At 40.0% G+C, this 72,089-nt stretch overlaps 1 protein-coding gene across 4 annotated transcripts; it reads right to left on the bottom strand.

Moving 5' to 3' along the window:
* Positions 1-40,249: 40,249 nt before the first annotated feature.
* LOC131221201 (peroxisomal membrane protein PMP22-like) lies at positions 40,250-53,218 on the bottom strand. 4 transcript variants are annotated; one of them, XM_058216371.1, is made up of 7 exons: positions 53,078-53,218; positions 52,902-53,000; positions 48,277-48,378; positions 46,985-47,060; positions 41,029-41,184; positions 40,731-40,816; positions 40,250-40,601 (listed from the first exon to the last, which is right to left on the bottom strand). In XM_058216371.1, the coding sequence occupies exons 1-7, from the start codon at positions 53,147-53,149 to the stop codon at positions 40,557-40,559; spliced, it is 636 nt and encodes a 211-aa protein (XP_058072354.1). In that variant the 5' UTR covers positions 53,150-53,218; the 3' UTR covers positions 40,250-40,556. The 4 variants fall into 4 exon arrangements, with proteins under 4 accessions (XP_058072354.1, XP_058072355.1, XP_058072352.1 ...); XM_058216372.1 differs by having other exon boundaries at positions 41,114-41,184; XM_058216369.1 differs by having other exon boundaries at positions 52,902-52,975; positions 53,078-53,189.
* Between the last annotated feature and the right edge of the window lie 18,871 nt (positions 53,219-72,089).

Below are 72,089 nucleotides of genomic sequence, written 5' to 3'. Positions count from 1 at the left end.
TCAATCTTACATAAGGAAAGAGTATATTCTACTCTTACAATTGACAACTTGCCGGATCGAGTCTCTTTTATAGTGTCTTGCTTGAGTTGTTTCTTCAAAGCTCTCCCATGCTTGAATATGTTCCTCAATTATTCTCCCGATCGTTGAAGCCGATGCTTCAACTCTAACAATTAATCGACTTACATATGATGTTCCAAGAGGTGACCAAGGTGATGGGAGGTTGGTTGAATCTCTTACAACTTATGGGAATGTTGTAATCCTAAGCGATTCACCTAAAAGGGTCTTTTAGAGGATTTAGACAAATTTTCAATAAGATTGGGTCTAATCTCTATAAAATGGTGGAGTTCAAGTTCATCTTCTTATTAAAGGTTGGAATCCTCCTTAGAATATTAAAGCTCATGATGATGACTTGAAATTCATGGGAATAGAGGTCTAGGATGTGGGATACCAATATGGAATCACCTAGCCTTCTATTGCACCAAACACTCCTTATGCCCAAGAGCTGAATGGCCTTTATAAAGATTTCGAACTCCAACAGTAAAAAAATGAATACAAATTGGTTCTTTAATAGCATTGAGCTAGTCCTCAATGACATCTAGAAACTCTGATTTCTAGCTGAAATGTTATTGGATTGTTTACATACTTCTACTCAATGCCCTTAAGTAGTCTTCGATGCCATTGAGTGGACCATCCGATGCCATTGAATGGGATCTCGACGACATCGAGAAATACTAAAAAACTATTGTTTTAGGCATATGATTTCACAACAGCTTTGCACTTCTTCTAGCCTTACTTACCATGTTTTAATTAGGCTCATAAGACTACGGGATCAAATAAGGTTTACTTATTAAGGCATTAAGGCATGATCATCCAGAGGTTAATGGTTGTTTTGGGTCAAGGTTAGGGTCACTAAGGTGTCTCATTTACATGTTCTTCACTTGATGCTCGAGTCTTCATGTGTCTTCAGTCTTTAACTTCCAAAGGGCTCAACTGACTCCCTGACACATGGACTCATGTGATTGATAAACAAGGTTCACAAATAAGTGCAATAACAATCTCCTCCTTTGTTAATTACATATAAAAAAACCTAACCTAGACCTTGTCATAGTCCATGCCAATGACAAACTAAAATAACTCAAAATATTACATGTCAAATTACAAATGATTTACAAATCGATATAAACAAGATATGTAATGCTTACAATGCTCCCCTATAACTACTCCCCCTATCTTCATCAATCCCTGAAACAAATAGAACCTACAAAATAGAATTCACTTGTTTTGGTGGGACTTGATTTTTATACTTTTATCCCTAATAACTCTCTTGAGAAAATTCATGCACTCTTCATGTAGAAGTCTAGCTCTTGAGAAATTCTATCATGCAGTTATTTATCTGAAATCGTTCTTTCCAAAACATCAAGAAATCTGATCATATGGAACATCGATGCCACAATCCGATTCACGAATCAAAGAATACAATCGAATTAAGGATGTAGGTAGTCGAATACAATATGGATGACATTTGATTGCCCCACATTATTTATATATATATATATATGGTAGAAGAGTGGAATATGGTAGAGTTCGTGCGAGACTTCGAGCTGAAATTAAGAATAGAAGAACTATATGAAGTCTTTGCACATGTTCATGCCCAACCTATGATTGACAGTCAGATCATTGAGGCCTAAAGGGACGATGGATTACTGTTGAAAATGAGAGAACTTGCGACCATTCAAAGCGATTCTGAATGGAGAATCAGCACTGATGGAGGATTACGCTTTCAAGGCCGTCTCTGTGTCCCAGATCATCCTAAGCTAAAGGAAACGCAACTAGCTAAGGCCCATAACTCCAAGCTAGCCATGCACCCTGAAAGCACCAAGATGTACCAGGACCTCAAGCACAATTACCAGTGGGACAACATGAAGAGAGAGATAGCTAGCTTTGTATCTCGGTGCCTTACATGTCAACAAGTCAAGGCAGAACATCATCGACCTCTAGGTCTCCTACAGCCCATGCCACTTGCTGAATGGAAATGGGACTACATTTCCATGGTTTCATTTCGGGTTTGCCCAAAACGAAGAAAGGGCATGATTCAATTTGGGTGATTGTGGACCGGTTGACTAAATCGGCTCATTTCTTCCCTATTCAAACTTCATACTCCATGGACAACTTAGCCAGATTATATATCAAAGAGATAGTTTGACTTCATGTTATTCCTTTGAAAATTGTGACGGACTGAGACACACGATTTCCTTCAATGCTCTGGACCCGAATGCAAGATGCCATGGGAGTCAAGTTGAGATTCAGCACCACTTTTCACCCTCAGACTGATGGGTAGACAGAACGGGTGAATCGAATACTAGAAGATATATTGAGAGCGTGTGCATTGGATTTCTTGGACAGTCGGAATGAGTGTTTCCCTTATGCTGAGTTCGCTTACAACAACAGTTTCCAAGTTAACATCGACATGGCACCCTGCGAAGCCTTATACGGGCGCACGTGCCGAGCTCCACAATGTTGGGTTGAAGTTCACAAGAAAAGTTTGTTGGGACCTAAAATAGTATAGGCGACTACTGAAAGGATTGAAATTATTAGATGACGATTATTGACAGCCTAGAGCAGGCAGAAAAGTTATGCGTATACAAGGCGAAGAGATTTGGAATTCGAAGCAGGAGACCATCTATTTCTGAAGATCTCGCCAATGAACGGAGTTCTACGTTTTGGTAAGAAGGGGAAACTTACCCCACGATATATTGGCTCTTTTCAAATCTTGGATTGGATAGGACCGGTTGCGTATTGTCTGGCTTTGCCTACTCCCCTCGCTGGCGTGCATATTGTATTTCACGTCTCCATGCCCAAGAAGTACGTTCCAGATCCCTCACATATTATTCGGTGGGAACACATGGAACTCAAGGACAATGCTACGTATGTCCTTAAGCCCACCAAGATTTTGGACAAGAAGGAGCAAGTTTTGCGAAACAAGGTGATTCCGCTAGTAAAGGTATTATGGATGTACCACGGAGAAGAAGAAGCGACTTGGGAAACAGAAGCCAAAGTTTGCAAACACTACCCCAACCTTCTTAAGAAATATGAGTAGGTACAAATTTCGAGGATGAAATTTTTTTTGTAAGGGGGGTAGATTGTAATGCCCTGTCCAAAAAGGGAACAATGTCCTAAGGCGCACATGCGAGCTGATGTAGGATCGGATAATTCAGACGCACGTGTGGGCCTACTATGGACTAATTAATGACTAACTTAACCACTAATGGGATTAAATCAAATCGTGCTCGGGTCAAGCACGGGCCGTAGAGCCACGTAGCCCCTTTATATTCAACGACTGTCCGTACGGGCCGTGTGTCGCCCAAGGAAGGACCAAAAATTCCTAAATTTTATCAGGCCTTATGTCTTGCTAGGCTTGTGGTCCCACGTGGACGTCAGGCTCAAAGGATGCCCAGAAATGGTTGATCGATGCTGCCCTGCTGGCACTTGCAAACCGCAAGTTGCCTAACCTAAAGAAATAAAATCCTGAAATTAAATCAATAGCTCTGCTGCTTGAGTCTACAAAGTTGGGCGTTCCATCCATCGGATCTCTTCTAAATTCACACCAAAGGTTGGAAATAAGTCCAGGCCCGCGCCTACAAAATCTGGCCATTGATCATGGAACGGTAACCATTGATCGTGAATCAGGCTATTGCGGCAAAACCCCGCATCCGTTTGTGATCAAACTTCGCCGGACCCCTCATCGAGTCATGGGGCACCTATCCCATGTATCATATGGGCCAAGGGCCCATCAGGACAGCCCCAACATCCATATTTGGGTCCAACAGGGCCATTGGAAGCATTTCATGAAACTTGGGGTCAATAGACATAATTCTGGGCATATATAAGGTTGCCCTCTCTCTCTCTCTCAAACCCCATTTCCAGCAGCTGAGAGAGAGAGAAGAGGAGAGAGATTTGGGGCACCTCACTTGCATGTGGCCCCGGTGGCCGAAATTCATAAATTTCGGCGTCCTCTCCCTTCCTCTGTCGGAAATCCTGGTTGTTCTCCGCCATTGGAAGAGGAATTACGACCCATCTAAGGTAATATAGGAATTCTCACACTATTTTCATAATTTCTGCAACATGCATGTGATCTTTATCCATCCAATGCAATGCAGGGCCTCGACACTTTGAGCTTGCAAACCCAACATCGCTAGGATCGTTTCAGCAATCTCTGGCTAAGTTTAGGTGAGGACCATTACCTTTAAATAGTTGATTATCATGCCTAGTATAGGTTTAGTGAATGTGTGTGGTGCATTGTTAGTGCATGTTGCTGAATTTTCATTTGGGTTGTATAATTAGAATAATGGACTAGAAATTGCTGAAAATAAGGAAGGGGATTAGACTCTAATACACCAAATCTGTGACTTCTACATTTGCATGCTCATGTAGGGTGCAAATATCAAACTTTTCGCAAATCTATGCTAGTTGGTTATTGATTTACTGATTTGGTGCTAACTATGCTTTAACAATGACATGAATTGTTGTAAATTGTTGATTGTCGGTTGAATTGTTGCTACCTGTCAATTGTGCTAGGAGTAAAGGCATGGAATGTTGTCACGTTGCTGATTTGTTGAACTACTTGCTTGATTTCGTCGATTTATAGCTGAATTATGTGATTTATGTTAACTCATGGAAGACTAGTTGTTTTATATTGATGTGTGGCTGCCCTTATGGTTGTATATGTTAGAACATGGCGAACATGACCCGTATGGGTTAGCGGAACTTGATATATTGTTGTCCACGTACTTAAATTGCTAATTTATTCCTGCCATGAACGAACTATCTCTGAATTTGACAATACGTATTGTGTATTATTGCATAAACCATTATGGATGGGCTGATTACCTAAAATTACTTGAGCGACCCCTTTTGTTGGACCTGCTCGCGAGTAATCTGGCCCGAATAGTTGAATTATAGGTTGTTGGCCGTAGTTGGACTACACGGGACTACGTTCCCAGGCCGATTAGTTATGGTTCAGCCCGTCGGGGCACATTGACTAATAGTCGACCATCTTTGTACGTTAAACTTGTTTGATCACACTTGTATGAACCTGAAGTACCCTAAGACTATTGCACCCATTGTTAACTATGATTTACGGCCCACAAAGTCTCATGAGCTGGGGATGTTGAAATGGGACACTAAGTCCATGCTGTTGGCCTACACTGGGGTGATGAGCCTCCTTGTAGTGTCCATTGAGCGCTTGGACTCGTGAGTCGGGAACAGTGGTATGGGACACTGTACTCGTGTTGTCGGCCTGTGTTGGGGTGACAACCTCCCTACAGTGACCGCGAGTAAGACATTTAAGTCTCAATCTGTTTCATCTATGTTTATGCTACTTTTCGGGATTGACAACCCCAGGATAGGGCTAAGGGTAGCGAGAGTCACATGGCCATGGCATTTGAGCTGCATGATTGGGTTAGGGCAATAACTCCACTAAGGGTATTCCGGTTTCCCCAACCTGCTGGACGAATGAACTTAGCTAATCAACCAAGTTAATATATTTCATGACATTGTATTATATTTGTGGTGATTATGCAGTCGAGGTTGCTTTTGAGGGAATGTTGTTTCATCACGAACGTCAGATGTCGTCGCTTGAGGGAGTGTTGGTTTTTTTGTGAGGAGCATACATCATATCATAACCATGCATTTGCATTAACAACAGTGTTTAGGATTCCATGCTGCTTGCTGTTCATTAAATGTATCCTATGCGTGATAATTCGTATGCCTATTGCTAATGGTACCACTGAGTTGATAACTCACTCTCACCATGGGACGGTGTTCTAAAACACCAACCAGAACCCGATATAAATGCAGGTACCCTGGAGCAGCATGCATTAGACGATGTCAATGTTGACGACGACGAGGAGCAAGCGTACTATCAGGAGTTTGGCGGGGCATATTAGCGAGGTGGATGTCAACGAGACTGGGTCAGAGCCCAGATCATTTTGGGATGTGATGAGCGTATGGGATTGGATCCCTGGATGACTGTTATTCAAATCTATTAAGTTGTTGTGTTAGATATGAATTTACAATGGAACTTTACTTGGTTATTAACACTTGGAACTTAATTATCTGATTAGAAATTAAGCATGCTTAATCTAATTCGTCATTGCTTGCTAATACCAGATTAACTGTATGCATTTGTGACTCATTATTACACACGTGACACTCGGGAATTCGGGAGCCGAGTAGCTACTCGGTCCTTGAATTTTGGGGCGCTACAATTTCATAGATGCTTTGTGACTTTCAGCCAGAGTATCTTGGGATACCATCAACTCAACAACTTTCTCTTATAATGACTTGAGTCGATCATCAACCTGGGAAGGCTAATAGTTAGGATCAGCTGCATCATCCAATCCAAGTTCGGCAAAGATGTCATCCATGGACGTGTCTTCAGGTTAAGGAGCATCTTCTTCCTCTTCTTCATCCTCATCTCTCTGGCCAGGAAGGAATTCCAGGTTCATCTTATGAATATTCGTATTATTAAATTGGAGGGCTGACTCTGGTGCCTCGGTAGATGGAATGACAACATTGCAATAAATAGCAAGACTTGTCATGAGATAAGCAAAAGGTACCGACCCATGGCCAGGATGGATACGAAATTGGATAATTAAATAACACATCAATGAGGGAAGACATATAGGAATAACAGACACAACGGCATGAAGGACATGAGTCATAAAGGGAGTAAGTTCAGACTTATTCTCAAACCATGGATAGACATTAGATGTGAAAATGCGATAAAAGACTCTGTATTTAGGAATCATCTTGTTGGCACAGAAGGCATTTCCAAAACTCCATTCAGCATTAAATCGACAAAATTTGTGATTAATATTTCATCACTCAAATTCAGTCATTTTTTCAGCAAGGGTTGCAATGGGTATGCCTTCATCATTGACATTAACATCAAGTAAATCTGAGATTAGGTGTCGATCAATAGGAACAGTCCCTTCTCTAAAATTAATAGAGAATGTCAGATTATCAAGGGACAATTCACCTATTGAAGCATGCATCCCTTGCGCTATTGAACGGCATGCCATTCTGCCCCAACGAAGAATGTTTTCCCAACCAATGGCAGTAGGAATAGGTAAGAGATGAAATGGAGCAATGTGGTCTACGTTCACAGTCCTTTCAATGATAATTTCTCTAGAGCGAAAATCCCTAACATGCTTTGAATTTTCTTCAGGAGATCTTAGGGTTCTCGCTCTAACTAGAGTCAACCTGGAGGAGGAACCACGAGTAGCCTTCCTCTTAGTGCAATGCTTTATTTAGAGATTGCAATAGAGAGTATTAAAAAGAATAGATGAGTTTGGCTTAGATCATATTTTTGCACAAAACCTACCATAGAAAGGATGTAAATAAAAAATAAACCACAAATGGAAGATTAACTAACAAATTGGAACCCAAATGTAGAAGGAAATTTGAAATAAACCACTTACAATGAAGAAATAGAGATGGGTTCGACGAGTGAAGCCACGACTAGTCGAGGAAGAAAGGAAAAAATGAAGCAAAAAAGTGATTTTCCCTCTTGTAATGAGCAAACCCGCGCACCTTGATTGGTCGAGTATGGTCCTCGACCCATCGAAGGTCGACTGGTCAAGGACGTGCTCGACCCATTGAGCAGCCAAAAAAAATCTCATTTAAAAAACATGAAATTTAAATGTTTTGCATTTAAAAAATTATAAATATATAATAATAAAGAAATGCATAAACAACATAATTTAATTAATTAAAAGTACACAGACCAATATTATGTTTTAATTTGGAAAATCTATTCCTGTCAAGTGGTTTAGTCATAATGTCTGCAAGCTACTTTTCATACTCTAAATATATTCTAATGAAATGCTCGTCCTTAACTAATTCTCGAATATAACGATATCGAATGTCGATATGTTTTGTACGAGAATGTTGAATAGGATTCTTTGAAATATTAATTGCGCTTGAGTTATCATAATATAATATCATTGTATCTTGGGCAATCCCATAATTAGCTAACATCTTTTTCATCCAGGTCAGCTGTATAAGGCCCGTATCCTAACCCGTACTGTTCCGTTGGCTTTCGCGGTCCTCCCGGTCAAATTTCGGCGACTTGCGATCTGTAATTGGCAGTTGTGCGCGACCTTGAGTCGTATCCCATTTTCCAGAGTCGGCTCGACCCGAGACCTATACCCTTGCGACTGCACCGTTGCTGCAGTTTCGACGTCGCGTCTCGCTTGCCGAGGCGATACCTGTGCCGGATATGTGGGCCCGCGTTCAGTTCGAGGAGAACGTCGAGCATTGCAATCCTGAGAATCCATCACATCAATCCCATCAATCAAAGTACACATCACACTCCATCACTCACCCATCCCCAAGTACAACCACCCCTCCCCTAAAGTCAACTCTCTCTTATACAAGTACACATCACACCCATCACACCCATCTCTCTCTCTTACACCTCTCTCTCTCTCATCTCTCTCATTCTCCAAGCAAGCATCCCATGTCCAAGCAAGCTTCCACGGAAGAACTTGTGTGGCCCACCTTCCTACCACCCAATCCAACCCTTAGATCATCATCTTAACCATCGAATTTGTCCTCTTGGAGCTCTAGATTGCATAGGCAGACGGAGTTGATCTAGAGGTGGGTGCTTTTATTAGGCCTAGATTTGCTCTTTTTTTTTATGAAGGGCCAAGTGAGGCCTACCGATTGATGGTATGGATCTCACTTTGGACCCTAGGTGTGGCCGATGGCCCCCCTTGATCCTCATAATCATTTCATGATGGAGCCATTCTCCATGGACCCCATCATAATGTTTATTTTCCTTGTATTGATAGGGTCATCTAGACCTTACATTTGGAGGAGAAAGGATCTCCACCGTTGATTTTCGGTTTGATGGGCCCATGTGTAGTGGGACCCACTTAATGTATGATTGAATGCAAGGGAAGGCTCATAGTGGCGGAACCCTCCATCACACGTGTCTCGTCTCTCTCTCTTTCTCTCTTCCTTTCTTTTTCTTTTATGTGATGATATGTTCATGTGGCCCACCCGAATGGACCCACCATAAGGCATGTATTTTATCCCAAGCCATCTATAGGTGGGGCCCACTTTATATGTATTGTGTCCACACCATCCATCATTTGGTGGCCCACCTGAGCAAGCCCAACTTGTTACATGTGTTATGCACACACCATCCATGTCCAAGGACGTCCCTGGACGTGAAATGAAAACACAAATATGAGCTTGTTTCAAGCTCTTGGGAAGGGCTACTTGTGTAGGCCCCACCTTGAGGTATGGTTCTAATCCAAGCCGTTCATCCCATTCCCTAGCTCATTTTAGGCGTTGGGCCGAAAGACGAAGTCCATCCGATCTTCTAGCGGGCCATAGCATATAAAACAGTGGCTTCTACCGTTGAAAACCACCCTGCCATTTCTATACACCGAAAAATATCAGATATTGGGCTTATTTAGTCCGTCTCGGGCCATGGAAACCAGTGGTCGGGGTGGATTCGGCTGATGCGGGCCCCACACATGAAAAACTGTAGGAAAATAATATTTTTCAAATATATATATATAAGAAGGAAAAGGGGTAGCGCCTGCTGCTGCTATGCAGCAGGACGCTGCTCGCGTCCATGGAGACGGGCGGGTAAGACAGGGGCCCTATGCATGGGCCCCACCATGATGTATGCTATATATCCACACCGTTCATAGGGTGGGCCCATTCCTGAAGCGAGCCCCCTCCAAAAAAAAACCAGCCCCATCCAGAGCTTAGGTGGCCCACATCACAGGAAATAGTGGAGATTTAACGTCTGCCATTGAAACCCTTTTCGGTAAGCACAAAAGTTTTGAATCAATATGAAATTTGTTTTTAATCTTCATCCAGGTCTGCGTGACCTTATGAACGGATTGGATGGCTTATAAACATTATGGTGGGCGCCATGTGGGACCCACAGTGATGTAAGTGTTTTATTCACACAGTCCACTGCTATGGACGGTGGAGCCCACCTAGATGTATGCGTTTTATCTATGCCGTCCAACCATTGTAGCTGGCTGCTAGACGGCAGGGGGACCCCCACCATGAGGTATATGTTTCATCCATGCCGTCCATCTATATGGGACCCACCCCACGTGTGGGGACTGCACCTCGTTTGTGTGCATGTATATATATGTATATTATATTGAATATTATATATATATATATATATATATATATATATATATATGATTGTGGGCCTTTATGGGACCCACCCTTGATGCATGTGTTGCATCCAAACCGTCTAACCACTTGGCGAGCTTATCTTAACGGCTTGAGACTAAAAATAAGACAGATTTATAGTTCAAGTGGACCCCACCTTAGCATGTGGATGAGGCCCATCTTGATTTATTTGTGGTCGTCCATTGAGGCCCACTTGGTATATATAGATAAGGCCTAAGTGATTAGGCCCATCTCATTATATTTATGGCCCATTTGATGTATTTGTGGCCCGTGGTTGAGGCACACTTTGATATATATAAGGCCCATGTTACGAGGCCCATCGTGATGTATTCAAAGGCCCATGGGATATGGCCCATTGCAATGTACATAAGGCCCATTGATGCAGCCCACTTGATTTATATAAGGCCCATATGAGGTGGCCCATTTGATGTATCTAAGGCCCATGGGTCAAGGCCCAGTAAGATGTATATAGGTGGTTTGTGTAATGATGTTTTATGGCGGGCCATGCCTTGGGAGCAATGCTGGTTTGACGTCCACATTGTAAGATTAATGTTGGTTAAATGTCCGCATTGTCACTCTCCCTAAGGCTCATTGATAAGCCCAACTTGTTGTGTATGAGGCCCCTGTGCAGGGCCCATCTGTGATGTATATTAAACCCAGGTGTAGGGCCCACCCATTGCATTAAGGCCCATGGGTTGTGGCCCATTATGATGTATTTCCGGCCCAGATGGCAAGGCCCGATGTTATGTATGAGAGGCCCATGGGATGTGGCCCATTGTGATTTATTTGAGGCCCAAGTACGAGGCCCATGAGATGTGGCCCATTGTGATTTATTTAAGGCCCAGGTACGAGGCCCATTATGATATATTTAAGACCTATGGGACGTAGCCCAGTGTGGTGTATTTAAGGCCCATGGGCGAGGCCCATTATGATGTATTGAAGGCCCATGGGCGTGGCCCAATGTGATGCATATGTAGCACATAACGATGTATGTTAGGCCTTTGTGTAAGGCCATGGGCCCACTATACGTATGGCTCTATGTGGACCACTCCTTAAGGAGCAATGTCGGTTAAATGTCCATATTGATGGGCGATGATGGTTAAATGTCCATATTGTGACCTTCCCTCAGGTCCTTTGTTAGAGCGATTATCGATCGATTTTGATTGTCGTGACCGATTGCCGATTTTGATTGACGAAACCGATTTGCCGATTCTGATTATCGATCGATTTCGATTGTCGTGACCGATTGTCGATTGACATGACCGATTTGCCGATTCTAATTATCGATCGATTTCGATTGTCGTGACCGATTGCCGATTGACGTGAGCGAATTGCGGATTCTGATTATTGATCAATTCTAATTGTCGAGGCCAGGTATCGAGGCCGATTCCAATTTGTCGAGGCCGATTGTATAGGTTGATTCCGATTTGTCGAGGCCAATTGTATAGGCCGATTCCGATTGTCGAGGCCGAGTATCGAGGCCTATGTGATGAGGCCCATTGTGATGCATTTGAGGGCCAGGCGATGGAGCCCATTGTGATGTATGTTAAGCCCATGTGAAAGGCCCATCGTGATGTGTATTAAACTCTTGAGTGAGGCCCATGGTGTTGTATATTCGGCTCTTGTGTGAGGTCATAGGTCCACTATATGTTAGGTTCTATGTGGGTCATTCCTTGAAGGCAATGTTGGTTAAATGTCTACATTGTCGAGGTCGATTGTCGATGTCAGTTATTGATATCGATTATGAGTATGTGACAGCATAGCATCATGATACATGCCCATACGCATCATTTGCATGCTTGTTATGAGATGTGGTTGATTATTGCATACGTCATTGAGCATGTTGTTATGAGACTCCATGATAGGTGGAGGTTATCTCACATGAGCACACGGTATGTACAGGATTGATGCATGGCTAGTTCGTATGATTTATGCATCTTGCATTATGATTACTGTACACCCTAGCGACATCAGGGCCATAGCCTCCACAGGCATATCGTGGTTGGCGAGATGAGACATCAAAAGTTTGTTCTAGCATCAAGCTGCTATAGATGGCCCTGGGTGAAAATCCCCAAACCCTCTTGGTATCAAAGGATGCCCCAACGTCGAGACCGAGTGGATACATGAGCGCCCGAGTACTAAATACCAGGAGGTCGCTTCTCCCACTGTGTCGTGGTCGATTGGGAGGGGGTGTGGCCTTACCCGCCTGAGAGTAAGGGATAATACTAGGCTGAGTTTGACCAGCTCGTGAATGGGTCCGCTATCGACATGCCGGATAGGTATTGGCAGACTATTGGCCAGGCAGATAATGAGGTTTCTTACGCTCACTTGGACTATGTGACTGGGAGAGCGACAGTGCCATTTGGAGTGTACTAAACCCCGGTGATGATCCCATAGATGAACCGTACTGATATGTTGATTTATTGAGCAAGAGTTGCATACTCATTCAATCATCCATTCACTATCCACTCGGGCTGGTAGTGCGCAACTATTTGTTACGTGTACCTTCGCATGACCAAGATTTCGGTTGGGCGCGCGACTAACCTGAGATCAGGAGTTTACCGTGTTGAGTCTGACTATCCAAATTTAGGTATGAGACTGGTTTGGATAGGAGTCCTTTGTGGTGGACCCCGTAGCCTGCGATACTACGTACTATCATCCCGACTCAACACTCTAGCATGGTCATTCCATTCGCACCGCATATTGTATTACATCCATGGCATATGACATTTTGGGTTACTGTGTTTTTGCATTATATGGTCTAGATACGGCATCTAATAATTTGATCTTTATGACTCCTCCTTTGTATAACATCCTTGGCATCTGATATCTGGCTCTTTATGACTCCTCATTTGTATAGTTGTTCTATATTGCGTATTCTAATATTGATTGACTCATGTAATTGTTCGTATTTTCGCTTATTCCGATGATGTATAATTTATGGGCTTTATGGTATACTTGGCACTTATCTTGTGCACACACTTTCACCACCCTCTAAGCTTTTGTAAGCTTATGCACAATAGATGCGTGCAGGTGGCGTTAGGTTGCAGCAGCGTTGAGCTTGGAGTGTGCAGCTGTCCTCTGGAGCTTTGATTTCGATATATGTATTTTCCTTTCAGCATTGTATTCAAATTATTATATTAGTGGATATGTGATGATGATGTTGCCTTTATGATTTGGGTATACGTGCGGTTATGCTTCTTATGAGACAAATATACATTGGAAAATCCTCCTTGTAGGATCCCAGGATCGGAACCTGGTGTATATACGTCGGGGGCAAGAATAGGGTACTACGAAGGCTATCGGCACCGGGTTCGGCGATCGGGATTCCTGTGAATCCAATTTTCGGGTTTAGGGCGTGACAAGCTGGGTACTAGTATTGCCAGCTGCAATATATTCAACTTCAGCTATTGAGAGAGATACAGAATTCTACTTCTTGTTGAGCCAGAAAATTAAACAATTCCCTACATAGAAACATTCACCACTAGTATATTTTTTATCGTCAATGTTTCCTGCCCAATCTGCATTGGTATATCCGGCAAGTTGTGCAGTTGTATCATGTGGATACCATAGACCAAAATTAGCAGTATTTGCAACATATCTGATTATTCGTTTAACAACGATTAGATGTGATTCGTTAGGATCATATTGATATCTAGCACAAATTCCAACGCTAAAAGCAATATTAGGTCTACTAGAAGTTAAGTATAGAAGACTACCAATCATGCTTCGATATAAATGAGAGTCTATAATTTTACCTGTTTTATCCTTAGAGAGTTTGAGAGTTGTACTCATAGGAGTATCAAACTTTTTCCCATTCTCAAATCCAAATTTCTTTACCAGATTTAAAGCATATTTAGTTTGAGAGCTGAATATATCATCTTCATGTTGTTTTGCTTGTAATCCAAGAAAGTAATTCAATTCTCCAACCATACTCATTTCAAACTTGGATTTCATCAGATCTACAAACTCAATGGATAAGTTAGTGCTTATAGATTTGCAAATAATATCATCAACATAGATCTGTATAATCAAGATATGATCATTATATTTTTTGACGATAACGTTTTAGCAATGCTTCACATGATAAAGTTGTGACTAAGTAAAAATTTTATCAACTTTTCGTACCATGCCCTGGGAGCTTATTTTAAACCATAAAGTGCATTTTTAAGACGATATACATGATCTGAAAGTTTAGGGTCTTCAAAACCCTTAGGTTGATTAACATATACTTGTTCATGTAAATCACCGTTTAAAAATGCACTTTTAACATCCATTTGATATATTTTGAATTTTTTATCGCAAGCAATTGAAATAAATAATCTAATGAATTTAATGCGCGCAACTGGTGCAAAGGTTTTATTATAGTTAATTCTTTCTATCTGATTGTAGCCTTGTACAACCAGTCGTACCTTCTTTCTAATGATATTTCTCATTTCATCAAATTTGTTCTTAAAAACCTATTTAGTTCCGATTATATGTTTATCAGAAGGTCTAGGAACCAAATACCAAACATTATTTCTGACAAATTGATTTAACTCTTCTTGCATAACCAACATCCAATTTTTATCGACAGGTGCTTCTTTTACATTAGTCGGTTTAATTTGAGAAGTGAAGTAGACGTAATTACAAATATTCTCTATCTGTTTTCTTGTTTGAACACCAGTATGAGGGTTACCCAATATCTAATCAGTCGGATGGTCTTTAACTAATCGTAATTCAGTATTATCTGATTTAGATGAAGAGTCAGCTTTATCAATAATGTTGACATCATCATCATCTTGACTTGGTGTGGGTGTGATCAGGTGATCATAAATTACAACATTAATAGATTCTTGAATCACTCTTGTTCTTTTGTTAAGAACACGATATGCTTGACTATTCAGAGCATTACCCAAGAATATTCCCTCATCACTCTTGGCTTCGAACTTCCCCAAATTTTTTCAATCACGTAAAATGAAACATTTACTTCCAAAAGTTCGAAAGTATTTGACTGTTGGCTTCTTATTGAACCATAACTCATAGGTTGTTTTATCTTTGGTTTTTCTAACATACATACAATTTATAATGTAGCATGCAGTATTAATAGCTTCAGCCCATAAGTTTTTCGGTAAGTTCATGCTATTTAGCATTATATTAGCCATTTCCTGTAACACTCTGTTCTTTCTTTCAACAACCCCATTCTGTTGAGGTGTTTTAAGAGCAGAGAACTCATGTGATATACCATGGTCTGTATAATACTTCTCAAAATTGCTATTTTCAAACTCAGAACCATGAACATTTCTGATTTTGATCACATGTACTTCTTTTTCAATCTAAATTCGTTTTAGAATTCTTCTGACTTCATCGAGAGTCTCTGATTTCTCTCTCAAGAAAGCTACCCAAGTATATCTGGTAAAATCATTAACAATAACCAGAAAATACTTCTTTCCACCTCTACTATCCATTCTCGTTGGTCCTATTGAGTCCATATGGAATAGTTCAAGAGGTTTGATTGTGGCTAAGGAGTTCACTTGATTGTGACTACTCTTAATTTGCTTGCCAAACTGATATGCGCCACAAATCTTTTTCTACCTTTTTTAATTTGGGTAAGCCACGAATATGATCTCTTTTACTCAATCTATAAAGATCTCTAAAGTTAACAAGTCCAAGACGTTTATGTCATAGTTCTATTTAGTCTGTTTAGACCATGTAACATGAAAAGTTAGAAGAACATGAGTCATTAATAATGTAGCAATTCTCAAAAGTCCTACGACCATTTAATATCACACTTCCATTCTCATTTGAAATCTCACATCCGTGATTTGTAAATTTTACATTGTGTTTGTTATCGCAGATTTGGGAAATACTTAGGAGGTTATGTTTAAGACCTTTAACATACAATACAATCTCAAAGAGAGGAAGATTGGAGAGCTGAACAGTACCTTGGCCTATAATTCTGCAGTTGCTTCCATCACCGAAAGTGACTGAACCATCATTCACTTCTTTGAAGTTGGTGAATATCACTTTGTCACCCGTCATGTGTCTTAAACATTTACTATCCAGGTACCATTTTGAATGGCTAGTGGCTTTGAAGGCTGTGTGGGTAACAAGACATGTAACCTTTAGAACTCATTTCATTATGGTTCTGAGTCTAAGAGTTCCATTAGTTTTTCTTTGTTTCTGGAAGTTGGGATTTCTCCCTTTTCTATTAACTCTGATTCCATCTGAGTTGGATTTTAGAAGCTCTTTCAGTAAGTCCACTATTTTTTCAGCTAAAGGAGTTTTGTTATATCTTTGATTTCTATAGCTGATGTCATTAGAATTAATTTTAGAAACTTGAAAAGATTTTGGATTTTTAAAATTATTTTGACCATAATTTCTCAAATTCTTACCTTTTGTCACCACATTTTCTTGATGAGGTTAACATTTTTTTAGTAAATTATCTTTAATATAACCCAGACTTGATTTGTCACTACATTTTCTTAATGAGGTTAACAGTTTTTCCAGTTTTGGGTCTCCGTGGGCATATCTCATCCTTAGAACACAAAAGAGAAGAAACTTCGAGTTTTAGATTCTCATTTTCAATTCTAGGTCTTGATATTTAAATCTAGTTTCGTTTTTTTCAAAACAATCTGAAAGATGAGATTTTTCTAAAACATTGTTTTCAAGTTTTTATTTTAATTTTAGATATTTCTCTTTGAATGTCTAGTTTGATAACAATTTTACAACTTTCCCTGTATAAGGCATTGTAGGTGTCTTGAAGATCATCTTCATTCTCATTTTCAAGGTCACTCCTGAGATTTTCATAATCAGATAAGTTACAGCTATCTGAGGAGGTGACTTTGGCTATAGTCATCAGGGCTTTCACATCATTTGTATTTTTTTATTTTGATTCATCAGACTCAGAAGAACTTTCAGAGCTGGATGATTCATCCCAAGTAGCTATCATACCGTTTCTTTTTTACTTATCCCTTTTAAGACATTTGTTCGTTAAGTGCCCGTATTCATGGTAGTTGAAACATTGACTGTCCTTTACAGATTTTCAAGATTTAGATTTTCTTTTTCTTTTGTCAGATGGTTTTTGAAAATCTGATCTTTTTTTGTTTTTGAAAATTCTGCAAAATTTCTTAGCAAGTAAAGTCATATCATCTTCTGTATCTTCAACATCAGAATTAACACAATTTTCTTTTGAAACAGATTTAGACGATTTAAGAGTTATGGACTTACCTTTAGGAGCTTTAAAATTTAACTCATACGTTTGGAGAGAACCAACTCATCAACCTTCACATAATCAGTATCTCTTAATTCATGAACGGCAGTTACTTTAGAGTTGAATCTCTCAGGGAAGAGATCGCAGTATTTTTGCACAGACCTTGCTTTCTAGGATTTCATCTCCTAGACCCCACATGAAATTTACTATATCATTTAGTTTTGTATAAAAGTCCATGAAAGTTTCATTTTCTTCCATATGAATTTCCTTAAATTTAGTAGTGAGGATTTGGATTTTTGATTTATTTATTTTTACTATAAAAGTCCCTTTATGTGTCATTTCAAGAATATCTCAAGCTTGTTTGACTGTGTAAGACCCTACCTCGAGTATCCATTTCGTTCCCCTAAGTCCCGTGGTCCTACCAGTCGAATCCCGGTGACCCACGACCTGTGGATAGCGTTTGCAGTCATCCTTAAGTCACGTTATGTAGACCTGACCCGATTGACTCGAAACCTATGCCATTGCGACCGCATCGGCGACGCGGTTCCAACGCCGCGTCTCATGCATAAATCCGGCGTGTGCATCTTAACTTATCAATCCAAGCATTTCTTGGCCATGCATCATGTGGTGGGACCCACTTGCTAGCTTGCAAGTTTTTTTAAGGTGGGCCCCACCTAGCAACATTTTCTTAGAAAACCTATGCCTAGCATACTCTACCTACCTACTAACCTATCATAGTCTAGCTTAGGCTACCTTTCCTAGAGAGGCAATCATGTGCCTTGGGCTTCACCCCCAAGGCACCAGCATTTGGTTGTTCTTCCCTAGCTTAAAAAGAAATGATTACCTAGATATACTCTCTCTCTCTCTCTCTCTCTCTCTCTCCCCCCCCCCCCCCCCTCTCATTCTTCCATTCCTCCTTTCCTCCATAGCCAAAACGTCCAAGCTTCCATCTCTACTCCAGCCCCTTCTTCCCCATTTTCCCCTCCATCTAGCCCTTAGAATCCCATCTACACCCTTGAATCTTCTTCCCTTAGAGCCTAGAACACCATCCTTGAAGTTTTGAAGGCATCTTTAGAGGTGGGTGCAACCTAGAAGATCATCTCTTCTCCTTCTTCTTCCTTTCTTTTCCTAGCATGCATGGAAGCATGTAGGACCCACCAATCCATGGTGGAGGTCCTACATGGCTCCTAGGATAAAGGCCAAGGGCCTAGATCCTACACAATCTATTCTATGGTGGGTCCATTCTATGGTGGGTCATTCTCCATGGACCCACCATAATGCTTTCCTTTTATTTCTTGCATCTCATAGGTCATCTAGGCCTTTGCATGCCTGTAGGGAAGGTGTCCCTACCATTCAGTAAGTTTTCTTGATATATCATAGGATGTATGTATCATACAACATAGTGGAAGGTATGGAAGGTCCATTAGTGGCGGGACCTTCCACCAATGGCTGATCTCTCTCCTTCTCTCTTCCTTTCTCTTTATTTTCTTCTGTGTATTTATGAAGATGTGTGGCCCACCAAGGAGGGTCAGCAACATCTCAGACCCATAGCAAGATGGGACGTCCAAGCCCACCAATGTTGGACGTCCAGACCCACCATGCATGCATGGGTTGAGTGGCCTCCAAGATAATTTTTGCATGGAGGATATGGTGAACTCATGGGTCTGAAATTTTGTTAACCCATCAAGGTGGACCCCACATGATGGATCTGGGTAATAAACCCTTTGATTTAATTATATGGGCTAAAATATGGATAACACATGTTGCTGTCCAGATTTCAAGCCCATTTAGAACATGACTTTTGAGTTGATGTTTAGATCTGTTTGCATGTCCTTTTCTTCCAAATTTCTTTTGGGATTTTGTAGTGTATGGACCCCACTTTGATGTGGAATGGGGCCCACACCATTTCCCCGATGCTTGAGGCCCATGGGATGGGCTAAAGAGGGCTAACTATCCAGAAATTTCTGAACAGTTCAGCAATACTGTATGATAGAAATGAGTATGTTTACCTTATTTTCTAGAGTAAGTGGGCCACCCCAGTGGATCCCACTTGCTGTCCACATGTGGGACTACCCTTCCCACAAATTTTCTAGGGGTTTGGGTGAGCTTAGGCCCACCCCATGTGGTGCCAAACATGAGGTCAGCAGGATTTCTACACTAACCAGATTTTTGGATATGTATTGTTGTCCTAATTCTTAAAAATATTTATCATATCAGTAAAATTGTGAAATTAATTCCTAAGGTGGCCCACCCTTGCTGGGACCCACCTAACTAGATTTAGGGCCAATTGGGCCACTGGATTTCAGTGTGTAGGGGTTAGACCGGCACACCTGGCTGGACGTCCATGGTGGTGACGTCCAGCAAGGTTGGCCATCCACCTTGATTGTGGCCCACCATGATGTTGTATTTTATCCACATGTCCATCCACTTTGTGACCCACTTGGACGTGGCCCACCTTGGTGTGGAACGTCCAAGGTGGGGCCCACCGTGTGCATTGGTATAGGGCTGGGCGTCCAGTCCATTGGACCGCCCAAGCCCAACTGTGGGACGCCCATGGTGGGTTGCTGCTGGACTTTGGTCCAGCAGTGTGGCCCACCTACTTCTTTGTATTGTTGGGTTTACTCCTATGTGGTGGGACCCTCTGACCTTATTGCTGGACCACCTGGACTCATGTCCCAATCAGATGAACATTTTCTGGGCTCCAGCAGGCCCATAAAGCTGGTAGAATAAAAATCTAGCAAGATGTTATAAATGTACATGGCTTTTAAGCTGAAGTTTTAAGGAGTGGAGCCCACCATATTGTGAGGACTTTGGAGGGATAAATTCATGCCTTAAATCTCCAAATTTTAGGCTTAATTAATGCACTCTTGAGGCCCCACCATAGTTGAGTTATTTGGGTCCATGTATGTAATAAGATTTTTGGACTCTTCCCAAATGGGCTGGAACATCCTAGATAGGCCCAATCGACTCTTGGGCTATATTCTCCATGATATTATGTTAGGTCAATGAGCTGGATTATACGAGTGGTTGGGCCCTTGGTTGCCCACCAAATCAACTATATCCTTGGGCTAGAATGTAGGCCCAACTTGCTTGGCTAGAACATGAATATTGCTCATGTAGTTGGGGTAATGGGCTGCCCACTAGGCCCACCACAATATATGAATTTAGTGACCCTTATGTTGGGCCCTAACCTCCCTTATGGGCCCGTAGTATTGCATATGGGTTGGGCTATGTATGTTGCCCTTTGGGCGTATGTATTGAATAGGCCTTGGGCCATTTATTTGAGGCCCAATATGAATGTATGTGGAATGTTATGACTGACCATTTCTTATTCATGGTGATGTTTGGGCCTTGGGCCTTGATCCGTGATCGATTAGTGATGGGCTACCATCTTGGGACAATAGTGGTTGAATGTCCACATTGGTGGCCCCAAAGTAGGCCCACTTGCTTCTATGAGTGGTTAAAGGTCCACCAAAGACCCTAGCTAGGCCCGTTTCATTTACTTAGGCCCATGTCATTGTCCTTCCTTAGCCTTGTGGGCAACCCCAAACTATCAAGCCCCCACTAGAGGTGGATTCCTTATGAAAATTCGTCTAAGTACCTAAACCTAGTCCCTTCCTGGCTGGCGGAGAGCACGACATCGTACATCGCCGCATGACGCATCTTGTTCATCTTCATGACCTATATACATCATTGTGTGCTTGGTTGGCATTGTGTGTGTGGTCATGCTTGTGCCGTTGGGCAAGATATTATGGCTTCCCAAAGGGATGGAGTTCCCCTCTTGAGCACATAGAATGCTTGGAGCTGATGCATGACTAGTATGCGTGATTCATGCCTTTGGCATTTCATTACATGGTTTATATTTGCTCTTGCTTCATCAGGGTCGTAGCCTTCATAGGAGTATCGTGGATGGCCGTATTGGACACTGAAAATATCTCTTGAGCATATAGGGCACTTAAGATGTCCTTGGGTGAAAGCCCCTAAACCTTCATGGTACCAAGAAGATGCCTCAACACCGAGACTAAGTGAAAAACATGAGTGCCCGAGTGCCTTATACCGTTAGGCCGCGTCTCCCACTGTCGCGAGGTCGGTTGAGATGGGATGTGGCCTTTTTCGCGTGAGTGAGTGGGCATAACTAGGCTGAGTCTGACTAGCTCGTGAGTGGGTCCGCTAATGTCGAGCCTCTTGGTGATTGGTTGTCCACAGGCGGGTAGTGAGGTCTCTTACGCTCGCTTGACTGTGCGGGTCTTGGAGAGCAGCAGTCAGCCAGTAGTGTACTTGAACCCGGAGGTTTCCCTGTAGTGGAACTTTATATGATTTGTGGACTTGATATGAGGACTGGCATGTATTGCATTGCATTGGCATTGGCTTTATAGGCCTTTTGTGCATCGTTTCAGTATGGCGCCTAGTACTCATGTATTTCTTTGCATAGCCTTGGTACGGCTTGTTGCATTCATGATTGTCATAACTTAGCCTTGCTATGGCTAGTGGCATTGACAGTGTTTATGGTTCATGTCGAGCTTCTGCATTCTCTGATATTTCCTTCCGGCACTGGTATTACACACACTTACACCGCCCTCTAAGCTTTCTATAAGCTTATGCACGATTGATGTGTGCAGGTGATTTTAGGCAGCCGCAATAGCTAAGGAGCTTTCGGAGCGTACCGATGACCTGTTGGAGTTTCCCTTATTCTGCTTATGTATTTCCCATTTAAGTCATGTACCTGTATAAAGTTTTAATTCCGAGTGGATTTGTGGTGTGTTCCTATGGTTACTATCTGTGGTTACTATGTTATGATCTTGAGGATACTCTTATTGGATTCAGACTTATATTATAAATCCTCCTTCTGGAATCCCAGGATCGGAACCTAGTGAATGGGTGGCAGGAGCCAAGAATAGGGCACCACGGAGTCTATTGCTGGCGGAATTGGCTATCGAGTTCCTTGTGAGTCAGGTCACCGAGTCTGGGCCGTGACAGATTGTATCACATGAAATGATTCTCTTGAATTCATCAACTGATAGAGCACAAGTTATGGCATTTAAGGCCTTAGCATTAACGCTACTTTTGCTTTTCTGAGCTACAGTCCATAAAAAGAATGCAGTTTCTCTCATAGATTTAGTTCCATCACTGCCTAATATTTCACATATAAGAGGTTTCCATTTAGTTAAAGTGGCTTGTCACACACTTTCATCTAAGGATTTTAGAAAAATCTTCATTCTGGCTTTCCGGTATGCATAGTTAGAGCTATCAAAAGGTAGTGGCCAAGTAATAGACAAGCTATCGAAATTTGACATAATGAAAACTCTAGATCTTTTAACTCAAGGAAATTAATCCTAATAAAAATGATCAACTTAACTCTGATACCACTTGAAAAAGGGCGAGCTTAACAGTCCTAGAGGGTGGGTGAATAGGACTATGCCAAATAAATATTAAATTGTTGAAATAATAAATAAATCATAATACTCAATCGCACTAGTATTGAAAAATTGATTCAAACTAATTCGTAGGACAACGTACACCTAAAATAAAGTTTAGGCAAGACAACCTTATTTCACGAACAATCATAAGGATCAAGATCTCAAACCAAGCAAGAGACAATAAAGCTATCTATTACAAACATTCACATTACAACCATTCTCTACATATGCAAAAAGTAAACATTCACCACAACACCAAGAGTTATAGTGATTCAGTGTGTACAACAACTGTTCTGAAACAGCCACACCTACTCCACTCCCAAAAATCATTATCCACGTGATATTGGCTTTCACTAAAAATAAGGTTTTCACAGGGTCACCTTAAAACCTGATACGGTTGTGATTTGAAAGGGCTATCACAAAAAAAAAAAAAAAAAAACTCCTCACTGAGATTTTTTGGCTATCTCAGAAAAACCAACAAATGAGATTTTCTGGTTATCTCAATAAAATCAAAATACAAAAAATAGAATATACTTATCTTTACCTTGAAGACGTATTTCTCGATGTACCCTATAGAACCACTTCTTTTGAAGTAAAATTTTCAATGTCCAGTCACATAAACAAGGGTTCTAGGTTCTAGATTGATTTTAAATCGATTCAAACTAAAGGCTAATTGTTTGAATTCTTCAAGATCTCAAAAAAGAGTATCTACTCTCTTTATAGAATAAGATTCATAAAACAAGAGATTTAAGAATTGAAACAAAAAACTATTAAAGAAATATTAAAAATATTATGCAATAGCTTGATAATAATGGAGACTTCTCTCTCTCTTGATGAAGGCTTTTACTAGCTTGGATTGGTAATTTCGGATTGAGAGAAGGCTTCTATTTATAAGCTGAAAAGTTGTTACTTTGACTCATCTAAGATCTTCTTCGACTCATCTAAGGTCTAACAAATTTTTATTTTAAGCGCGATCAAATAAAACGGTTCTTTGACTGGTCGAGGGCCTTGTTTGACTGGTCGAGCATGTGCTTTGACTAGTCGAGGGTGCCAGATTTTAGTTGCTGGACTTCGAGTCGAGCAACCCTCGACTGGTCGAGGAAGCAACATAAAAATCCATTTTTTTGAATTCAAACTTGAACTGGTTGAAGATTTCCTAGACTGGTCGAGCCATAGTTTAGACTAGTCGAACCTTAACCTAGACTAGTCGAACTTTAGCTTAACAAAAGTATAAAAACCCATATAAGTTTGTCTCTTAAAAGAACCTACGTCTAAGGTCTTTCTAGGGTCAGTTACACTTGAAAAAACTGAACATTGAAGTTTGAACTTCACAGAACTTGTTCTTCTACTTGATTTTTCAATAGAAATTGTAGAGCTTGATCTTTTAGCAAAACGTGAAGCTTGAACTTTTTGATCCACTTCTCAACTTGAACTTCAGTAGAGTCTCGCACATTAGGAGTTGTTGAACTTGCTTAACTTGAAGTGAGGACTTGAACTTTCCATCTTGATCCACATTAGACGGACCACTTCATAAGTTGTTTTGTCTAAACGAAATTTGATAAACAAAGGTGTGCTTTATACAATATAGCACTTACAATTTCCTTACGGATCTCTGCAATAACATTAGGACATGCTTTTGCATTTGATTCCAATGTGTGCACAAGGTGTTGTGTTTATGCCAACCAATACCACCGGAACTTACGAATATGCACAAATCACACACTATCTGGGACTTTTCACTGGCACTTTGATAGTGTCCATACTTCCAACTCGAGTCATTTAACTTTGGTTTCAAATAAGAAAATTGGAAAAAATAAATAAATAAATATTGATGACACTTGACGAGTTGAGTCAACTCAAGTATTAAATAGTATATGAGTAACTAGTTACTAACTACATATTAGTAGGTAGTATATGAGATAGAGATGTCTCTAAGAGATGAAATAAGACTTGAGAAATAGAGAGAGAGTGAGAAATATAAAATTTGAGATAAAGAAAAAAAAAGTGAAAGCCAGAAGAAAGAGAGATGAGATAAGACTTGAGAAATAGAGAGAGGGGATACGAGAATAAAAGAGATTAGAATGAGAGATTGAGAATTGCTTCTTGTCTTCTTTGCTTCAAGCCTTCAAGTGAAATTATGAAAGCAATAGAATATGAAAAAGAGAATGAGAATGTTTAGGACTTTAGGCTTTAGAATGCTTTAAATGAGAGAGAATATTTGAGAGTTTTAGGGAAAGTATAATGCAAATGGAGAGGGAGGAAGTGCCTTTTTATAGGCAAAAACTTTGGATTAAAAATAATAATAATAAGTCCAATGATCAAATTGTTGATTGTTGGACACTATGCGATCGCATAGTATACACGTGGCATATGCAACCATTGCATATGCCATGTGTACTCCATTATGTGATTATGCGATTGCATTTGATAACACCGTTGATGACGGTCCTCGTGAGGCACCAAATGTCATGCCCCAAACCCGGAAACCGGGCTCACAGAATTTTCAATCACTGAATCTAGTGTCGACAGCCTTCGTAGTACCCCATTCTCGACTCCCGACACCCATATGCCGGATTTCGATCATGGGATCCTACAAGGAGAATTTTTAGTATGATTTTTTTTTGAACGATTGATCTGTTTAGGCGATTACACATTTTGTACATGGTATCAACGCACATCGAAGAGACAAACCTGTTTGATATATCACACATACTATGGTGCACCAACTCAATAGTAATGAGGGAAACAATAGCAACTCCAACAGCTCTTGCATGCATCCTGAAAAAGTGTAAGTCATCTATATGAACAAACCACAGCTTGTGAGTCTACTGCGTGCCGGGAGTAAAACACGGCTTATCAGGGAGCTCCCGTAAAGACATCCAAAACAACTATAGGCATGTTATCATATGTGAGCAAGTTGTCAATTAAGCATGTCGTATAACTGCATACGTTATTATGAACATGACATCAATAATAGGCATGTCACTCAACAAGCGACCATGAATCATTAAAATAGCCAATCATTATGAACAAGATAATCAAATTTCATTTCATACTCTATGGCGTACGATGGAAAGGCAATGGCAGAGCTGGCATGTGGAGTCATAGTAAGTTAAATGTCATATGTTGAGGATGCAATGCAATATACAATTCAAAAGAACTAATAAGCTGGAGTGTGTAGTCGGGATGATAGTACGTGGTATCGCAAGCCATGGGGTTTATCACAAGAGACTTCTATCCAAACCAGTCTCATACTTAAATTTGGATAGCTAGACTCAATGTGGCAAACTCCTGATCTCAGGTTGGTCGCGCGCCCCAACAAAAATCCTAGTCATTGCAAAGATACACATAATGATTTGGTTGCGCACCACCAACCCGAGTGTATAGTGGATGGATGAATGAATGAGTCAAGTACTGAGTATGCAACTGTTGCACAGTAGCCTGCTAGCACAGAGCCCGCCAACCACTGGTAGCTCGCCCAAGCCCTTAGGCCCCACCCACATCAATGTCCGCCCACGTGTGCCTGCCCACGTGAGTAATAGTGACGGGATGTCATCATATCAATACTGTACATCTCTAGGATCATCACCAAGGTCTAGTACAATGCTGTCAGCTATACCAATGCTATGTGATGCAAGGCATGAATGCTATCTGTCGTATCAAGGCTATGCGATGCAAGGCATGAATGTTATCTGTCGTATTAAGGCTATGCGATGTAAGGCATGAATGCTATCGGCCACACTAAAGCCATACGATGCGATGTAAGGCCTACATAGCCAATGTCATATGCAAGATGCCGCTCAAGTATATCAATCCACATATCAATTTAACTTATCTCTAGAGCATCATTTATCAATACAGTTCTCTCTGGATAATCACCGGGGTCTAATACACTATACACCACAATGCCACCCTACATTGGACGCACAACCATGCAAGCGGAAGAAACCTCACTACCCGCCTGACTAATAGTCGGTCAATATCTACCCGACACGTCGGTAGCGAACCCATTTACGAGCTGGTCAGACTCAGCTTAGCAATTACCCCCTATCCTCGGGTGGGTAAGGCCACACCTCCTTCCAACTGACCATGATACAGTGGGAGACGCGGTCTCCTAGTATTCCGCCCTCATGCGCTCATACATCTACTCGGTCTAAGCATTGGAACATCCTCCATAATACCATAAGGGTTTGGGGACTTTCACCCTGAGACATCCTTTGCGCCCCCGTGCTTAACAAGAGTTTCCGGTATCCAATCCTTCCATCCACGATATATCTGTAGAGACTACAACCCTGATGTTGCTAGGGTGTACAGTAATCATAATCACATAATGCAAGATGCATGAATCACTCAGTCCAATCATGCATCAATCCTACGCATACCGTGCGCTCATGTGCGACAACTCCGCCTATCAGAGAGTCCCATAAACAACCTGCCCAATGGCATATGCAATGGTTAACCACATCTCATATCAAGCATGTAAATGATGCGTATGGGCATAAATCATGGTGATGATGTACCTTCCTCATATCAAGGATGGGCCTAAACGGCCTACTCATATCAAGAATGTGCCTAATAATTATGGGGGCCTAATGATTTGGGTTAGCCCACTAAGAGGAGATAAGAATGGGCCTAACAACGGGCCTTATGGAGGGTTACAATGCGGACATTTAACCACATTGCCCTTACAATGTGGACATTTAACCATTATTGCTCTCAAGGCATGACCCATTTTAATACCAACTAGGAAGACGAATGGGCATCATAAACATCTTTACATACATCATGGTAGAATCACACATCACAATTGGGCCTCATATACATCACTTTGGGCCTCACTCATGGGCCTCATAACACAAGGGCCTCATATACACCACTTTGGATATCAAGCATGGTGGTCAACTAGCATGTTTTGTCAGCATGTGTGTGTGTGTGTGTGTGTGTATAAAATCATCATTACCATGAGGATCATTTTCACTTCATGATTAACATAAACAATGTCATAAGTGTTATAAATAATTACTCATCCATCATCAATGCATATGTTATAATTCACCATTGATGCGGACACAAGCGCATTCAAGGTGTACCAACGAAGAAAGCGCCAATCACAAGTGTCGTCCTTATGGATAGGCGACTATTGAGGAGCTGAAGACCTTTCACATGTGATTGGACATATAGAAGACCCCACTCAGGGAATACACATGTGAAGGAAGATTGGAGAAAGAAAACCAAGCGCCCAAACTTTCCCGTACTTATGTTATTTGCGCGTTTTTGACTTAGTTAGGGGTCTTTTAGTAATGTTATGTCTTTATTTGCTTATTGTAGGGGTATTTTAGTAATTTTATATCTTTATTTGCTTATTTAAGTGGACTAAAGCCCTAAACACGAATTTCAACTATTGATTAATGAAAAGCAAACACTTTGGTTGCATCCTTTCTCTCTTCTCTCTAATGGTGCTTCTTCTCTCCCCTTGATCTTCTTCTTCTAATTTCTTCTTGTGCCCCTCCAACTTCTTCAAGGTAATAATTTTCTTCCTTTTATTTTCCAGTTTTGGCTAATCCCTCTTCGATCAAAATTTTGAGAACCGATCTAAACCCTAAATCCCCAAATTCTCAAATCCCTAATCCGAGAAACTTCTTGGTTCTTCGGACTAGTGATCTTCATTGATCGATTGGGTGTGACCATGCAAGATCGGGAGGTCTCATCCCTCGCCGGATCCAACCTAAGTAGTAATTGAATTCCACAATTCATGGTTGTAGTGATGGCCCGCTCCATTGCATGTTTCCTTTATGATTTTCTCAGTTATGATGATTTCTGTTAGAATTTTAGATCATTTATTCCTTTTATTTCTGTTGTTTAATTATCTCCATGAGCATGCATCATAATTAAGGCTGTCCTGCGTCAAATTTGGTATCAAAGCCTACGCTTGCATGGTTTTTGTCTAGATTGAGTTATCAAATTAGGGTTTTTATTTTTAGGTTTAACTTAGGAAAGTTCCAGGTTTAGAAAGTTTTCAATTTTGGAAAGTTCCTAATCTGGAAAATTTTCAGATTTGAGTTGTTTCCTGTTTCAACTTAATTGTGTCAGTTCATAGTAGTTTTGCATTCATCACATTCATCTTGAAAGTCATAACACCTAGTAGTCTAGTTAGGTAGAGTTTGGTTCAAGTCTTTATTGTATGCCCACGAGAAGAGGTAGAGGTTTCAGACTTCAACCTACCATGAATAACGAGCAGTTATCTGAGCAACTTGCTCAATTGATACAAAAGATAACCGCCCTAGAAGCGGGTCAAAGGCGTGAGTTTGCCCGCCTTGAGAACCAAATTACCACTACCATGACTAAGGTGGAGCAACTAGAGGCGTCTCAAAAGGAAAACCCCGCTGTAGGAGAAGATGCGCACTCTCAAGTAGAAGGAATCATTGAAGAATGTGCTGCCACACGTGGTGGTAGTGAGGATAGAGATCGTGGTAACAGTTGTGGTATGGTGCGAGAGGCACGAGCCACATGTGGTCATCAAGACCGCTATGATCCAGATGAGCGTGCGATGAAGAGTGTGAGAGTTGAGGTCCCGAGTTTTGATGGGCGCTTGGATCCCAAGGCGTTCCTTGACTGGGTTGCTGACATGGACCACTACTTTGAGTGGTAAGACATGTCGAAAAACTGTCAAATGCGGTTTGCTAAGATGAAGCTTGTGGGTCAAGCCAAGCTCTTCTGGACTAACACCGAGTGTAGGATAGAAAGAGTTGGTAGAGCCTCTATCACACATTGGTATGAGATGAAAGAGAAGTTGAAGGAGAAGTACCTTCCTCTCTCATACCGTCAAAAGCTCCTTGACCAATGGCAATCCTTACGCTAAGGGTTAATGCCTGCCGCTGACTACATCGCTAAATTTGAAGAGTATGTGATGCGATGTGATATCCGAGAAGACCCTCTAGTAACGCTTTCGCGTTTCAAGACGAGCCTTTGTGTGAATCTTCAACGCGAGCTTATTACTCGGCCCTTAACAGACTTAGATGAAGCATATCAAGTCGTGCAGGAGTTAAAGCAATATCTGAAGGCTCCTGTCGTTCATCGTTTTGAGTCCCGAGACTCCAGTGCTAGATCTAGTTCCCAAGGAATTAGACTTAATATTGGTAATCAACCTAGGGCACAGGCGACCATTCCGCCTAGGCTTAGGGAGGACAAGGGCAAAGGGGTTCTTGGTGCCGGTCCTAGTAATATGAGCCAAGTGAGGTGCTATGAGTGTGGCAACCTTGGCCACATGTCTAATCAGTGTCCTACGAAGAACCGTAGGAGAGCCTTAGTTATAGGCGAGTCCCACGAGGGTGGAGATGACTAAGGTGATTATGAAGTTGAAGAGTATCACCCTGAAGGAGGACTTACTGATGAAGAAGAAGTGGATGGAGAAGCAACGCTTGCAGTAGTCAGGCGTGTGTTAGCTCAGTCTAGAAGTAGTGCTGACTAGCGTCGAAGCACTATCTTCTACACTATTGCCAAGTGTGGTGAAAAGAATTGTAAGGTAATAGTGGACAGTGGAAGTTGTAGAATGTGATTTCCACTAGCACCTTAAATCGCTTAAAACTGAAATCCACACCTCATCCAGACCCGTATAAAGTTTCTTGGGTTGACAAGACATCTCTACCTGTCATCCAGCAATGTCTAGTCCCCATCGAGTTTGGGTCATACAAAGAGTCCCTGTGGTGTGATGTTTTACCTATGGATGTGGGACATGTTATCCTAGGTAGACCGTGGCTATTCGATAATGATGCCACGATCTTTGACCGTTCGAATGCGTGTACTTTTATGTATAATGGTAAAAAGATCAAACTTAATCCCATGCCACCTGAGAATACACTAGGGAAGAAGAAGGATGAGAAGGCAAGTGAGCCTAGAGAAATGGGAAAATCCAAACCTAAGTCTTTACATATAATCAGCGCAAGAGAGTTTGAAAAAGAGGCTAAGGAGGATTCTATGGTGTATGCCCTTGTGGCTAGAGAAATTACACCTGAGGTTCCATCAGAGTTGCCCTGTGAGGTGACCTCGGTCCTGAAGGAATACAATGATGTATTTCCTGAAGACTTACCGAATGAGTTGCCACCTATGAGGGACATACAGCATGCCATTGATCTTGTCCTAGGGTCTACTCAACCGAACCTTCCTCACTACAGGATGAACCCTGCAGCGCATGCAGAGTTGAACAAGTTGATGAGCTTCTACAAAAGGGTTTCATCCAAGAGATTATGAGCCCGTGTGCCGTGCCTGCATTGTTGACGCCAAAGAAAGACGGCACGTGGCGCATGTGTGTGGACAGCCGTGCCATAAACAAAATTACTGTCAAGTATAGGTTCCCTATACCTAGACTTGATGATATGCTTGACATGTTGGCCAGGTCCACTATATTCTCTAAGATAAACCTCAAGAGTGGATATCACCAAATCCGTATACGCCCAGGAGATGAGTGGAAGACGGCGTTTAAGACGAAAGATGGGTTGTATGAGTGGTTGGTCATGCCCTTCGGCTTGACTAACGCACCCAGTACTTTCATGCGAGTGATGACACAAGCTTTGAGGCCGTTCATGGAAAAATTTCTAGTGGTGTACTTTGACGATATTCTTATTTATAGTACCACTAAGGAATCACACCTTGAACATTTAAAGAATGTCTGTAGTGTCCTTAGGAAGGAAAAGTTGTACGTTAATCTTAAGAAATGTGCATTCATGTCTAACCAAGTTATGTTCTTAGGATTTATAGTGTCATCTGAAGGGATGCGCGCAGACCTTGAAAAAGTCAGGGCCATAGTTGAGTGGCTAGAACCAAGGAACATTCATGAGGTGCGAAGTTTTCACGGCCTAGCAACTTTTTATCGTCGGTTCATTAGGGGTTTTAGCACGATCATGGCTCCCATTACCGAGTGCATGAAAAAGGGAGAGTTCGTGTGGTCTAAAACCGCCATCAAGGCTTTTAAAGAAATTAAGGGCAAGATGGTGGAAGCTCCTGTCATGCGTCTACCTGACTTTTCTAAAGTCTTTGTAGTAGCATGCGATGCGTCTGGTGTCGGTATAGGTGGAGTGTTGAGTCAAGAAGGACACCCAGTGGCCTATTTTAGTGAGAAACTAAATGAGGCAAACAAAAATACTCCACTTACGACAAAGAATTTTATGCGGTAGTGCAATCCCTGAGACATTGGCGACACTACCTCCTACCGCAAGAATTCGTTTTATTTTCTGACCATGAGGCTTTGAGATATTTGCATTCTCAAAAGAAACTCAACCCAAGGCATGCCAAGTGGGTAGCGTTTCTTCAGGAATATTCGTTTGTTTTAAAACACAAGGCCGGGGTTGAAAACAAACCAGCGGATGCCCTTAGTAGGAGAGTGGCATTGCTCAACTCTTTGAGTGTAGAGGTAGTCGGATTTGAGCAACTGAAAGATGAATACCCCATATGTCCTAATTTTGGGGGTACTTACGCGTCACTCTCTAGTGACCAGCATATTATAGGTGAATATGTTCTTAAAGATGACTTTCTTTTCAAGGGAGACAGACTTTGTATTCCCCGTATGTCCCTTCGTGAATTCCTCACCTGGGAGCTTCATTCAGGAGGGATAGCTGGCCATTTTGGTCGTGATAAGACCATTGCCCTCGTGGAAGATCGTTTCTATTGGCCAAGTCTCAAGCGAGACGTAGCCAAAGTTTTAGGGTAGTGTCGAACATGTCAGCTGGCAAAGCAAAGAAAGCAAAATGCTGGGCTGTACACGCCATTGTCAGTGCCACATGCTCCGTGGCAGGACATTAGTATGGACTTCGTGCTCGGGCTTTCCAAGACTATAAAAAAGCACGATTCCGTTTTTGTCGTTGTGGACCGTTTTTCTAAAATGGCGCATTTTCTCCCATGTTCGAAGATGTCAAATGCGTCTCATGTTGCTCGTCTCTTTTTTGATGGTGTGGTGCGTCTCCATGGGTTACCTAAAACTATAGTGTTTGATCGTGATGTTCGATTTACTACCTATTTTTGAAAGACACTGTAGCACATTATGGGAACTCGTTTGCAATTTTCTACTGCTTACCACCCACAAACAGATGGTCAAACTGAAGTGGTAAACCGTAGCCTTGGAAATCTTCTACGTTGTCTAGTGGGTGAACATGTTAAGACTTGGGACCTAATTTTACCAACTACTGAACTTGCTTATAATGGGTCAGTTAATAGATCTACAGGGTTGAGTCCTTTTGAAATTGTAAGTGGTTATAAACCTAGAATGCCCATAGATCTCTTACCTATGTCTGTTACCCAAAGGTCTTCTGAGTCAGCCGATGCATTCGCACGCCATATTCATGATTTGCATACACATATTAGACGGCGGTTAAATAAGAGCAATGATGATTATAAAGTTTCAGCTGATTCTCATCGTAGAGTGCAAGAATTTCAAGAAAGAGACTATGTAATGGTGCGAATAAGGCCAGAGCGATTCTCTCAAGGATCTGCAAAGAAATTACAAGCGTGTAGTGCTAGACCATTCAAGATATTACAAAATGTTGGGTCCAACGCGTATCGGGTTGACCTTCCACCTAAAATGAGCAATAATCCAACTTTTAATGTGGAAGATCTAGTCCGTGCCCATACTCTCATTGTTGATACATCGTCCCCTTCATGGCCTTTTTTTGAGTTTGCTACCCAACCCCTTCCACCCCCTCCTCCACCTATTACCCATAAAGAAGCAATTGAGGAAATCTTGGATGACGACATAGTATCCACGAGAGATGAGGGTTTCCAAAGGTATCTTGTCAAGTGGAAGAACAAACCATCGTCTGAATCTACGTGGCTGTCGGGCGACGCATTGCAGGGTATTGATCCAGATCTACTTGAGCGCTACAAAAGTTTCAACTCGTCGGAGTCGAGTTTTCTCACCCGAGGGGAATTGATGCGGACACAAGCGCATTCAAGGTGTACTAACGAAGAAAGCACCAACCACAAGTGTCGTCCTTATGGATAGGCGACTATTGAGGAGCTGAAGACCTTTCACATGTGATTGGACATATAGAAGACCCCACTCAGGGAAGACACATGTGAAGGAAGATTGGAGAAAGAAGACCGAGCCCCAAACTTTTCCGTGCTTATGTTATTTGCGCGTTTTTGACTTAGTTAGGGGTCTTTTAGTAATGTTATGTCTTTATTTGCTTATTATAGGGGTATTTTAGTAATTTTATGTCTTATTTGCTTATTTAAGTGGGCTAAAGCCCTAAACACGAATTTCAACTATTGATTAATGAAAAGCAAACCATTTGGTTGTCTCCTTCCTCTCTTCTCTCTAATGGTGCTTCTTCTCTCCCCTTGATCCTCTTCTTCTAATTTCTTCTTGTGCCCCTCCAACTTCTTCAAGGTAATAATTTTCTTCCTTTTATTTTCCAGTTTTGGCTAATCCTTCTTCGATCAAAATCTTGAGAACCGATCTAAACCCTAAATCCCCAAATTCTCAAATCCCTAATCCGAGAAACTTCTTGGTTCTTCGGACTAGTGATCTTCATTGATCGATTGGGTGTGACTATGCAAGATCGGGAGGTCTCATCCCTCGCCGGATCCAATCTAAGTAGTAATTGAATTCCACAATCCATGGTTGTAGTGATGGCCCGCTCCATTGCATGTTTCCTTTATGATTTTCTCAGTTATGATGATTACTGTTAGAATTTTAGATCATTTATTCCTTTTATTTTCGCTGTTTAATTATCTCCATGAGCATGCATCATAATTAGGGCTGTCCTGCGTCAACCATCCATTAAATCATATCTATCATTTCAACCAACAACTCAAAATCATCATTATCATGTTACCATACATGTATCATCATCTCACCTATCACAAAGTACGTCCTACCTAGCGTGAATTTCATAGTATACTTAAACTACATGCAAGGCATGGGGTCGTATAGGTCAAGTGTGAGTCCCACTTGGTGAACTAATAGGCCAACCTAAGGGCATAAATGTCCAACCACAACGCTTTCAATAGTGTGAATCTAATTCAACAACTAAGTGGGCTCCACACATTCCACCAACTAGAAACAACGCACAATCTCAAACATAAAGGATAACATGCTAACATCTTTCATGTCATATATCATATTGGGCCTACTAGCCACATATACAACAAACCAAGAAAAAGTCTAATTATACAGTTTATGCATTATAAAATAGGTCTCTCTAAGCGTAGTCTACTTGACTAGAGGTAGCATACAAGACACGCTACCCAGTAGGCAATGGGTCTGCCCAACGGCCTCAATGAAGGTTACCTTTGTGGGTTTCTCATTCCTCAACGATTTCTCCTAGTGTTGGGCCTGCTTGGGCCTTAGGGTTACATCATTTAGATGAGCCCAAGGCTACCTATGTCTTAATAGAACATTTAGACAACAAGATCTATCCACTAAATATTTTACAAGTTATGCAACACCCATTTAGAAAACATGTTAGGTGGACCTCATTACAAGAAAGGTAAGGCCCATACAAGACGGCCTAACTAGATGGCCCACATAAGGTTTTTAAGCCCAACAATATCTGAGAGTTATTTTTAAGAGTTTAGATGCTACATTAAATGCTTTTGGGATGGTGGTAGACCCCAACGACGTGGCCCCACATAAATTTTACATCAAACGAATTTTTGTTACAATGTTGATTCTGTGTCATTTTAGAGTCAGATTCATGATCATGTGGGGCCTACATATGGTAAAAGAAAATAACCACCTGGTAGCTCTATGTATGGGCTTTACAAATTATAAGGCAGGCCTTATTGGTTGGGTGAGTACAATTTACAGTGATGGCCCAAACATATGTACTTGGAGAAACCGTGCAGGAAATATAGTGAAGAATGAGTTTTGGCCCAATTTTAAGTACATCCCATGATCACAAGGGACCACATTTCAGTGTGCCGTCAGGTGCCCTTGGTTGTACTATATATGCACTTCAAAAATTATAAGTTGGGACCAACTGGTTGTGCACACGTAATATTTGGTATAGGGCCAAACATATGCACTTTGATTTTCTGCACAATTTTTCTGCACAACCATGCCTGACCACATTTTGGGATCTACTCCCTGATCATGTGAGATCTGATTTGGCCCAATTAAAATATTATTTATCTATTCATTAGTGTAGGTTAAAGGTTCCAAGTGGTGGCCTACTCAAACCTCTAGCGTGTGGTCCACTAAAGAGGCCCAAAGTTGGTACAAAACATAAATAATCAGACAGTTTTCAGAAATGGAGTCTATCACAACTTAGGGCCTAATTTCCAAACACTTAGGGATCATTCCTGACAAAAAGGTGGGATATCCCAGCTTACTTATATAAGGATTAAACATCCCCCAAAGTAGGACCCTTAACTACAGAATATGGGGCCCACTACAAGGTGTTAAAGAGGACTATATGCAATACAGTTAAGTACTTGTAAGTTCTCAGCAAACAGAAAGTGTAAAGGGAATGAAATAGATTCAATGGAAAGTGGGGCCCACATACTAGCAAATCATAGATAAGAGACACACAAAAATATACATGGGTTCCCAGATTGGATGAACTAATAAAATGCATAAATCACAAGTGATCCCACACCCAAGTGGGTCAATGAGAGGATAATTGTTATGTATAACATAGATCCAACATATTCATCAAGTAGCACATGAAATATATAATGATGAAATCTCTATGATCAAATTATCTATTGGAAGATCTGATCCAATGGATGGTTTGGGAACAAGTTATTCATGCCGTTTATAGGTTTCCAACCATACATAGCCGTGGATCCATCTGAACCACACATAGAAATTCAAGATTTGTCCTTACAGAAGTATCTATCGATCTAAAATTTTCTAAATTTATCATGAAAGAATCTGACCATAGGGACTATACATATGATTATTAACTATCTCAAGTAAGTTAAGAGCAAATATCAAATACATCTGACCGTTGGAATCACGAATATGGCCCAAACAAGAATGGTCATAATAAGCTCCCCAATATATCTTTCGTATAAGGCCCAGATCTCGGCCGTCCGAACTCCAATTGAGACTTATTATAAAACGTTGAAAAGCCAGTTCGATTTTCTACGAATCCAACGGAACATATATTTTTAATACATTCATTAAAAGAGTTAAAAATGGGTCCATTTAGGCAAATCGGAATCCTACATGTGTTACTGGACAACAGTCAAGCAAACTTGATTTTACAGATGATTGGACCGTTGGATGGCTACGAAATTTGGTCCAGAGTTAGTTCATATTGTGATTCATAATATCACCAAGTTTCAACTCCGATCTTAGCATAGTTGATTTTATATGATTTTTAGAACTTGTTGTCCAGAAACAAAAACAAGATTACAAATAAAGGGTGTGGACATGATGATGTCCATCATGGTGGACCATACTGACGTGGGCCACCTTGCTGACCACCATAGTCATAAATACATGCACACAAGAACTCCAAACCAGTGGAGCCCACACATATCAAGAAAATAAAAGGAAGAAGAAAGAGGAGGATGAAGAGGATGGGATGAGAGGTGTAGACTCACTTCAATGGATGGATGGTTGGATGATGATGTGTGATCCACTCCCTCTTGATCAATGATGGGCCACACCTTGGCCTTATACTCTCTCACTCTCTCTTAAAATCTCAGAATTTTTCTAAGTATAGGAAAACAATAAGTGTAAGAGAGCTCCTACTCTTATATAGAGAATTAGGGTTTGAGGTGGCAAAATGATGTGGCAAGTTCATGAGATTTCATTGGTGCTAAAAGTGAGGTGGAATGTGATGTATGGTATGGGTAGTGGATGGATGAGATGGATGGTGCTAAGCATGCATTGGTCAAGGTGGAAGAAATCTAGACATACATTGGCTAATGGATAGATAAGGGTTATGGGTTAAGTAATGCATGATGGATGATGAAGTGGAGTGTTGCAATTAGTTTTTTGAAGTGACGTGGCACAAATCAAGACATGCATTGGATGCATGTATAGGATGAGGTGGACATGGGTCATGATTAATTTCTAAGGCATAGGGAGAGAGCTAATGATATGTTTTGGGAGAGAATCCAATTTTGTCTTATAGTGCTTGTCTTATATTTGCTAACTTCTTATTTTGTCATGTAGCAATTGTCATATTTGTTGGTAATTTCTATGTTCTAAAAGTAAGCTTTAGGCCCACATGAGCTCAGGTCCAATGGGCCTAGCATAATAAATGTTGCTTATGTTACTGGATACATAATTTGGGTCATACATTCAATGGGTCATATCTAACTAACAGAGCGTCGGATTGACACACGGTTTTCACTATTGCGACTGCAACGACGACGTGGTCCACATGATAGAGGTCTCAAGGTCATCCAAAACAAATAACTTTGGTGAGTTTTCTAGTTGCACTAGGGTGTAGTGTATGGTCTATCAACGGTGCGAGTTGGGACACGTGTGCACACGAGCGATATTGCAAAAGACCGATATCCCATACCAAATCGTCTCTCAAGTCCCAAATTCACTATCTCATCAATTTTTAATGTAAGTGTATATGCATCAAACATCTTAAATACATCTTTAAAAACTAGTTCATATCTAATATCCAGGTCTTATACTCATAAAACTCTGCTTATAATGTCAATTTGTAGAACTCCTCAATGTATGCATTTATTGATTTGTTTCCTTAATGTGGATCATGACAACTTTAATAGAAGTCACAGGCATAAGTCACAGGTAAGAATTTTATTTTTTACTTCTTTTTTCATATTTTTCCAAGAATTTACATTTTCCTTACTTTGAGAGATTCATTCAACTTGGAGACGTCCCACCATGTTAACGCATGACCAAAAAACTTCATAGTTGCTTAGCCTTCTGATTGTCCATGATTTTCTTGTACTCGAAAATCTTTCCTAACTCGGTTAGCCAATCAATGAAGTCATCAACATGCAATTGACCATGGAATTTTGGAATCTCTACTTTAATTCCAAACTATCACGTTTCAACAATCGAAGGATTTGATCATTTGTATCTTTACAAGCTGAAGCCACTAGTTGTTGGTTAGACCTTCGTGGGGACCTTGCCCCTACGTGTCAACATGCTCCAGCTTCGTTCTCCAAATTCTCCTATACTCGATATCTCCCACTTGATTAGTGAGATTGTCTACCATGTACATGAGTTGATCTACTCACTCTATAAATGCATCAATCAATTAGGTTACTTATGCAAATTCTTCTTGTGTCACCTCCTTTGAAGCAATTAGGAAATGATGTAAAGTCGAAAATCCCCTAATAATCACCAACTCTAATACCAAAATGGTGCAACTTGGTTATCAAAAATCTCAACACCGGAACACCCACAAAATTTTTTGACTAAAGAGGGAGAAATAACTTTTTTTTGATATCAAACTTCTTTTTGTTACTCTACTTATGAAAATTCACGACTAAAAAAAATAAAAAATTGGAATACCTACCTCCTACACACCTCCCATTTTATAGACCTTACATGAATTTTTAATGAAAATCTCATAAATATTTGATTGATTTCTAATCAATCTCAATCTAATCTTATTTCAAATCAATCAAATCTACCTAAGATTGTAACAAGCCTATAATAGTTAAAGCAAATCTAAGAAATAATCCTCAAAATCTTCAATCATGTAGTCGAATCAGCCAACATATCTTCCACAACTAGTAAATTGCAGTTCCTAATATTTAGGAACCAAGTCTAACAGATTCAACAAACAGTCCAAAATCAGCACATATTGGACCCTAAGGTCGTCCATGGTCCTATATCATATTTTCAATAGATTCTAGGGCCCACATGATAGACAATTAATATGCATGGTCAAATAATTTTCAGTATAATAATTTTGGACCGTCTATTTTCCCATCCATTGATCATATGATTAGAATCACCTTATCAAAGTGATTCGTGAGGGTAACCAAAGGTGGAAAGTAGATGGACTAGATCAACACCTTTTATTGGCCATTGATTAGATGGTTAGGATGAATCTTGTGATCCCAGACAGAGACCATTGATCAGACGGTTAGGATAAATCATTGCATCTAATACCACTTTGACTCTAGGAAAATAACAAACCAAATAGCATTTTGTATTTAGACCTTCCAAACACATACAAATCAAAATGCAATTTGTGAGGCGCTAGCAAAACAGGCAAAGTTCAGCAGCTCGCAATTGAAAGTCAATTGCAAAGTTGATAAATACTATTTTAAACTTAAATAGTATCTGGTGAAATGGTGTATCCCAACGCCACCTTCACAATCCTCTCGTAAGCTTCTAGCAAATGATCTACTAGAGGAACAAGGATCCAGATATCAAGATATGTGTTCTGTTCTATCCCAGCGTGCCCACCATCCCTCACAGGCGTGCATGGCAGCTAGACGCCAAAAGGAGGAAAATAACAAATAAAGAAATATATGCAGACGATGTCCTGCAAACAGTGGATTTAAGAAAAATGAATTGTAGATAATTCCAACATGATGAGAGAAGCAAATGCAGTCATTGGAACAAAGCTGATGATGGAGGAGATGTGAAAAGGGGTTGAGTTTGATCCATGTATAATACAGGATACAGAAATATATCTCAGACCTGCGGCGCCACACATGCGTAATTGAAACAAGAAGCCATTCAACCTCAGCAGCAGCAGCAGCAGCAGCAGCAGCAGCACCAAAAAGGATGTGCCATTTGATTCCTTGTCGAATCCACCTAACCCTTAGTTAAGGCCAGAGACCTCGCGCGAAGATTCAGAAATACACCCCTGAATACAATACAAATTTACCCACCTCATTTTTCCCTATGAACCTCAAGTAAGCACTACAAAAAGACGCCAATTTAATACTCCAGAAAAGAAAAAAGACAAAAAGCTTAATGGACGATAAGTGAATACCAGCAACAAGCAACAAAGCTGTGGAAAATAACACGCAACTGCAGTGGCATATATTGATGATTGACCCACCCCACAATCGGCCAGAACTGTACATTTGTTCATACTGATCAGATTGGAATAGGGGTTTCTGGTGCATTTGGATGCACAACCGAATTTAATTGCAAACATTCATACTGATAAGATTTAATTGACGAAAACATTAATCAAGTATCCTAGTACTCATAATGACCAAGTAGCCATAACATTTGTTTCAAGTCCAACTAGAAAGTTAACATAATTGCAATTTAGAGCCCACAACCTGAATATGAAGACAATTCAGTTTGATAGTGCATCCAAACACACCATGTACCTACAATAGCATAACATAAAGACAAGATAAATACCATCCATGATGTCAACTGAACTGAGAGATAATCCTTCTTGATTTTATACTTAACCTGTGGCCACGGTCTTCCTGCACCACCCAAAAACCAAAGTGGGAGTTCTATTTCAAAAAGGAAAGAAGTGAACATGAAATTTTCAACAGCACTTCTTGAAGTGTTTAACTGTAAGAAACTGAATAAGCTTATGTATGCAAATTTGTGGTTGAAGATGAATACAATATGGAGACTCAAGTCCATTTGAGGGCCACTTCCCTGTTAAGTATACTGGAAGATGTCATTCAAATATCGGCAATTTACTACTTCCTGAACTGAATTATAGAGATTCAATTTGAATTTTTGCATCCAAATGAGCCTTCTAGTTTTATTGGATGTTTATATTCTCAGTGGTCGATAAAACTGAATTCTACCACCAAAGTGAACTTTAAGACACAATCCAATGGATATTGTAGACATTGTGAAATATTTTTGTCTTCACTCAAAGGCAACGATTTAGGACTAGTTGTTTAGATATGGCTGTGAATACCATAAAGATGCAGCTTTGGCACTTGTGATATGAGCGGCTTATGAAATTTAGGATGTGTGATGTAGTACCGATGCATGAACCAAATAACATGTGAGATCCAGTAGTAGAATTAAGATATTTAACAAAAAAAAAAAAACCACAAACATTGCCATAATCATCACAAATATCATGAAAACCAAAGGAACATCATGCATAATCCTAGCCTAAGTCACCAACATCGTCACACAAGAACATTAAATAAAAGAAAACTATGATGTAATGGATGTAAGGACATCCAATTAGCATAAGGAATATTCTATTTCCAAGTAGAAGGCCTAATAACCTAAAGTAAAATTAGAGTTTTAGAAAATTGGAAAAATCTAGGAAAGTTAGGGATTTCTAAATTTAGGGTTAGAGTTTTTGGCAGAAAGGAAATGGGGTTTTGATTTAAGGGTGAAAGGAAGACAAAAAGAACAAGGTATGGCCATACGGCCAATCCGGAAGGTTCACACGTGTGGCATGCAATAGATGGGTTAGGTCTCTTGGGGTTTGGGATTATAGATAGGTAAACGAAAGATGGGTTTAGGAGAAGATGAAACCTTAGGATGGGAGAATCGAAGAACTTAAAGAAAATACATTAATGGATGGGAAAAGAGATGATGATATGAAGATAGATGGAGACGTCGTACCTCCGTTGATGAAGATTAGCCTTACATTAATCTCCCTTTCAAATCACATGAAAGTATCTTCAAATTTTAAGAAGATGGAAGAAGAAGAAGAAGAATGTAAGAGTTTTTCTTTTCTTTTCTTTTTTTTATTCACCAAATCCAATGAGGGAGAGGGTCACACACACACCCTTTTTTATAGCTCCAAGAAAGTTCAAAAATTATAATAAACACCTCATTTTGTGAATTTTGACGAAAATAGCCCTAGTCTTAACTAAAATCAACTAAAAACCCTCATAATGGGGTCCAAACATAACGTGAACAAAGCTAAATGTTATAATCTAATAAAATCTAAGAAAAACTAGTGTGGACGATCCACGATCAATGGCCCGATCGTCACATCCCTTCAATCCAACGGTCTGGATCACTCTATAAAGCAGCCCATATGCATCTTCCCAGTGTGGGGTCTTCCAGATGCTCGCACATGCACATGGGGTCTTCAGCACGATCACGGGTACTTGCATAGCCATAGGGAAATCGGTGTGGCCCACCTCCTCATCTGATACGTATGCAAGAGTGTACGTGACGTGATGTCCTCATCAATGTGTCACTCACTCTCCTACACAACCATGCTCTACAAAAACACCAAACTGCCCCAAACATTTGCTATTGATGGAAAGCCCACCCATCCATGGTGTGTCATAAAGGCCGTTATGTAAAGGTAACAGTGGCAACCGTTACACGTTACGGGGTTGATTATGGGCCATAACAACCCCGTGATGGTCAATTATGGGGCAGATACAAGTTTTTCGATTATTTTTTTTTCAATGTTACGGGGCAAATACAATATTTTGGATTTTTTCTTTCAACAAAAAAGGAGACCGTAACAGCCGTTACAACCTGTATCGTAAAGGTAACGGCGGTGGCCATTATGTCATTCAAGCTATTCCACTCGTGCAATCATCATACAGGAAACCTTGCACCCATCACTATATAGGCATACTGAGGAATGCGATACTCATGTTATTCAAGCTATTCCACTCATGCAATCATCATACGGGAAACACTTTGCTACACTGGACTTACCTTAGGGATGCACTACCATCACTACCCTTTGTCAGTATAAAATGCTCAGCCTGAGTGTTTGCGCATTATTCTCGGGTTTTCTGTTTATGGGATTCCTCACTATGGATGACCCATGCACCCAAAGTTCTCCCAAATGGAAAATTTCTGAACTTCAATTGGTTACCAGGAAATAGACAGCAATGAAGAAATACAGCAACAGCCCACATCCAACCAAGCAAAGATCAATTATTGGATGCCTAGGATATTCCATTCTGAGGAAGCTTTAGTGCATGGGCCATCCATGGTGAGACCCATCACATGAATGTTAGGAACCATGCGCCCACTGGTACAACTGGAAATCTAAGCATATCATACAAACTGTTGGCACAAGCATTGTACGTTACCTTGCAGTTGTAACAATAGGGCCTTAAAATATCCATCTTCCACCATCAAACAAGAACACTACCTATAATGGCGACTTCAAGGAGTCAACCAGCAGCCAGAAAGCTAAATTAGCCAGACATGGCAAACAAGCATGGATCATGTGACAATATGTATTGAAAAAATTTGCACATACCCAACAAGTAACAACAAAGCCATTACTACTTGCGATGATATGTTGCCTTCTTTAAATGGGTCCATGATGCTTCCTTGGTGCAGTCAATTTTGCTGGATGTTCACAATGCTTTCCAACTTCTGAAAAGTTGTTCAGAACAATAACGCAGAGCATGCATTTCATATTTAAAATGTTTTCTGGAAAATGGGACAACAGACTAACAGATATCCCATTCCCATTTCTAATTCAGCTGTCTCTATCGATTCTAAAGCCATAGATAGGATGAACACAGATCTATTTTGCTGAAATTCCCTGACTATAATGCAATTCATCATTTTATCACCATCAAAATTTGGCAACCAGTTTTTTAAAATTCTAGAAATTCTTCATTTAAAAAAAAAAAAAAAAAGGTTCTCAAGAATCCAAATCTATCATAGCTTCATCATTTTCTGGACGATCAAAGAAGAAATTTGTACTTTTACGTGCAACCAACCATAGAATTTAGTGATGCCCAATAAATAAAATATCAAGGATATGATCAATGTTCGAAGTATCGGTATCGCTACAAGTTTCGCTGGCTAGGGATACAAAAATAATATCCATATCGCCGATAATATCGTTGATAATCATAAATGCGGGGAAACATGGGAAAAACGATGGAATTTTCAGCGAAACTTCGGGAGATGTTAAAATGTACATATTTGCATATTTAGAAATATAAAAAAATAATAATAATAAATAAAAATAAATAAAATGCATACATAACAAGTTTCCATTTAATGTGGCTTTAAAAGCATGTGTTATTGTAATAAATCAGTCAAACCATTGCATCCAGCCTATTTAACCATCCAACCCTTCATCCAAACATCTATCGATATTGCAAAATATCAACAACACATGATATTTCACCAAGAAATCATCAACAATTGGAAAGGAAACAAAAGATTGTGGTCTCAATATCGCGCATGTTGCGATATCGATAATATCGAGATATTATTAATATTATCATTTATCAATGACAAATTAAACACTACATACAACAATGTCCCTATGAAAAGAAAATTGAAATACAAATCTAATAAACAAAATTCTTATCATATCAATACGTTGGCGATACTTAGCAATACGTTGCTAATATCTAGAATTTCTAATACCAACATTATCAGTATTGCTACCAGTGTTATCGGTATCGCTGAGCTAGAGATAAAGATAATATCGGAGATAATTCGAACACTGGATATGATCCATTAGTCCAACTACACTAGGGCCTACCATCAAGGTATTCTGTATTTGTTATGCTACGGCCGTAACGCCCGATATGTATCAGTAACGGCCGATATGTATCAGTAGCAGCCATGACCGTTACGCGATAAAAGGATGAAACGGGATAAGTTGGTTTTTTGGGACCGTAACAGCCGTTACAGGCATAAAACGGCCACTTTTTTCTACATATTCTCGTTTTTCTCTTCATTTTTTCATTTTTCTCATTTTAAAAACTTTCATAAATCATTCTGCAACAGATTTTGACCACCCTTGCTACAGTTTTTAGGATTAAACAGTAGAAGCGATTTGGGTGAATCAAAGCTCCGAGGGCCGTTTTTTCAAAAATAACAAAAAATAAAGTATTTATGAAATTTTTTCTGATTTCTAGTTCTAATGCTTGATTGGGATGCATAAACATTAGAGATACATAACCATGTTCATAAATTCACCAAACAGCCCGATATAGCACTCTCACCAAAGAGTGGGCCATTACACTATCATAAACATGTTCAAAATTTATTTTTATTTTTAAAAAAAAAATGAATACATATTTGGAATATTTATTTTATTTTGGATATTTTTCCAAAATTTTCAGCAAAAAAAAAAAAAAGAATCAACCATTACGGGGAAGGCGTAACAGACTGTATCGACCGTTACGATCGATACCCGTATCGGTAACAGTGGTGACCATTACAGCCATCACTATCAACATGGAATCCCTTGCCTGAACATCTAAGATTTAACTACACAAGCCACATGTATACAGTGGCAATGTGTATGTTTCCTAATGGCCATACCATGCCAATGAATCAAATTATAAAACAGTTTCAAATGGTGGTGAATTACCACCATAATCCAACCCTTCCTGAAAGGGGGTTAAGGAATAACCCTTGTCTGATCGCATTGCAGTCCATATCAACCCCCTGAAAGCAAAAGCACCATTGAGCCACATTTTTATGCAGCCTGTGCCTATGTTGTATTGTGTCAGCACTGGTACTTGGGGCATTTTGACAAAACCATTATTGAAGCTTTGGGAAAGAAATCTTCCCCATGGTTTATCTATTGCCTTCTTTAAATAGGTACATGCTGCTTCCTGGGCGCTTCGCTTTTGCTCGACTTTTCACAGCACTTTACAACTTCTGAAACATTCAGAACAATAACACATAGCAAGTGCTTCATCTTTAAATGTTCTCTGGAAAACAGGACAGCATAAACCAACACATGCACATTTCTAATTCATCCACCTGCATGGATTCTACTGTCACTGAGCTTAGTTCTATTTGCCGAAATTACTTGACTATAAGACATAGGAAGATTCCTTTTCCAATCATCATGTTATGTAATTTACTATTTTATAGCAATCAAATTCGGCAAATCAGTAACTTAGTCTTCATAACTGATCATTGTAGATAGGTTTTGAAGAATCCAAATCTATCATTACCTCATCCTTTTCTGGATGATCAAAGACTCAAAGAACAGGTGTTGGACTACTTCTACATGCAACCAACTGTTGAATTTAGGGATTCTCAACCTTTATGCCCAGATCTCAACTTTGTTCAATTGCCCACAAAATTACCCTATTCTAATTACTGTATATAAAGGATAATAAAATTATTTAAAAAAATAAAAATAAATAAAAATAAAAACTAGAGAAAGACAAGCCTTTTTTAGGCTTGATGAACTTGTCAGAAACCAATGAAGTATGCGACAAGGGTGAAGATAAGGGTAGGAGTATCATGTAAAAATATTTTCAGATCGCAAAGCACACAAAAATTTGATCCTTTATGTTGCCATTGAGTGGAATTGAATTGAGTACTTACCCTCAACAATCAAGCCATAGTAGATCAAGAAAAAAAGATTGTTCCAAGGGGAAGAAGTCAACTGTTCGAGCAATACCTGAGAAACAAAAATATCAGCAAATCTAAACTTTGACTTGATCAGTTGAATGATAAGTAATAATTACCATGAAATAATTAAGTTTTCTTGTGCCTTTGACTTTTACTCGCTGCAAGATTATCTTCTTTTATTAGTCAAACTCTAGTACATGAAATGAAATGAGGAATTGTCAAACACTTGAAAACCATGCAACCTCTGTAGCTTTATTTTCTTTTCTTTTTTTCCTTATCTTTTTCTTTTTCTTGAAAGGTAACAATATCTGAAATGATGCAATTGAGAGAGAAAAATGTTTAAATTCGAGGCAATATGCCAGATCTTGGCGAATATAAATTAATGTCTCCAAGGTTTTGGACTTCCTGTCTTGGCCCAGTCAACAATATACCACGAAATGCATTCGATTGTAAGCAAAGGAGGCTCATGACACAGGCAAAACACACATTGAGTTCCCTCGCATGAGGTAATACAAAGCCACTCGAGGTGTCAAAGTGACACAATTGTACTGCCATCGGACCAAAAATGGCAAGGATAGCAAGGAGCACACAATATATACTTATCAAACACTACTAACATACCAACACAATCATGTCCAACACTACACTTTAGCCTGTGGTTACCTGGATGAATTGTTGCTACAGTATGGGTACATGGTAAGTTACTTCCTCCAGTATGTACGATGGGGATAGGATCATGTCGGTCTCTCCATTACATACACTTAGTGTGTGCAATATATTTTTATACGCAAATTGATATCATGATTTATACATGAAGCAATGATTGTTAGTATTACAGAACCCACATGCATTATATTCTTGATATTGCATAAATTGGAGTATAAATCTCTACATTCTAGATAAAAATTTACTAAAAAACTTAATCAACAGTTAAAAAGTATAGAAACAAAGTTTGTGGTTGGTGAAAATAGCGATCTAGATCCCAAATGACCCATAATACAGATCATGTGATTCAGAATGGAAAATGTAGGGACGTAACATTACCTTAACCTATATGTCCATGTCACCCAAAAGGAGAATCTACTAATAGATAGGGACTAGAGTATGCAATGCAGCACAACTTCGTGAAGTACAATAAAACATTGCCATTAATCAAAGAGATAAGGAAAGATGTAGGCATGTAGCTAGGTATGATTCAAATACAAAACATCAACAAGGGTTGAAATGCAATGGATGTTGAGGTCTAATGATATTTACTACAGTACCTTCTTAGCCACTGTTTTACTATCCTTCTTCCCCTTGAAAATCATATCCATCAATTTATGCAGGAAGTGCCCAAAAGGTCCTCCGTATGCAAAGCCAAAAACCTGAATTTCATCAGGTGAGAATATGGGATCAGAACTATAGATATAAATGTAGACACAAGTTTGCATGCATACCTGAACCGTTTGACACACCTGATTTCATTAGGTAAGAATATGGGAGACGAAGTAAGGATATAATTGAAGTTACAAGTTTGCATGCATGCCAGTACCTTTTAGATGCACGCACACGTGCACCAAATGTGTTACCCACCAAATGCAAGGCCGGGTCAACCTTGTGGACAACTTGGATGTTGAACCCATGATATGATGGAAATTTTTTGCTAGTTGGATGGTAAACTCTTACCCCCCAGCCACTGACTCAAAGTCGGACCAATTTGGGGCCAGTTGCCCCATTTCTATGTGCAATTAGGAGGTCCATATCGGACCTGCACCTGAAACCGTACAACTCAAATGATATTGAGTCGTATGTGACAGTATTTTGAACCATGGTAAGGACAACAAACTTTAGCAAAGGTCGCCTGCAGCGCATGTAGCAACAGTGCATGGAACAAGTTCATGGTACACTACTTACTCCAACATGTGCTATGCTAGAGGTAGTGATCATGCAGTCACTTCATACATGATACAAATAACGAGTATATGCAACATACTTTTACATAAGAATTGGCGTTGTAATTTATACGTGAAATGGTGAATGTTATTATTAGAGATCCCACATGCATAGTAGCATGTTATATACATACATCACAGCATAGAGTGATAATTTCAGGTCGGTGAAAATAGCAGTCTAGATCGCAAATGACCCATAATTCATATCATGCAATCCGGAATGGAAAATGCAAGGTGGTTAACATTAATGACTGTGGATGTGGGTTGTACGATTGTACGGTCTACCTAGATGAATGTAATAAGGGGCTATGCAATTGTACGGCTGACCTAATCTCGAGTTTTGTCTGTTTGTCCCTTTATTTAGTATATTAGGAGCACTTAATATACACATGTCATATTGTAAGTGAGTGGTATTTTGGATTTTTTATTTTTTTGGCTTCATATAAAAAGGAAGAGAAAAGGAGCATGTAGCTATAGTTTACTCTCTCTCAATTCTCTTTTTCCCATCTCTTTTTCTTTCTTTTCTATTTTCTTTAACTTTTATATAATTCTACATGGCATCAGAATGGAGTTCATTCTAATTTACACTACTTATCTTATATCTTATAAATTCTTCTTTCCCTTTTCTTCATGCTCTTCTTTTCCATTTCTTCTTGTGCTGAAGGTTTTCTAAGAAACCTAAGGTTTCTTCTTCTTCTTTTTTCTTTCTTTTTTCTTTTTTGGTACGTTGGGCCTTTGTAATGGTCTACATGTGAGAGGGTGAATATTGTCTTCATAATCATCACCCTTCTTGTGTTCATTAGGTACATGTGGGCTGATTTTTTTTTTGTCAAGTGTGTTATGCACATTGTGTGAAGCATGCAATTGAACATTTTTTTATATTTGGAAGAGTCAGCCCTTATTCATATAAGCATTGTAGTTTCTCTTCAATTTCTTCTAATGGAGACGATGTGTGATCAAAGATCTAGGCTCCTAAATCCATCTGATTTTATAGGAGTTCAAATAGCCCCAATAAAACTAAATAGAGAAAATTTTCCCCAGTGTCTAAGTCGATCCAAGTGTTTTTTGACAACTAAAGGCAACTTAAAATATCTTATGCGAAGAAATCAGATAAAAGTGATAATAAGATAAAAGTGGGTGATGGAAGCAACTGCAGAATTATAGGTCAAGGTACTGTTCAACTCTCCAATCTTCCTCTCTTTGAGAATGTATTAAAGTTGCTTTTGAAAAAAAAAAATCAGATAAAAGTCATAATAAGTACGATTGATGAATCCAAGAAAATGTTCAGATCATGGCATGGTTGTGGAACAATATGGAAATGTCTATTAGTGGAAATTTGATGTTTCTAGATACTGCAAAGGAAGTATAGGATGCATTACAAGAGATGTACTCATTTAATAAAAACATCTCTCGTACATATCAATTCTTTAAAGAGATTTTTGCATTCTAATAAGGGGATAAGTCCTTTGGTGATTATTATTTGAAACTTAAAAGGAATTCAGGAGGAGTTGAATGTCAATCAGCCACTTACTAGTGATCTAGAGAAAGAAAATCAGTAAAGTGAGGAGTTTCATGCAGCTAAATTCCTATCTTGCTTAAAACCAGAATATGTGCCAGTGCATGCGCAGATCTTGGGTGGTAACGATGTCCCATCTCTAAATGAAGTTTATGCTCGACTTCGGTGTTTATATGAGTGGAATCAGTAATAACTTTACTCTGGCATCATTTGCTGGACGAGGCAAAGGTGGTGGTTGTGGTAACCAAGGTAATCAAGGAAATAGCCAAGTTAATCAAGATAGTCATAGTAATGCGGGGAGAGGTTGTGGACCGAAGAAGTGTACTCACCGTGGGCTTACAAATCACAATATTGAGAACTGTTAAGATATCCATAAGAAGCCAGCTTAGGCAAATCTAGCATCTCATTCTTATTCTAAAGAGAGCAGTGGGTCCCGTTCTGTTGGTTCTACTCCTACTACTCACCAGCCAAGTACATCTAGTATCATAGCCACACTTACCAAAGGTTAGTATTCTAAGTTGTTGAAGAATCAGCCTATATCCGCTGTTACTCACACTTCTACAGCCCCATTTGTTAACTCAGGCATGACTCATTTGGGATCCAAGTCCTCCACTCCATGGGTTATTGACTCCAAGTACTCTGACCATATGAAAAGTGAATCCAGTACCTTTTTCTCTATTAATAAGTAATTGTCGAGTTCATCGGTCACTTGGCAGACGGTACTCAATCCAATGTGTATGGAATGGGTACCGTTCATCTAAGTTCGTTCCTCTCTTTCATTCTCATCCATCCTCTATGTACCTAAATTTCATTTTAGCCTTTGTTTGCATTTCATTTTTAATTGATATTGATTTTCACAGGCATTTTGCAATGCATTAACAAGATACAGGTAAGGAAGAAAGCACGATATATTAAAAGGCTTTTATTATTAACCTGGGATCGTAATACATTCTAGGTTGTGGTCTGGCACACACCCTTGATTACATTCCATGGGAACAACGCTTGATTCTATGGCAATGACTCAAGAGAATAAGCTAGTCTTGTCTATGTGATGGAGCATTTCCATGGATGAAGTAGCTCCCATAGATGATGCAACTAATACAAGTCGGCTCAAGTGTAGTTCTTCCAATCCAAAGTGTCTAGAGCAATGTACAGATGATCCTTCAGGTAGACTGCAACTGTTTAACCTTGACCCCATAACCCATGTGATAGGATGGTAGCCACCACTATAATATTTTAACGTTGCCTATTTCAATACAGAGCATGTATGAGATTATTAGCCTAAGAGGAGCACCCACGAGGACATGGCGAGAATACTCGTTCAATGCGTCAAACTTCAAGACGCAGAGTGTAAGGTTTTCCTCTCAATCAATGTATCTACCACTTCATTATATCCTACTCTCCCCACACATGCCAATGTGGCACACGTGTATCAGAAGAGTTAGAAATGAGCCATCAAGCAAGGCCCACCATGTATATGCCATGCCCAAAAATCAGGCCAGTCGAAACATCAGGTTGGCCACACATGCAGATGAAGTGGGGCTCAATTTCTTTTAACCATACATTTTCTCATACACTCAATGACACACCTACTAACCAACTGGACTGACTTTTTTTTAATCACAGAACATACATGGTGGGGGCATCTATTGGTCATTTGATTAAATCATTGTTGCTCATTAAGAAAAGAAACTCCTAACGTGCTACATCATCTTCAAGATCCTACTCTCAAGCATAGCCTTTGCATTTCTCTTTATTGCCATGCTAGTATATGTTTCTCTTCCAAAAATCTGCAGAGATGTCGGTTTCAGATTATTATGGATTCCCTTTTAGGAGAAACACCCTTTTTTCTGTACTTGCAGCTTCTGTGAGAAGCAAGTTTCTTTTCTGTCAAAGTATCAAATTATACTATTACAGAGATAGAATACAATGCTCGGCCTGAATTATCAGGGTAGGTATTCATTCACAACTGCATTTGTACAGGCAGGGACCATGTGTAAGTAATCCTGATCTTCAGTTAGTGGATCAAGGTCCTGGATGAGTGCTAGACTGAACAATCATCCATTGTACAATACCAGCCATCAGATAGTATGCTTGTTACATATTGGCCATTGGCTGTATTTTCTTTTTACCTGTCCATTTTATTTTTTTGCATGCCAACTTTCAGATGGATAGGGTCAACCGGTGTGAGAGTTGTTTGCAGCAATGAGAATGGGAAGAACAGTTGCCTGAATGAAGATACCCACAAGAAATTGAAACGGAATTTCATCAGAAAAGTTCAATAAAATAGGATGTAGACCAAAGGACTGGATTATGTATGGAAATATTGGCATACTTGCATATATAGTGATTGGCAAGACAGAGGTAGAATCCTCAAAATTCTAAAAGCTAATCAAAATAATGAGAGAAAGGATGAAAGGGAAATTAATATTGCAAGTACCACTTTGAGAAGAAGGCGTCGGAATTGGATTGTTCGGAAACCAGAAAGTTTTTGAGAAACAGTGTCGCTGATTCCTGCTAACACCCCTGCTGTTATTGCCTGCCAACAAAAATTAATAATAGTAATGGTAATAAGAAGAAGAAGAAATAAAGGTAATCTCAAGTGACAATGAAAACCTTGGTTCTCAAGGGGTGGAGTTGGAGCTGCAGCATGTACTGCTCCCATCCCCTTTTCGCTATTCCTCCCATCCCCACTTCCTACTTCTTTCTTTCTATTCAATCCCACTTCATCAATATATATATATATATATATATATATATATATATATATAAGAGTATAATAAGCAACGATTAGCCGGTTGCAATTTCCCCACCTTATTATTATATACATAAATACCAAGAGCCGCTGTCATTCTGCCGGCTGCACATCTCCTAAATTCTGGCAACTCATCGGCACCATTCAAATTATCCACTTGGGAGATGGGAGCGCACTCATCTAAAAAGGCAGTTAAAAGGAATAGGGATCACATCCAAACCATTAACCGGATGGGCCTCACCGTCAATCTGGGTCACATCGGATTAACAACTTCCATGACTGAAAGAGTTTTAGGTCGGACCCTATGATGTCCGAAAATGAAGGCTCTTCACACGTGGTTCCAATGTCAAATCAAACGACCTGCAAATGATCCTACCTAAAGAATATATTCCCTTTTTATTTTAACGATAAATTTACGACTGTACGACCCATTTATGGCCCATTTAGGAGACTAAGCCCACCTCATTTTCCCTTGCGAGAATACACCCCAGCTGTACGGGCACCTTTCCAAAGGTGGAAAATGCCCCTGGTGTAAACGACGGGTTTTACTGCCACTGCCAGATGCGTCTCCACCTCAAAAATCTTAGCTTTTTTTCTTTTTTCTCTCTCTGATCGTTCATCCTACCCGTAGTAGATTACCAATTTCTGATCACTTCTCCCCCCTCTGACTGTCCACTGAAGCAGTAAAACCCTTCTTTTACCGCTTCCTTCTTTCCCCTTTATCTGATCGAAAATACACACCTCACAGACGTCTTTTTCGACTTTTTTGAGCCCAAGATAAGACAAAATATGGTCCCCCCAGCTAAAAAGCCTCGAATGGCAGGTATATTGAAATCCCTGCTTTCGTTTTTTCGACCCCACTGTATATTTTACTATATATGCGCACCGTCCACAATCCATTTTCAAATTTTAAAAATATTAAGTTTTGTTTGGGTGGACCCCACTGTATATTATAGTACTTATGTGCACGGTCCCCAATTCAATTTCATTTTTTAAAAATGCTTAATGGTATGGTATGTCCTAATCAATGAGCGAAATCAGGACTCAAATCGCCCAAATTGAGAGTTGTTTAAATAAAGAATAAAATTATATATGAAACTAAATGAAGAGCATGAAAGTGACTGAGCACCGACTGAGTTAACAGACCGAGTTATTGAATTCGCAAACCATGATCATTTTCATGCATTTCATGGTCATCCCAAACAATTCGTGTTGATTCACGGTCGTTTGATACATTGCATGGTCAATTCCCTTCACTAGACGGCCGTGGTCAAATCGCTTTAAACCATGATCATTCCCATGCATTTCACGTCATCCAAAACAATTCCGTGTTGATTCACTTTCGTTTCGAGGCATTTCGATCAATTCCCTTCACTTCGCAATCAATTCAATGTTCACGGTCAAATCGCTTGAAACCATGATCATTCTCATGCATTTCACGGTCATCCAAAACAATTCCGTGTTGATTTACGATCGTTTCGAAGTGTAGCGAGTCAATTCCCTTCACTTCACATCATTTGCATGCATTTTGCACTCAAATCGCTTCAAAACATGATCATTCCCATGCATTTCGCGGTCATCCCAAACAATTCGTGTTGATTCACGTCGTTTGAGGCATTTAGATCATTCCCTTCACTTCAGCATCGTTCAGCACTTCAGGGTCAAATCGCTTCAAACCACGATCATTCCCATGCATTTCATGGTCATCCAAAACAATTGTGTTGATTCACGGTCGTTTGAGGCATTTACGGTCATTTCCTTCACTTCACGTTCATTTGCAGCGGTCAAATCGCTTCTAACCATGATCATTCCCATGCATTTCACGAGTCATCCCAAACAATTTGTTGATTCACGGTCGGTTTGAGGCATTTCGCGGTCAATTCTCGGTCATTCTCCTTCACATCATGGTCAATTCCATGCTTTTCATGGACAATACCCTTCACACCACGTTCAATTCCACCTATTTCACAGACAATTTCCTTCACCTCACGGACAATTCCATGCATTTCATGGTCAATCCCCTTCACTGAACGGTCGATTACAGTCCTTACACAAATTCATGACGTTCATGGCCAAAATGCAACATATAACTCTGAAATTGACCCATATCTTAGTGAAATTGGCCGTGAAGTTGTTGAATGTGACCCATGAGATGACCATTTGACATGAAATTCTTCAAAATGCCCGATTGACTGCTTGATATTGACATTTTTTTTACTGCCAACCTTGATATAAATTTACCAAGAACTGTATGAAATACACTGACAAATGAGTGAAAGAGGCCCAAAACTTGTGAAAATTCACTAATAAGTCTTGTACTTTCATTTGGAATTCACCAAAAACTGACCGCTAACTCGATATAGTCACACCATACTTTATGAATTTTCACCACAGTAAGTCAACTTTTACATTATGTGTCGTTAAATACAGAATGTTATCGTTGATTTAATTTCTAATTCATCATTGCAGATAACAAACCCTTGCATAAGGGATTTGGCGAGTCGGCCCCTACCATCTCATGCAGATGTTCATTGACATGGTGGTTTAATAGTGTGAAGAGGGTGTTGGAGAAGAATAACACTAGATTAAATATATTTAGGCAGACCCCATTCTCATTTTTATTAGACAGTCCATCATTCAGGTTTATAGGAGCCATTTTTCACGCACTTATTAACAGATATATAGGCAACCTTGTATTCAAGATACAGGGGAACCGTATAAAATTTACCAAGATGGACTTCACCCTAATAACAGGGCTGAAGACTAGTGATCTCTATATACCCAATATCCATTGTTCGAAGAAGTCATTAAGAGACAAATACTTCCCTACATATCTTATCCTAAAGAAGCATGTACAAGAGGTGTTCAATAGGATAGTTGATAGCAATGAGCACAAAGTAGCCCTAATATTATGTGTAGAGTGGTTTATTAGAGGTACCGACACGAAAGTTAAATGCTATAAAGAGTTTATTAACCTTGTCGACTCATTGGAAGACTTTAATATCTACCCCTGGGGTAGTTTGGCCTACCAAACGATGACAGAAGGGATCGAGAATGCCTTCATGGCATCCCAAGGGCCTCATTATAATGTCACCGGTTGCATATTTCCCCTACAGGTACGGATTCTTTCCTGGTCTATTTTAATTCATAGTTTATAGTAAAATATATTTATTTTACATTATCTTGTTATTTCATTGTAACAGATATGGGCCGTTGAGAGAGTACCAGCTCTCCAACAATGTATAATTTCATACGTTCCCTTCCAATTTCCATGAATCATACAATATCGAGGATGGAAGCTTCCGAGGTATAAGAAGATTCATGAAATTATAGATAGTAAAGATGTAAGTCAATTTCTATGAAACTAAATGGTCACTCATTTAACTATATATATGTAGCCAGAAATGAAGATGTTCTCTTACAGGCTAAGATCATTGTTAACTTAGAGCCAACCACAGAGGAGTTGGAAACAGAGTCCGTTCGTTTGGCCCGTGATATATTTGATGTAAGATGTCAGAAACATCTTCCTTTATGTTGATATTTTATATTTAATTTGACATGTTATATAACCGATACATACATTGCTTCATTCTGTAGAGCACTAAAGATGAAGATGATAAAGTTATGGAGGAGAAATCGGGATAGGGAGAGGGTGAAGAGGGTAGAGAGGGAGAAGGGGGAGAGGAAGACAGTACTGGTGATGGAGAGGGAGAGGGAGCGAAGTTGCAACTCACTGGGGAGTCGATGGAAGATAGGGAGGAGTTAGAGGTGCAGAGGCTTCAGTTGGAGAGAGAGAGAGGGAAGAGTTGAAGCTTCTCGAACGCACACTAAAAGAGAGAGAAGAATCGATTAAGAGGGAGAGAGAAGTAGTACTTAATGAGGTTAAACTAATGCTGAAACTGAAAGAAGCTTTGAGGTTAGAGAAGGAGGAGTTAAATGAGATGGAGGTTTTAAAGAAGGAGAGGGAAATGCTGCTGAGGGAGAAGGAAGAATTGAAGAAGGAGAGGGAAGAGTTGGAGGAGGGTAAAGTGAAGTTGAAGAAGCAGATGGAGGCATTTCGTATAGAGAAGATTAGGTTCTGGAAGGAGGACTGTGAGAATCAGAAGAAAGAGTCTGAGAAGGATGACGAGGATGCGTTGGGCGTTGATATACGTGAGAAATCACTGCAATCCATTCCAGTATATACGAGGAGACCTAAGAGGGTGCTGAAGCCGTCTGTCTACAAGTGTTCTCCATTCATTTCTATCTCTGCCATGCAAACCACTCCAAGCAACGCTGCCAACGATGAGAAACAGAGAGAATTTCTGACTTCTCCGATATCCCTTCAGGCCATGATCGATCCACTTAGGGTAATATCGCAGGACGAACTCCATGAATTGGAAAGCTGGGCCAACGCAAATAAAGAATCACCTGAATTTCGATGGTTCCAGACCATTTGGGAGAAGAATGCTTGGGTTGACAGCGTGGTAAGAAAATCACACACATACATACATGGTTATTTTCAGAATTTGTATATAAAAGAGTATATAGGTTAATTTTCCTTCTTTATTGATTAGGCTATTGACAAGTACGTCGATTTCTTGGAGAAAAGACACCGAAAATTTCCTCTATTATATACAAAGGACTACAAGTTCTGTCCCACATATTTCCTGGTGACTATATGATTTGGATCATCGTTAATATGCTATTCCATTATATGATATATGTTCTAATTTACTATGTTGTTTGTAATAGCCATGTATCGGCATGCAAATTTCGACATTGCGAATATATCGGGATGTTGGCAGTGACGATTCACGTTTATTATTTGAAGGGCTTGAAAAACTCTCTCCAATCAGCATTGTCAAGCCGCATGAGGGGCAGAAGGCCATGTGGCAACATGAAGAGGTAATGGTGTCGTTACACGTTATCAATGCTAGGTATACCCAAATCTAAAATTTCTGGATATTGATATCTTATCTTGCCAAACATGGACAAGCATATGTACCAGTCAATTACGCCAACAGTCAATGGTACCTGATGGTCATCCACCCTCGAGACCGAGAAATCATTATACTTGACAGTTTGTACTCGACGGCACTCAATCGATACAGGCAACATATTGATCTGATTAAGTAGGCCTTGCCTATATTATTTTATGCCACTGGAGATAGGGCTGCGCTAGAAGGAAATGTTTGGACGGTCAGAGAAGATACATCTATACCAAAGCAGATGAACGGATATGATTGTGGCATTCTTGTCATGAAATATATCGACATTTTGTGCAGCGACCACATTTTAACAGGGAGAGACTTGCAGCCATTCACTTCCAGCTTTAGGGAGTCAATAGCCTATGATTACCTTAGTGAGTTGAAAATTAGGCTTGAGAGGAATCGGAAAATTTTGTAAAATGTTGTAAACTGTTGTAAATGATGTACGGTAAAACATTCATAGTGAAAGGATGTAAATGATGTGTTGTATATTTTGTCATAAATTTGAAGGAAATGATGTATTTGTAATATTGTTTTCGTTATGAATGGTGAAGACAACATTTTGCAGTAAATGATATCTTTTCTTCACGGTCATTTCCCGCCTATTCCATGTTCGTTCACGGGCATTCCCTCCTATTCCATCTTGATTCACGGTCCTTTCGTCTTATTTCACGGTCATACCCTTCACGTCACATCAATTTTTATTTTTACTTTATTTATTTTATTATTTTATGAAGAGACGTTTAATATTAATATTATATATTAAACATATATCGATTTTTCTAACAAAGAAGTGATGTTTCCTAAGCCACATGCATGTGTCAAAGTGGCAAATGTGTGTGCATTCTGTGCTAATTTATACTACAAAAATGTATAAAAATGCCTCAAAACGACCGTGAATCAACACGGAATTGTTTGGGATGACCGCAAAATGCATGGGAATGATCATGTTTTGAAGCGATTTGACGGCGAAATGCATGCAAATGACCGTGAAGTGAAGGGAATTGACCTCGAAATGCCTCGAAACGACCGTGAATCAACACGGAATTGTTTTGGATGACCGTGAAATGCATGGGAATGATCATGGTTTGAAGCGATTTGACCACGAAGTGCCTGCAACTAACCGTGAAGTGAAGGGAAATGACTGCGAAATGTCTCGAAATGACCGTGAATCAACACGGAATTGTTTTGGATGACCATGAAATGCATGGGAATGATCAGGGTTTGAAGCGATTTGACCGCGAAGTGCATGCAAATGACCGTGCAACTTAAGAAACTAGAAGAAGCACACTATAAACACAACTTGGATAACATGGAGTGTGTACCAACATGGGCATGTACTAACAAGCTAACCTAAAAAGGCAAACCAAAAAAAAATATTTAAAAAACACATTAGGAAAAAAAAATAAAAAAATTACACTTCGATATATCGAATATAACACGATATATCGAAACTCTTCGATATAATCGAAACTCTTCGATATAATCGAAACCTAATTGATTAATTATATAGTAAGTTGTCGATTATATCGAAATGTAGTCGATATAATATTAGTAAGTCATCCTTACAACCGACTGATATATCGACTCATGTTCGATTGATCGAAAATGTTCACACACTGTCCAGCGACATAATTCTTTTTAAATTGTATTATCGATATAATCGAGTACATCTCGATATATCTAAGTATCAATATATCGACTAGTATTCGATATATCGACTAGAGTTCGATATATCGATAAGTTTCAGAAAATGTCCAGCTTCTAATAGTGGTATGGGCTTTATGCAAGGGCTTAATGGAGATGACCGTGGTAACAATCAATAATATTTACAACCTTAACCTGACTAGCAATAGTATTTGGATTGCACAAGCAATGAGATGCACTTTTGGCTGTTAATATAAAGTTTCGGTTGAATTTCAGATTACACACACAAACATGTTGATGGTTCGAAATTATTTGAGGAGACCTTTTGTGGCAATGTATCATAAAAGGTGTCCCTAGGCATGGCATTTCTTACAGATGGAGTTGTGTGGAACCTTTTTCTTTTATATTTTTTGCATTGAACCTCGAAGGTTCACTTTCACCATCATTAAATTACCTTGGATTCACTAATGACCGCACTTTTTTCGATACTTCTCCTAACCCACAATATTGCACGATATCAGCCACTACCTTTCACTATAAACACACTGTATCGAGATCGTCGATATCGATTCAAAATACGAAAAACTTTGTGAAATTCAAGAGAATCAGGAAAAATTTAGAAATTTAAATAATAATAACCGTACATGAGGAGTTTCCACTTTCCACTTTATATGGACCAAGACCATGCTTTGTTAGACCGTGTAATGCATGGGAATGATCATGGTTTGAAGCGATTTGATTCGAAGTGATGCAATCGACTTAAGTGAAGGGAATTGACTGCGAAATGTCTCGAAACGACCGTGAATCAACACGGAATTGTTTTGGATGACCGTGAAATGCATGGGAATGATCATGGTTTGAAGCGATTTGACCGCGAAGTGCATGCAACTGACCGTGAAGTGAAGGGAATTGACCGCGAAATGCCTCGAAACGACCGTGAATCAACACGGAATTGTTTTGGATGACCGTGAAATGCATGGGAATGATCATGGTTTGAAGCGATTTGACCGCGAAGTGCATGCAACTGACCATGAAGTGAAGGGAATTGACCGCGAAATGTCTCGAAACGACCGTGAATCAACACGGAATTGTTTTGGATGACCGTGAAATGCATGGGAATGATCATGGTTTGAAGCGATTTGACCGCGAAGTGCATGCAACTGACCGTGAAGTGAAGGGAATTGACCGCGAAATGCCTCGAAACGACCGTGAATCAACACGGAATTGTTTTGGATGACCGTGAAATGCATGGGAATGATCATGGTTTGAAGCGATTTGACCGCAAAGTGCATGCAACTGACCGTGAAGTGAAGGGAATTGACCGCGAAATGCCTCGAAACGACCGTGAATCAACACGGAATTGTTTTGGATGACCGTGAAATGCATGGGAATGATCATGGTTTGAAGCGATTTGACCGCAAAATGCATGCAAATGACCGTGAAGTGAAGGGAATTGACCGCGAAATGCCTCAAAACGACCGTGAATCAACACGGAATTGTTTTGGATGACCGTGAAATGCATGGGAATGATCATGGTTTGAAGCGATTTGACCGCGAAGTGAAGGGAATTGACCTTGAAATGCCTCGAAACGACCGTGAATCAACACGGAATTGTTTTGGATGACCGTGAAATGCATGGGAATGATCATGGTTTGAAGCGATTTGACCGCGAAGTGCCTGCAATTGACCGCGAAGTGAAGGGAATTGACCGCGAAATGCCTCGAAACGACCGTGAATCAACACGGAATTGTTTTGGATGACCGTGAAATGCATGGGAATGATCATGGTTTGAAGCGATTTGACCGCGAAGTGCCTATAACTGGCCGCGAAGTGAACGGAATTGACCGCGAAATGCCTCGAAACGACCGTGAATCAACACGGAATTGTTTTGGATGACCGTGAAATGCATGGGAATGATCATGGTTTGAAGCGATTTGACCGCGAAGTGCCTGCAACTGGCCGCGAAGTGAAGGGAATTGACCGCGAAATGTCTCGAAACGACCGTGAATCAACACGGAATTGTTTTGGATGACCGTGAAATGCATGGGAATGATCATGGTTTGAAGCGATTTGACCGCGAAGTGCATGCAACTGATCGTGAAGTGAAATGTCTCGAAACGACCGTGAATCAACACGGAATTGTTTGGGATGACCGTGAAATGCATGGGAATGATCATGGTTAAAAGCGATTTGACCGCGAAGTGCCTGCAACTGGCCGCGAAGTGAAGGGAATTGACCGCGAAATGCCTCGAAACGACCGTGAATCAACACGGAATTGTTTTGGATGACCGTGAAATGCATGGGAATGATCATGGTTTGAAGCGATTTGACCGCAAAGTGAAGGGAATTGACCGCGAAATGCCTCGAAACGACCATGAATCAACACGGAATTGTTTTGGATGACCGTGAAATGCATGGGAATGATCATGGTTTAAAGCGATTTGACCGCAAAATGCATGCAAATGATCGTGAAGTGAAGGGAATTGAACGCGAAATGCCTTAAAACAACCGTGAATCAACGCGGTATTGTTTGGGAGGACTGTGAAGTGCATGGGAATGATCATGGTTTAAAGCGATTTGACCGTGAAATGCATGCAACTGGTTTGAAGCGAATTGACCGTGAAGTGCATGCAACTGACCGTGAAATGATGATGATGATGAATGACGTTTCCCAGCAAGCATATTCATAATGAGGAAGTGCCAACCAATTTGCTGCAACATTTATTTTTGGCCCCAAGTCAAAAGCACTGAATGCAATTGTAACTTAAGAGACTTGAAGAAACACACTATGAACACAACTTCGATATATCGAATACAACATGGAGTGTGTAACGACATGGGCGTGTACACAACTTGGATAACATGGAGTGTGTACCGACATGGGCATGTATTAACAAGCTAATCTAAAAAATGAAAACAAATATATATATATATATATATATATAACATTAGAAAAAAAAAGGAAAGATTAAACTTCAATATATCAAATATAATACGATATATCGACCTTCGATATAATCGAACTGTAATCGATTAATCGTATCGTAAGTTATCGATTATATCGAAATCTAATCGATATAAACGTGGTAAGTCATCCTTTCAACCCACTGATATATCAACGACCCTTCGATTGATCGCAAATGGTCACACACTGTCCAGCGACAAAATGCTTTTTAAATTGAATTATCGATAAATCGAGTAGATGTCGATATATCTATTGTCGATATATCGAGAAGATTTTGATGTATCGGAAATGGTCAGACTCTGTCCAGTGTCGAACTTCCTTTTTTTGCAATTATCGATTATATCGCCGAGTGTTCGATATATCGAAGTAAAGATATATCGAGTAAATATCGATATATCGAAAATGTTCCTTGATTGTCCAGCGATGAACTGCTCCTCGTTAACGAATTATCGATAATATCGATACTCGGTCGATATATCGAATTACTTGTCGGTATATATCGAAGTCCCCTTGATTGGAAAAATATTTGAAAGGGCATAAGCCGTTTGTTCGACCGTTGGTTTCTACGTCGATGTATCGTGTGTGATTCGATATATCGAAATTGTGAGCGTATTTATATTTAGCGTCGGACGTTCCGTTTCATTCCCTCCATTTCATTTTCATCTTCCTTTGTTCTTCCTTTGCGACGGAACCTCTCGAAGAAATCGTTCACGGTTACTAGAGCCATTTTGGTGGAGCACTTTAAGGTTTGTAACTCGTTTTTATTTGACAATCTTTCAAAACCCTATAATTTCTATCCCATTTTCTTCTCCTGTTCATTGTTCATCCTTACTTGCTCTCCACTTCTTCAATCTCCTTGATTTCCACTTCCTTTATCAGGATATCCTCTTCAGGTTTTCATCTACATGGGAAAAGAGGGGAGTAAATCGGTTCATCAGGGAGAAGCATCCAATCCTCGGCCAAAACATGCTAAACCAGTTGTCAGGAGAACAGGGGCCCAACCCGCAACCCAAACTGTCTTTCCACCACCTACAAACATTCCGCCACCCGAACTTCTAATCCCTAATGTGCCACCACCTCTTGAGGATGTATATCAAAAGTTTTTGGGAAGGAAGATGGACTATGAAAGGCAAGTTGATAGGTCTTGCCTAGCTCCATATGGGATTGTACCAATGCTCGAGGCCATTGACTGGTCTCGTATGCTTGACTTTGGTGGAGTGACACGGAATGAGCAAATATACAGGTTTTTATCTTACTGTCATTCCCCCATATCTGACCCCCCGACAATAGATGTCACCATTGGCCAAACCACAACTCACATCACTCCCACCATTATCGGTCAGTTAATTGGAATTCCATGTAAATCCCAAGGCTTTGTAGACTACAACTTCGACTTACTTGAAGTACGTTCAGAAATTACAAAACATGTATGTAATGGCGAAGACATTCCTTGGACAGAGGGCAACTCTCTGCGTGCATCCCACATGTCTCCACAATTCCGCATTCTTCACGCAATTTTTTACACAAACGTCTATCCCAGGAGCACCAACAGGTCTGATCTGACCCCATTCATGTTGGGGATTCTCTATGTCGTCAGCCAAAAAGTGGAACTGTATCTGCCCACCCTCATGTTGCATCAGCTGGCCGTGGCAATCCAATTCTCTAGAGATGCGTACATTCCATTGCCTCATCTTATCTGTCTATTGTCTAAACATGTGGGATTGCTTCCCACTTCTGACCGTCCCCGACAGCCTCGCAAATTTAACGAAACAAACATAAAAAGAATGAGACCGCGAATTGACACACCAACTTCCTCTTCCGCTCCACGTGATACCATGGCTGAAACTAAAGCTGAAGGAGCTGAGACTGATGCAATGGACATTGGGGCAGCAGACACTGGAGATGAGAGGCCCCAACACAGTGACCCGACGTTCTCACCAGTCCCACATACTCATCGTCATGCTGGCCACCGAGACCGTCGAACATCGATTATATACCGTCTTCGCCAGCAAGATGAACAACTTCTCCAGCACGATCAACGATTGTCGCAGATCGAGAAGATCGCAGTTGCGACGAAAGAAGCCGTCGAGCGAGTGGAGAAGAAGCTGCATGACCTGATGTCGATGATCACATGCAGACGAGATGACACCGTGCCACATGGTGCCGGTCCTTCAGCCCAGCCTGATGCGTAGTTGCAAAATTATGTAAATTGAATTATTTTGGATTTTGTATGCCCGTAAAGGGCTTCTTATTCTTTTTTTGGACGATGATCATACTACCCAAACTTGGGGTAGTAATTTTTCTTATGACTATGGTGGATCAATGAATGAATGATGATAATTTTGGTTTTCAACTGTATGAGATTTTTGAGATGGCTAGCTAGCTAGGTGGCCACACCGCACAGGGGGCACGTGAAAATGTTAGTTGGACCAAGCAATGGATTAGGTCTCAGTAGTATACGCATTTAGTAGATGAATTGCGTTTATCTATCACTGCAATGCAGTGGGTGCCTTCTCGTAAGACAATCATTTTTCCGTGATGACGTGCAAGTGGTGATGGAATATGCTAAAGAATCGAATAGGGTAATGCCTTAGACCCATTGGTACATAAGTAGCAAGGTTATATTTGAATTAGAAGTTATGAATCCATCCTTTTGTCACACAATCAATGCAAACAATGCAGTTGCAGGTAGTATAGGTCTACCGTCATCCAGCATCAGCCTCTTGCTTTTCCACTACTTGGACGGTCTCTATGCCCTGTTTATGTAGGTGTGCCTCATTCATGCTACTGGGTGTGGGTGATAGATTATAATATGTGGTCTAGCAATTTGTTGGGCATATGATATGCTGTGTTTCTTGCATTGCTCTACCCTTGCTGCCTCCAGAGTGGGGCCACAACACTCAAACTTAATGGCTCTAGGCACAAGTCACATTATTCTATCCAGGTGATCTTTTTCATGTACACCTGATGGAGGGAATGGATTTCAAATTGACAACATTGCATATGCCTGGAGGGCCTGAGTAAGTATATTATGTGATGTGTAAAACAGGCATTGTAAATGATTTTGTCCCTCGTCTACGTATTTAGCTCCTCCTTTTTCTCCCATCTACATATCTTACCCAGCACATTTCTATAATGCGATTATTTTAGAATGCGGTGTGTGGGGTCCAGTGTGGTGTAGGACCATATCTAAGCCTTCCATAAGGTGCACCTGTTCAACTTCACAAAATACCTGAAGATCATGAGTGTGGGAAAGCCCAACCATTAAAACATTTTAGGCAAAGCATGAGGCCCAAACATATCTATTATATGCCATTCAATCCATTCGGAAGATATATCCTAGTCACTTTGAATGGACACGACAAAACTATTGTCAATTTTCCTAGTATTACAGTCCACTATTGCAATATTATTACTGTTTGCTAGGAGGTACAAAATGCATTCGAGGATTGCACCAGCTTATGGTTAAGAAGTAGTAGTAACCACGGACAATATCACCTTAGCTTTGTATTATGAGGTGTGCTCGAGCTTATGGTGGTACCAGGCAAATGTGGAGCCTATGTGATGTGACATCCTAATCCATGCACCAGATGCATGAGGTGAACACTCTGGCAGGGCAACATCATGGGGAATGAATATGGGTAGGAACACCCTCCCTTGTTTTGCACTAGGGCCCTCGCGAGTTTCAAAATAGCCTGATTTTTAGCCCGACCCTTCATCCAGGCTCAGTGAACTGTCTGAATGGGCTGGATTGCATATACACTCCATTTTAATCTGGGTTATTGTTTTGTTTTTTTATTTTTTATGTTTTTGTTTATGTTTTTATTTTATTTTCTTTTTGTTTTTGTTTTTTTTTTTTTTTTTGCCAAACACAGAAAAAGGAACCCATCTTGTTGGACTGGCAAGATTATATGCCATCTATTAATGGGTTGCAGATCAATATGGAGAGAACATACAATTCTATGGATGCGTCATGTAAGCCCTGATTTTAATGTTCTCAGTCCATCTTGGTAAAGTGGAATAGCCTTAAAGGCAATATTTTCCTTTGAATGCTAATCAACTCGAGTTAAAGTTCTCTCAATATTTGTACAATGGAGACACATATCAGTAAGCAGGGAAACTGATTTTATTGAGACCATACTATATTTTTCTTGTGTTGTGTTTCTTATATCCTCAGTCCAGCTTCGCAAAGTGAAACAATCTTAAAAGTCAATTTTTTGCTTTGAATGCTAATGGATGCACATCAAAATTCTCCCTCACGTTCTACACTTCACATAATGAAGTTCTTTATTGTGTTCATTGCTTTAAAATGGAAAATGAAGTTCATTTTAGCTGTAAAATAATCCTTCTGCCTACAACAGAAGATATAATGCTGGTGATGATATATGCAACCGGGACATAACTCAATGGCCATATTGAACTACCTGTTGTTCTCATATGTGGTGACTTGCCTGATGAGTGGATTTGTAACTCAATGGCCAAATGTACGGCTGTGGTGATAAACGCTCCCATATATTTTAATAGTGGTTTTAAGCACGTGACTCATCTCTCTAGCTCATCCCGTAGGCCCATTTCAATCCCTGGATTCATTTATGTAGGCATCATTGTTACTTTTGTCAGTTGTCAGATTTGAAATGAAAATGAGACCATTTATGGGCTCAATCATAGATCCACAATTTTTTCTATGAGATTTCTAATAATCAAGGCCCACCGAGATTGATGGAATTTCCTATGCCCTGTTTTTTGAACTTTGTTTTGAACTGTAGCTGAATTCTTTGTAAATGGGGAGATAGTTCAAAGATCGCTGGAGTGACGGAGGGTTGGGTCGATACCCCACATTGAACCGCCTATTGATTAATTAGAATATTAGAACATAATTTACTATAAAAAAGATCTTTTCTGATATTTGGTGAAGAAGAAAATACGATTACAAATTGGGCATATTGTACCAGATCATCAAAGTGTTACTCTATTACACATTGAACCATATGCAGAATACCCTAAATCACAAGTACAATTACTTCCCAAGTTCATTCGACACTTCTCAAACATTATGTTATCATCATCATCATCTGAGCCTTACCCATATTAATTGGGGTCAACTACATGAATCTTGTTCCTCCATGCCACCCTGTCACAGGCCATTCATTCGATTAAGACTGATTATACCCCCCAAACACTTTGTGCTATAAGTTTTTAATTAATATCAGCATAAAAATGAAAATTTCTTTCAATTACTTGCAAATTGATGGTATAGGTCAACCTCTTATGAGGAACCTTTTTTTTTTCTTTTCGTGGAGGAGCTAATTTAGTATGGTGTATTTGCAAGAGATATCTTCCAAGGAGCAAGTATAAAGAAGATGTTTGTATCAATAACCACACAACTGTTTGGGGTTTGCGGTGGAAGGATAGTCAATGGGGCTACAAATGTTGCAAGCAAATCTGGAATAGCTACTGTACAAGCTTTGCCGGAATTGAGATGGTTGTTTGTAAATGAATCTCTTTTTTTTAGACGGCCCTTCAACAAAAGTGGTGCGAAGTAAATTTAAGCGATGTGTGTGCTTATCTGTTTCTTACTACAGTCTAAAAGGCATGAATTCGAACCTGGATCCGATCTCAAGAGTATTTATTCTCAATGACTGGTTTTTGTAGTAGGCATGGATTTTACATCAATTTTGTTTCTACAAATCTCTCAATTTTTTCTACAGATAGCAATCGAGAGATTTGTATTACCTAAAGTTTATCCATATCTTATTTCAGGCAATTCATTGAAAACTCAAGAGGTGCATTACTTGGAGCTACAAGAAGTAGAAGTGCTTCTTGGAGCTCGTGTGATGTTGAAATATCTGGGACTAGATGCAATGTTGTAGATACGAAGAAGTTAGTATTGGAAGTATCCTCCCAGTACAAAACTAGATCTAGAAAGAGTTTTGATGTGGTAGAAGCATCATTCCACAATGATGGTGGATATTCTTGCAAATGAAGAGAGAGTTGCTAAAAGCAGAATGGCTCCTTCAATTCCATCTGACTTCAATACCCTTCCATGACCGTGAAATGCCTCGAAACAACCGTGAATCAGCACGGAATTGTTTGGGATGACCGTGAAATACATGGGAATGATCATGGATTGAAGCGAATCATGAATTGAAGCGAATTGACCGTGAAATGCATGGAAATGATCATGAATTGAAGCAAATTGACGGAGAAATGCAATGCAAATGACCTTGAAGTGAAGGGGCGTGACCGTGAGATGACTGGAAATGACCGTGAATCAAGACGAAATTGTTTGGGAATGACTGTGAAATACATGGAAATGATCATGAATTGAAGCGAATTGACCACGAAATGCCTGCAAATGACCGTGAAGTGAAGGGGCGTGACAGTGATATGCTTGGAAATGACCGTGAACCGTGAAATGCACGCAAATGACCGTGAAGTGAAGGGGAGTGACCATGAAGTGCCTGGAAATGACCGTGAATTAACACGGATTTGTTTACGCGATAACCAGTAACCATGCTTGTTGTTCCTTTAGATCATACATCAACCACGGAATAGGCAAGAATGACCGTGAAATGAAGAGGCATGACCGCGAAATGCGTCGAAATGACCATGAATCAACACGGAATAGGCGGGAATGACCATGGTATGCATGGAACTGACCATGAAGTGAGGCGATTGGACCGCGAAATGCCTTGAAATGACCGTGAATCAACACGGAATAGGCAGGAATGATCGTGATATGCATTGAAATGACCATGAAGTGCCCTCACAACATGATGTGAATGGGCATAATTCAATATACTCTAACAATTTCAAAGAAAGCAACAGATATATTCAATATACAACATTTACAGTCGTATTACAAAAAATGCACTTCAAATTACATTATTTTGAAGGTATTGGAAATTTGCAGCTCCGACGATTATGACCCGTTTGTTTGCAACATCCGCATATTTTTGTAGTTCGTTCCTCTCCACGGGAAAGGATCCGTGCCTTCTTTGGTCTTCCAGCTGACCTCATCTGTAGTGGGGGCCGGATTCTCGAACAATACTCCTTGAATGCAAGAGAAATTTCCCATTGACTTTTGTCCCATACTGGGTACACCGAATTTTCATAGGTGATCTGATAATTCCTCGCCGTGTACAACGGGGAGCAATACGAGTAATGAAGAAGATTGTAGTTTATACATGCTGAAAGAACATGAAAACAAGGCAAACCCTTTACTTCAAACTCGTGACATGTACATGAAAGCTCATTGAGTTTGACGGTATCATTGTAGTCTCGCACAATATAGTATTCATCTCGGGAAATTGCGTGGCAACGAACATCTCGTGCCTTCGGTATGAGATCCTTTATTTGTTTCTCGGCCCACGGTGTCAACGGTCCAACAAATGATGAGGCTGATTCTCTTCTTTTACAAAACATCTCTTGAATTTTCAATCTGACCGTCTCTATTAGCATAGTTACTGGATATTCTCGTGCTTCTTTGAATAGAGCGTTAACACACTCAACTATGTTTGTAGTCATCAAATTGAACCTTTTTCCTGGGAAATGCGAAGATGCCCACTTTTCATAGCCTATTTCCCTTAGCCATGCATGTACTAGGGGGTTGGCAAGTTCTATATGATGCATGAATTTATCGAAATCAGCCCTCCTACAAGTCTTTACAGCCTGCCAGTAGTAGATTTCCAATGACTTGTCTTTGAACGTATCCACCAAGTTTTGGTATATATGGTAAGTGCAGTACCCATGGATTGCTGCCTGGAAGACCTGTGGAACTTCTTTCATCAGACCTTTATGACGGTCTGATATGATAACAAGACCAGGTAAATTTCCTAACGAATCGTTGAGGTATGTAAGGAACCAGTTCCAACTATTGCTATTCTCTGATTCTCTGATACCAAAAGCGACTGGAAAGATGTGATTGTCACCATCCAATGCCGTAGCAACAAACAAAATACCCTTATGCTTATAGCTAATAACAATATTATACTTATCTTGCATTGCGACTATTATGTCCTTCGGCCTTAACCCCATGCGTTGCTTAATGCGATTGACAACCAGTTCGCTGGCCAGCTTACTGCTTGCTTGCCGATGATCACTCTTCATCCATGACATTCCACAAGTATGTTTTTCCTTGTAGGTCTTAATCTTGAATATTCCCGCACTGTTCACCCTAGATGCGTGCACCCTCCATTCACACTTATCTTCCATACATGCCACGGCGAATTTCTTCTTTGTGGAATACAACACCTTGTATTGAAAGTTGTTGCGGATTGCAAATTGCCTCAAAATATACTGACATCGGCTCTTGTCCTCGAACATTTGGTTAACGGCTATATCAATTGGGTCATCAACAGAACATGAATACAGTGACAAGTCCGGATTGGTGAAAACAGCATCATCGAAAGGCACGATGGGAAGCCTGGTGGTGAAGTCCAATGATCGACCCTGCTTAGGCAATGAAATGTCGCTTCCACTCACATTTTCGATGTTGGATGTTGAGGGCAAATCTACTCTCGTAAGTGAAGTTGTTACCATGTATTCAAGTTTGAGGTTCACGTCAGCCGACAGCCTCACTGGAGTTGTTATGAAGTTTGATGTATGACCTTGACTTATCATCAAGTTTGGTGTATGAGCCGGCACGGGTACCAGAGTGCTGCTTGGAGGAACCTGTGAAGGTGAACACTTATATTTGTAAGTAAAGATATGTTCCTCACCCAAACTTCCTACTGCTGGGGTGTCATGTTCGAACCCACTATAACCGACCTGGTCTTTGAGTACTGGTTCATTAACGCGCTGCATTGTCTCGATGAATAAAGGGATGTAGTGATCCGGGTGCTTCAGTTGTGCTGTCAAGAATATTCTCACATCGTCATCATCTTCAATTACAACTGGAGGGACTGATTGGTTTGTGTAAGGATACAATACCCTCAACCTTATATTGTAATCCTCAGTTCTACTCTTCGCAATTTTATACATTTTCGATAGAAGCTGTTCATATGGAATGTCAACACATACAGCTGTAGTTTTCGACTCTCCACCCTTGTACGTATAACGATCATTTTCACAAACTAATTCCCCACCATATGAGCATAGGATGATTACTGAAGCCATTTCCTGAAAACAAACACAATAATATAACTCGTTTAGTGTTCACATGTATATGGTGGATTTGACCGAGTAGTAGGAAATCCACCATTGTACCAGCTCAAATATGACAGGCTTATTAGTCAGATTCGCAAAGTTTTAAATTACAGGAATGTATGCCACTCAGTTCGCGATGATTTT

This window comes from Magnolia sinica, chromosome 12 (assembly GCF_029962835.1).
Source record: "Magnolia sinica isolate HGM2019 chromosome 12, MsV1, whole genome shotgun sequence".
Taxonomy (NCBI): Eukaryota; Viridiplantae; Streptophyta; class Magnoliopsida; order Magnoliales; family Magnoliaceae; genus Magnolia; species Magnolia sinica.
Note: the sequence above shows the minus strand (reverse complement) of the source record. Positions and strands in the feature narration are given on the sequence as shown.

Excerpts from the sequence above, each read along its gene's own strand:
- LOC131221201 (XM_058216371.1), bottom strand. The coding sequence starts at position 53,149 with ATGGGAGGAATAGCGAAAAGGGGATGGGAGCAGTACATGCTGCAGCTC. Across the intron at positions 48,379-52,901 it reads GACGCCTTCTTCTCAAAGTG|GTTTTTGGCTTTGCATACGG; the intron begins GTACTTGCAATA and ends GATGAAATTCAG. Across the intron at positions 40,602-40,730 it reads AGCTTTGTTGCTTGTTGCTG|GGGTGTATTTCTGAATCTTC; the intron begins GTATTCACTTAT and ends TATTGTATTCAG.